General features: G+C 42.8%; 3 protein-coding genes across 3 annotated transcripts; 1 reads left to right on the top strand and 2 right to left on the bottom strand.

The window, feature by feature from the left end:
* Positions 1 to 24,608: 24,608 nt before the first annotated feature.
* Positions 24,609 to 37,650, bottom strand: LOC144581214 (uncharacterized). The gene is made up of 21 exons (XM_078364150.1): positions 37,476 to 37,650; positions 37,086 to 37,226; positions 36,321 to 36,455; positions 35,925 to 36,065; positions 35,147 to 35,287; positions 34,757 to 34,897; positions 34,366 to 34,506; positions 33,982 to 34,122; positions 33,592 to 33,732; positions 32,826 to 32,960; positions 32,430 to 32,570; positions 30,511 to 30,645; positions 30,115 to 30,255; positions 29,726 to 29,866; positions 29,342 to 29,482; positions 28,175 to 28,315; positions 27,031 to 27,171; positions 26,645 to 26,785; positions 26,026 to 26,160; positions 25,572 to 25,665; positions 24,609 to 25,187 (listed from the first exon to the last, which is right to left on the bottom strand). Exons 1-21 carry the CDS (start codon positions 37,516 to 37,518, stop codon positions 25,136 to 25,138), a joined length of 2,703 nt encoding a protein of 900 aa, XP_078220276.1. The 5' UTR covers positions 37,519 to 37,650; the 3' UTR covers positions 24,609 to 25,135.
* Positions 37,651 to 37,800: 150 nt separating this feature from the next.
* LOC144581215 (uncharacterized) lies at positions 37,801 to 51,575 on the bottom strand. Its single transcript, XM_078364151.1, has 17 exons — positions 51,435 to 51,575; positions 51,168 to 51,235; positions 48,808 to 48,894; positions 45,708 to 45,810; positions 43,270 to 43,410; positions 42,931 to 43,023; positions 42,105 to 42,245; positions 41,345 to 41,485; positions 41,044 to 41,103; positions 40,569 to 40,709; positions 40,198 to 40,338; positions 39,815 to 39,955; positions 39,510 to 39,569; positions 39,057 to 39,167; positions 38,649 to 38,783; positions 38,254 to 38,394; positions 37,801 to 38,003 (listed from the first exon to the last, which is right to left on the bottom strand). Exons 1-17 carry the CDS (start codon positions 51,502 to 51,504, stop codon positions 37,801 to 37,803), a joined length of 1,977 nt encoding a protein of 658 aa, XP_078220277.1. The 5' UTR covers positions 51,505 to 51,575.
* Positions 51,576 to 58,406: 6,831 nt separating this feature from the next.
* LOC144581213 (cancer/testis antigen family 45 member A6-like) lies at positions 58,407 to 65,315 on the top strand. Its single transcript, XM_078364149.1, has 4 exons — positions 58,407 to 58,640; positions 60,570 to 60,820; positions 61,211 to 61,305; positions 62,491 to 65,315. The coding sequence occupies exons 1-4, from the start codon at positions 58,433 to 58,435 to the stop codon at positions 62,588 to 62,590; spliced, it is 654 nt and encodes a 217-aa protein (XP_078220275.1). The 5' UTR covers positions 58,407 to 58,432; the 3' UTR covers positions 62,591 to 65,315.
* Positions 65,316 to 71,753: the final 6,438 nt, after the last annotated feature.

Here is a 71,753-nt window from a genome sequence, read left to right as displayed (position 1 = left end):
CCCACAGAGAGGTGATAGTGCGTCTGGGGCACAGACACCCCCACCCCAGCCCATGAGCACGGGCAGAGTCCACAAGGCAGAGTCTCCCCTCAGGGCTGCGACTGAGCGGGGAAGACACACCCCTAAACCCGAGGCTGACACAGGCAACCAAGGCAGGATCCCTATGTCCTGGTTCAGGTGATTTCAGCAGAAAAAGTCCCTCGCATCACCTAGAGAGAGCCCCCGAGAAAACCCCCCAGTCCCACAACATAGCTGAGACTGGGTGCCCAAGGAAAATGTTCCCCCACGGCGGTGTCCTCAGAGCGGGAACACATAGCCCAGTGATCCGTACCACACACCCGACGGAGAGCACCCCAGAAAAGAGGCTTTCCTAGGACAAAGGAGCCTTTCCGGGGTGAAATGAAAGCATTCAGGGAAAAACTGCCCCACTCACAGTCCTGAAGCCCTGACCTTGCCAGAGAAGCGGAAGCGTCACATCACAAAATGGCAGTGAAACTGTTGTGGCGCCTCCCCCCCGGTTGAGCTTTCTAGCAAAGTGCCCTCTGAGAACTGTGGGAAATGTGCCCCCTAGGGCACCTGGGAGTGATGTGCATGGGTCGCGACTCACCAGAAGCACAGATCCCGTAGTGACCAAGGCAGACGGAAGGAAGGGAAGCTGCCGGCCACTGGGAACCTGTTGGGGGCACCAGAGTCCAGAGGAGAAGCCTCGAACCCAGCAGGACCAAGCGCGCCAGCCCAGACAGACCGAGGAAGAGGAGCGCTCCCCTTCGCTGACTCTGGCGCCCTCTAAAGGCGGCCTTCTGTATCAACTGCACCGCGCACATAGGCAGAGGAACGCAGAACCTTCTCACTCTGCGGGATAAAAGGGTGAATTTGGAGCTGACAGGCAGTATATCTTGTGATATATTTGTCCGGCTTTGATAACGGAGTAATACTGGCCTCACAGAATGAAGTAGTGTTTCTTCCTCCGTTATTTTCTTGAAGACATCGCTAAGTGTTGGTATTATTTCTTCCTTAAATGTTTGGTAGAATTTGCAAGCAAAGCCACCTTGGCTTGGCTTGTATTTGTGGGGAGATTTTAAACTACTAATTAAATCCCTTTTCATGCTATAGTCCTATTTCAGTAATTTGTCTTCAAGGAATTTTTCCATTTTGTCCAAGTTAATTTTTGGCAGAATGTTGTTCAGAATGTATTCCTTTTGATTTCTATAAGGTCAGTATTCATATACGCCCTTCTATTCTTGTCAGAATCTGTATAGTTTTTTTGTTTTTTCTTGGTCAGTCAAGCTAAAAGGTTGTTATTTTTTTTTCTTCACCTTTTCAGTGAACCAACTTTTGATTTCATTTTTTGTTGTTTTTTTGTTGTTGTTGATTTTCTTCTCCTTTAATTTTCATCATTCCCCTCCTTCTACTTGCTTGTATTAAATATATCAATTTAAATCTTCAGGGATAACAAATGACTTGTTTCATAAAACAGGATTTGAAACCTTAGATATGTAGAAATGCTTATGCTATTGCAAGTAGTAATTGAGGCCAGGAAAGTTAATACAACACAACCACTTCCTACCCGTTTTGATAGTATGCATGCATATGAAAACCAAGTAGGACAGTAATACTAACAAACAAAATTACTTGGATCCTTGGTACTCATCGATGAAATACCAGTGGCTGCCACCTTAAGCCCTGATGGAAAAGTCAACAACACATTCTCAGGTGCTGGTTGGACATTTTCCATCTTCTGTTCATGGACATTGTGAAAGATGGTAGCATCTGGAAACCTAAGGAAGAGGTTGAGCGGTGAGGTAAGTGCATTATGCCAAACCACAAGTACATCCCTCTGATGCCCAGTTTCTATGAAATTATTTCATAAATCAGGAGGATCTATCAGGTGCTGATCTGAGAGCCCTCAGATTTAGGCCAGAAATGATCATACAACAAAACCACGTTACTCCCTTCATGGCACTGTGCATGCATATGAAAACCAAGTAAGAAAGTACAACTTATAAGCAAACATACAAAGATCCCTGGTACTCATGGCCGGAATACCAGCTGCTGCCATACAAATAAGCTGTGTCGGACCAGTAAACAAGACATGATCAGGTTGCGGTTCAACGTTTTACATTCTCTCTATACAGATACTGTGAGACACAGTAGCATCTGGAAATTGAATGAGAAGTCTCAGCTGCGAGTGAAGTGCATTATGTCAATGCCACAGGTATGTCCCTCTGATGCTCAGCTTCTAGGAAATCATCCCATAAAGCAGGGGGCTATGTCAGGTGGTGGTCTGGGGCCCCTCAAATATAGGACAGAAAAGATAATAAAACAAAACCACCTTCTTTCCTGCATGACACTGCATGCATACAGAAACCATGTATGACAGTGTAACTGGTAAGCATTCACTGAACCCTGGTATTCATGGATGGAACACCAGCTGCTGCCATATGACCAAGCCTTGGTGGAATAGTTGACAAGAAATTATCAGTGTTGGATTGGCTATTTTGCATCCTCTCTTCACCAAGAGAGGATGTGATTGATGATTGATGATAGCATCTGGAACCCAAAGGAAGAGGTTGAGCTGTGAGGTAAGTGCATTTTATGTCCACCCCACTTGTATATCCCACTGATACTCAGTTTCTGGGAAATTATCCCATAAAGCAGGAGAATACACCATATAATGATCGAAATACCCCCAAATTGGGACCAGGAAAGATAATTCAACAAAACCACCTTATTCCCTTCATGGTACTACACATGCATATGGAAACCAAGGAGGACACGGCAACTAATAAACAAACACACACAGATGCCTGGTAATCGTCGCTGGGATGCCATCTCCTGCCGTACTCATAAGCCCTGATAGAACATTTCACGAGACGTTCTCCATTTGTGTTTGGCCATTCTTCATCTGCTCTTCACGGACATTGTGATTCGTGATAGGATGTGGAAACCAAATGAAGAGGTTGAACTGTGAGTTAAGTGCATTATGTCAACCCCACAGGCATATCCTTCTGATGGTCAGTTTCTGTAAAATTACCTAAGAATGCAGGAGAGCATATGCCAGGCAGCCATTTGATACCCCTCAAATTGAGGCTAGAAAAAGTATACAACAAACCAACCTTCTACCCTTCATGAAAATGTGCCTGCTTATGGAAACCAAGTAGGACGGAACAACTAAGAAGCAGACATACACAGATCCCTGGTCCTCCTGGATGAAATTCCAGCTGCTGCCATATCACCAAGCCATGGTGGACCAGTTTATAAGACGTTATCATTTTGGGGTTAGCGGGTTTCCATCCTCTGTTCAAAGGAAGAGGTTGAGCTGTAAGGTAAGTGCATTATGACAACCCCACTGGTATATCCCACTGATGCTCAGTTTCTAGGAAATCGTCCCATGAAACTGGAGGATATGCCAGGTGGCCATCTGAAACCCCTCAAATGGAGCTCACAATAGATAATAAAACAGAACACCTTTTTCCCTTCATTACAGTATGCGTACATATGGAAACCAAGCAGGAGAGTGCAACTAATAGACTAACATACACAGATATCTGGTACTCATGGATGACACACCAGCTTCTGCCCAATTAATAAGTCCTAATGGAACAGTTGACAAGGTGTCATCAGGTTGTGACTGGCCGTTTTCCATCTTCTCTTCACGGACATTGTGAATGACACTAGCATCTGGAAACTAAATGAAGTGATTGAGCTGCAACATAGATTTTTTTTTCCCCATACTTCCTCCAGAGGGACAGCTATACACAAATCAGTTTCTAGGGAATTATTTGTATCATCAAACAGAAGCATATACCACGTGGAAATCCCAGATCTTGCCATCAGAGGTCAAGTGAGATCATACAATGAAACTACCTTTTTACCTCTTGGCACAATGAGTACATGCAGTAAACAAGTAGGACAGTAGAACAAACATTCACAGGTTTCTTGTACTCATTATTTTGTATTATCTTGCTGCCTTTTACAATTCTAACTTGATATTATGTTTATAGTTTTCCTATCGATGCCACGCCATACACAGCAGGAAGCCAGATTAGGTGAGCCCTCCTTAACCTGGCTCCTTTCTAGCTCAAGCATTGAGAAAACAGAGGTGGCTATTAGAACTGAGCATTCTATCCCTACTCCATCATCAAACATTCCTGTTTTATACGATTCTATAGACCCTTCCCTTTTGTCTAGAAAGAGTGACTTTCTTTCCACTCCAGATCTGACATCTCTTTCATTTATTCATCATCTGTGGTAGCCTGCAGGCCAGGATCTGAGGATCAGCAGAACAGCCTATAGAGCAAAGTTGCCTGCCCTTGTGGAGCCCAGCCAGTGTCACTCATCTTTGCCCTAATCGTTAGCCCACAAATTTTCAGAGTGCCAACTATCCCCAGGCATAGTACAGATACTTGGAATGTCTCACCTCTTTTACTCCTGCTGAGGAATCCACGCAGGAGAATTTGCTCACCCCACTTTACTGGTGAGGAAGTTCAGGCCAAAGGAGATGGGGAGACTGAGACCAAGTCCCAGTGTCGGTAGATGGTCAAATCCAATCTTGACGGCTGAGGACAATAAGACAGGAACACTGGAGCCAGCCGATGCTTTTAGGAGCCTTGGTGAGGGGGGATGACACTAACGCGTGGCCTAATCTCCCTTCCCCTGCTCCCATGCCAAATACAACCTGATGATTCTCAAAAGAGCTTTTGCTTTAAAGTAGGTCTCCTCCGAAGGTGGAAAAGCATGGTTCCCACAAGGTTTTGCCCGCAGATGTGTAGCAGGTCCACGAATATTCCCGATGTTCTGCTTAAAGCTGACGTTCACAAGGGGGATGTCCAGTGTATGGAATGCATTCGTCTCAGAGCCAGAATGAAGACGTTTCTGAACAAGTTGTTACAGAATGTAAAATTATGTATGCAGAGATCTTTCCATGCGAGAAAGTTCCAAGCGCTCTGCAAGACTTGTGAGGGAGATTAGTAAACGTGATGCCAAAAGAAATGTAAAAAGGGGTGTATAGATGTTTGCCTTTTCACAGTGTCTGTTGTGCAGCCAGCAGTGGGCTCTGCAAACCTGTGTTTGAACCCAAAGTGGTAGTGCCTGCATCAGAAGTCAGAATAGCCACTGTGGGTTTCTTTCTGAACTGGAAAGAAGGATTTAGAATGGGCCAGTGCCCAGGGGACACGGGAATCTGTCATCTACAAGGCCAGAGTTTGATGGCAGGTCCTAGGTCCTCAATATTGTGTTTCCTAAGCGGACAGCTGAGATCCCAACAAGCAAGCTTACTGGAAGAGTACAGTCCAGGTGGTTCTCCCTGGCCAATCTCTTTAAGAAGCAGGTAAGAAAAAGGAGACACAAAGAGCAGGTTTGGGCCTCCAGTGGAATAATATTTGCAAGGTTATAGAAATTCCAGAATTTAGAAAAATACATGAAAGGTTTGGTGGACCCCAGATTTTACAAGGCCCAGAGGCACTGGTCAAGGAAACTGAGCAGAAGCGCAGTCCCAAGAAGCTGGGCCAACTCTAAAGAGAAGTGCTTTAGGGAATGCTGTGAGCGCAGGCTGAGGCCTCATCCCCTGTGCATCAGCTAGCAGGTTGGCAGAAAAACCAGTCCCAAGCTGAGGCTTCTGGAGGAACTGGAGGAATCATGGGCTTCTGCCTTGGCCGTCTCAACTCCGTGATGGGCAGGATGGATATTGTGGATGGAGGCCAAAAAACAAAAACCCAAACCATAATCTTAGACCTTTCAGCCAAGAAGGAGTGATGAGGCAATCACAGAAAGTGCCGTTAAAAGAGCTTTGCATAGTGAGGCCTCTGCTGCATATTCCCAACCACACGTGGGGCCACCTACCTGTTCCTGTCCCATCCATCCCTGTGCTGAAGCCACTCTGACCTCTTTGCTGTTCCTCAAACATGACAGGGATGTGTCTTCTGCGGGGCCTTTGCAGTTGTTCTTTCCTCTGCCCAAATCAGTCTTTCTCATTTTGTCCATTTTTCTTTATTTTATTTAAACATTTTTTATAGAGATGTAGTCTTGCTGTTGCTTAGGCTGGTCTTGAACTCCTGGTTTCAAGCACTCCACCTGCCTTGGCCTTCCAAAGTGCTGGGATGACAGGCGTGAGCCACGATGCCTGGTCATCTTTTCTATTTCTCCTTAAATACCACTCCCTCGGAGCGACCATTTTGTCATCCAGTCTAAAGTAAGACCCTCAGTGAGTTCAGCCCCTTATTTTCATCACAGCACTACAACTCGCCTTCAGTCTATCCATTTCATGGTTCAGCGTCTCATTCGTGGGCAGGCATTGCTACCTAACTGCACACTACCCATTCCACTTTCTTCCTCTCTATTGGAGCACTGATTTTGTTTTGGGCATACTTTTAAAAACCGTTTTCCATTTTAGACCCTTTGCAGTGTGGGTGGTCCTCTGACACAGCTGTTGACAGTGAGATGTCACCTGAGATGGTCTGGGAAAACCTCTGCTTTCAGAGCCACCCCTACCTTCTTCCATTTCTCTCCTTTTTATATTCCAGGAAGAGTCGCTCACCATGCCTGGATGTGGAGAGCCGTACTCCCCTGCCCCCACTTCGTGCTGTGCGGGGTCACACTGGAGCCCGAAGCACAGGGGAAATGTGCACCTCGATGAACATGTTTTCATAATTTTTTTAAACAATTAGTGTTTCCAGGGCATTAAAGTTGTCGCAGAGATATTGAAATACCCTCTCTCTCTCTTTCTGTCTCTCTCTCTCTCTCTCCGTCTCTCTCTCTCTCTCTCATATATATATATATACATCATATATATATATATAATGTATGTATAGATATATATGTATGAATGTGTGTGCGTATATATATATATATATATATATATATGTATATATTGAGACAGGGTCTTGCTCTGTCACTCAGGCTGCAGTGTAGTGGCACAATATGGCTCACTGCAGCCTCAACCTCATGGGTTTGAGCAATCCTCCTACTTCAGCTTCCCAAGTAGCTGAGACTACAGGTGTACACCACCATGCGTGGCTACTTTTTGTATATTTTGTAGGGATGGTTTTGCCACATTGCCCAGGCTGGTCTTGAATTCCTGGACTCAAGGGATCCGCCTGTCTGGGCCTCTCATAGTGCTGAGATTATAGGCGTGAGACACTGGGCCCATCTGCAACATTATTTTAAATTGGAATTTTTATTTATGCTCCAAATAGAATTTATTAACATCTTACTTTCTGGCTCTAATAGAAGCAAACTCATCATACTTTGAAAATATACTACTTTGTTGATCTCGTTTTCAGTGAGAAGAATTGCCATGTGTGACAATTTCTCTTGACAAAATGATGATCTGAGGTGATTTTTTTTCAACCTCAGCTTACCGAAAGTCCTTTTGCAGGATGCCACTGTGAATGGTATTGTTTAATAAAAATTTTAGGGCTAAATTTGGATAAGACTGTGCAAAGGGAGATTAGTGACTCAGTTTTACAAGATCCAAACCTGATGTTGATGTGTTACAAAGTATTGATACTAGGTTCTGCTTCAAACTAATTATTGTAGGTGAAAATCTACAAGACCTATCAACCAAATATTTACAAGTTACATCAGTGGCTTCTTTTGTAGATCAGATGTATTCATAGGAAGTAATATTTCTCCATGTAAAGATTCCAAACACTGTTTACCTTGTCATATCTCCATTATTACTATGAAATTAGGACATCTGTAAACATCTTACTTTCTGTTTGAATTGTAGTTTTCCCAAAATAATCTGAAGTAAGATCTATATTCTTAGCTGGTGATTTGGACATTTCTAACTTCTCTACTTTTCTGTTCCCAATGTTTTCAAATCAAGGAAATGCATTCTTTTATCTTGTGAAACTTTCACCTCCATGAAACATACTTTCAAAGATTCTTTCTTCCACTTGCTATAAACAAATGTAGCTTTGCTTTCTTGTATGTGTGGTTATTGGGGGTTTTTTTTGAGACAGGGTCTTGATCTGTTGCCCAGGTTGGAGTGCCATGGCACAATCACAGCTCACTGTAAACTTGACCTCTTGGGCTCAAGTGATCCTCCCATCTCATGCACTCTATTAACTGGGACTACATGTGTGCACCAGCACACGTAGCTAATGTTTATAAATTTTCTTAGATACAGCATCGTATCATGTCGTCCAGGCTGGTCTTGAACTCCTGGGTTCAAGCGATCCACCCACCTCAGCCTCCTAAAATGCTTGGATTACAGGCTTGAGTCACTGCACCTGGCCTCCTTATGTTTTAAAAAAATTATAGAGCTTTATTAACTGCTTCTACTTGGCAGAAAACATTATTAAACAAAAAAAGTTCCACGAAATTTTGTAATCTACATGTGACAAGCCCCTTGGTGCTTGGCATAATGTTTTATGTCATTTCATGTTTTGTGTTTTAATAGTTGATAACCATCTTTAGTTAGTTTCTAGTGTCTCGATTGCCTGTTATCTTGAAGCCCAGTATATCTTCACATAAATATATATTTTCCAGAAATACTTTAATGCATTATTAGGAACAGACACACGAATTTCCCTATACTCATTGAAATCATGCAAAAAATGAGCCCAGTGAGTCTCATATTTGGCATAATTACTTCTGCATAAATTCCGGCAGGTATGTACTCTTGATACACCTGCCGTAAGTGCTCTCTTATCATATCCCTAGCTCTGAGTACTTTTATGCCATTAGAATCTTCTAATTTGTTAATCATTTTATAAACTAGACTCTACCCAACTCTTTTCATTTCAATGAAGTTAAAAAAATTCTTCTATTGTTATAACATGTTTGTTAATGTAAATATGCTTAATCGTCTGAAACATTCATTCAGAATTGGTTACATCTGGTGTACAATCAAGAAGTGAGAATACACGGTTTGCTTGTTTGGTTCTCACGAGATTTAGCACGATTTCCCAGAAACATTAAATATTCGTTTTAAATTTTTACGACCAATAAGACCCATGATGGCCTATGGTTAACTGTAACAACATTATACACACCTGTAAGTTCGCCTAAATTTAGAAATTTAAAGCATGTGGACTTTCGATAATTTCTTGCGATCTTTCATGAGGTAAATTCTTTTATATACAAATGTATGATAACCTAAACACAGTGAGGCAGGATAGGGAGTCAAGGAAGCGACCACGTCCTTGGGACATAGCAGTCGTGGTGAGCATATACAATCAACACCAATAAGGCTCAGCATCACCACTGTAGTGAAGCGCATTCAGGCAAGGCTATCTTCATTCGGGAATTTCCTCTGTTTCGATTTGACCTGTCCTCACACTGACCCTTTGCTCATTATAATAGTCAAAAACACATCCCGGGTGGAGAGTTAAGATACTAATGAGACCTGTGATGTATGAACGAGCACCGACAGCTACTGCAAACGTGCACCCAGAGGACCACCCTGAACATGCCTGCTAGCTACACCATTTCCCACCTCCTTATGAATATTCATACAAGACTCCCGTAAAGGGAATTTCCCCAGTATTAACCAGTACTGTCTCATGCTTTCAAGCAGGCCACCCTGAATTCTCTCTGTCTCAGGGTATATTCCCTTTTCTACACTCAAATTTAAAAATATTATTTTTCCATTGCAATAAATTGTTCTGTGCTGCATCTCCTCTGCCGTGTGTCGCTTGGTTAAATTCTTGCACTAAGAAAACAAGAACCGAGTTCTCACAGCGGCTGTCAGCATTTCTGGTGCCGCGACACAGGTAGAGTTTTGCCTGCTGCACTGACTTTCGTTTCCTTTCACCAGTCCCAGACTACCTGCTTGCGTATCACTGCTTTTTCCAGTGTTGTTTCAGTGAAGTTGTGGAGAAAAGTTGTTAAATCGCTTTGATTCTTTATGTGAATATAAGTAGCGCTCTCCTTTTGGCTGCTACTTCTGTACTATTCGTAATTATACGAACCATGTGGGTTGCCCTCAATATTCAGGCCACTCTGCTGCTTAGCGTCACATATTTCTGGCCGCATTTCAGACTCAGGACGTTCGTTGTTGCTCTGCAAATACCTGACTGCCACTTAGTGGCTACCGTGATTTATTTTCTAATCTGGTTTTCTGTTTATAAAACGTTCTGTTTCTAGGGCCACGTTAAGAGTCCCTATCCCTCCAGTCTTTATGCATTTTCATACTCCTTCAGATTGTCCTTCAACAAACTTTCTATGCTGAAAAAGAGAGGTGCAGTCATGTAGATGCCTGGTTGCAGGGACTGCATCCAGGTATTCTATGTATTATAATCGGGCATCACAAATGGTAAACCAGTAAGGTAGGGAAATTCTTGTCCGTGAGACATCTGGGCCCCCAGCTGGCAGTGAGGGCCACCTCAGTTGAGCCTGGAGATGTCCAGTTCTGAAGAGACCTAGCATGATGCACGGCAAACACCTGTGACCTCCTAGGGCCTCAGTCACATGGGAATTCAAGCAAGTGCCCTGTACCACTTTGTGGTCTAGATTGGCTCATGGGGACACCCACAACCTCCTGGACTTTGGTATATGTGTCTGTCATTGAACGATTCTCTTGGTTCCCTGGGACCCATCTCCCCTACTTACACTAAAAATATCCCTGGGCTGTATGTTTTAAAAACCTGAATGCCATTTGGTTAGGTGAGCTAAAAAACAAAAAACAAACAAACACAAAACTTACCTTGTTTTCTAACACTGTTTGGCCTGGATACAATTCAGCTAACAATGAAAAAGGGCCAGAGAACTGAAATGTGAACTTCAACACTGTCCTACAGCTTGATCTTTTCTGTGCAAATCAGGAAAGTGGTCTGATATTCCCTACGTGCAAGTCTTCATGGCCTCAGAACAGAACCCAGCTCTATGCAGCACCCGTGGACTTAAACCCAGTAAGACAGAAAACCACGCAGATGCACTAGGAGATCATCTTTTATTAAGGGAAAGGGACCCCAGGGCCCACGGTCCAACACCAGCTGCACATAGGGGCCCTCAGGGGCCCACACCTCCTTCTGAGTCCCCAGCACACCCATCCTATCCGAGTCTTGTGTAGAATGTAATACCATTTCAACCCCCGTCTTATGCTCCTCTTTATTCTCCGTTGCCTTGTACGGTAAGAACTAGCCCAGTTGGAATACCCTGCAGTGGGACTTCATACCATCCAGGGCCAGAGAAACTGCTCCCTTTACAGGAAGTCTAAATGAAGAAGGGACCATTAGAGTGCATGTTCCATTCTCAGTGAATGTTCTAATCCAGTGCAAGCAAAACCTCAGCCGGTTCTCGGAGGAACCCAGTGCGTTGACCGTCACATTCAAGGCTCTCATTTTGGCCTCTGACCTAACGTGGAAGGGTATACAAGTTGTCCTTTCCCTTGCCGCACTCCACAGAAACAGCAGAGAGTCTGATTAGCCAGTCGGAGATACATGAATAGCGGGGCAGGTGACCAGCCGGCTACCCATGAAGGGGCAGCTATTGCTGATCTCTCCCAGGACCCAGATTGGAATTACAACAGGTCTGGAGGAATAAAGAATAGGGACGGACTCCACGGTCCAGTCCCTCCTGGCAGGGTCAGACGATGTCTTACAAAACCTGTTAACAATGAGAAAGTCGAAGCACAGGGAAAATGTGAAAACCCTGCCCTCTTTCAGGGGTGCGTAGAGGAGGCCTCCCGAAAGTATGCTAACCTAGACCCTGACTCTGCTCAAGGCCAAGTGTTACCAAGACCCAACTTGATTAGCCAGTCTACCCCAGATCTCAGGAGAAAACCACAGAAATTATAATTAGGGCCACAAACGCCTATGTCTCAATTGATAGAAGTGGCTTTTTGAGTATTTCATAATAGGAATCTGGCTGAGGAGGAAGGCAGAGTCCAGTGCAAGAACAGGTGAGATGAGGCCCAGGCTAAAATGATAGCTCTTTCTGTCAGTAGTGACCTGCAACCTCCAAGTCATCCCCAGGAACCTCAATGCTTGGAAACCGATCACCAACAGGGTAACAGCCATCAAGGAGCCTGCCTTCAATCCAAGCAATCAGAGCACCAGGACAGAAAGTGCACACAGCTGCCCCTGGGCCATGCCCAGTCTGTAAACAAGACAGCCACTGGGGAACGGATTTCCCTTCGTCCCGAAGGGGAAAGTGGGCATCCTCCCTCGAGATGGCACTAAGTCAAGACTGAGGGGGCCCAGGGATCCAGACAGACCCCACTGAAGGGAGCATTCCAGTCCCCAATCTGGAACCCTGGCTGACCCTTGATGTGGATTTTTTAAACGATAATCCGGCTTCCTACTGTGTATTAACTTCTCATGCTGGGCCACTTACCTCCAAAGTTTGTACTATAACTGGGGTCAATAATCTACCCCGTTCTTACTATTTTAATGCCTTACTCACATGTCAGTATAGACATCAGTTTATGGCACACTCTTTCTTACTTATGCCTGAGTGTCCTGCCCTGCTCTTATGCAGAGAATTATTAAATAACATAGAGGCCAGCATACCACTCAAAGGCACCAGTCCCTCCCAAACGGTCCTCACTGTAGGGCCAACAGATCACCTCTCTATGTCTGTCAATCTCAGAGCGAGTAAACCCTGCATCTGGAACGACAGGGTGCTCACAAGAGCCCTTTGGGCTCAACCTGTGGTCATTAAACTATAGGACCCCAATAGGTACCCCAACAAAAAGAAATATTCCCTAATGTTAGAAGCAAAGAAAGGATTGGAGCCCTAAATTTCTAGATTCTTACAGCATGGCTACAAGCGTCCTGACAATCTCCTTGTAATACTCCCATTCTACCAGTCACAAAACCAAATGGGGAATATTAACCGGCACAAAACTTGAGAATCATAAACGAGGCAGGAACCCTCTTCATCCCTTAGCAGAGAACTCTTATACCTTGTGAACCAAATTCCGGGACATTGCCAATGGTTTAGTGTACTAGACATTAAAGATGTCGTATTATTTTTATCCCAGTGCACCTGTCCTTTCAGTTTCTATTTGCCTTTGAGTGGACAGATCCAAATACACGGAACACGCACAGTACACCGGGGCGTTATAGCTCCTGGGCTTTCAAGATAGCCCTCATCTGTTTGCACTAGCCCGAGGCAAAGATCTTTGAAAGTTACCGCTTAGGGAAGGCACTGTCCTACACTATGCAGATACCATCTTAATGTGTAGCCCTGCTGAGGAAACATCTGACAAGAATACCATCACAGTCTTAAATTTTCTTGGAACAAGCAGATATAAAGTTTCAAATAACAGGGCACAATTAACCAAACAAAGAGTAACTTACTGAGGGTATATTATAATCCCTGGGATAAGGCGGCTCTCAGGAAAAAGCAAACAGGCCACACTAGAGTTGCCTAGCTCCCAAACCAAGAGACAACGCAGAACTTTGCTCGCAATGTATGGTCCTGTAGAATCCTGATTCCTGGATTTGGACTAACGGCTCATCCTCGCTCTGAGATCACTAAAGGGCCCGACACCGATCTTACAACGGGAAGAAGAACGAACGAGGGCATTTCAAGACATGACCAAAGGCCCTTATTGAGGTTCCTGCCCTGGAAATTCCCGACTTGGAACATCCAGGCACCTTATATGGGGCAGAGAAACAGGACCTCCTCACCAAAAACTGGGAGAACCACCTGATCCAGTTGGCTACGTTTCAAAGCACATGGACTTCATGGCCTGTGGATAGCCTGGTTGCCCTAGGACAATCGCAGCCACTGCCATTCTAGGGGAGGAAGCCCTAAAGCTGACTTTTAGACACACCTTAGAGGTCCTCATCCCCCATCAAGTGCAGCTAGTTTTAGAAACTCCTCGGTCACACTGCGCAATGGAAGGGCTGGCAGGGAAGTTAGGAGGTCAGCCACGGAAGCTGTAGCCCAGCTGGCCTTCTTCCTCTCTGCCCATTCCCTTTATTTCTTATTTTTTTATTTTTATTTTTTTTGAGATGGAGTCTTGCTCTGTGGCTTAGGCTGGAGTACAGTGGCGCACTCTTAGCTCACTGCAATCTGTACCTCTCTCACTCAAGCAATTCTCCTGCCTCAGCCTCCGGAGTAGCTGGTATTACAGGCTCATGCCACCACACCTGTCTAATTTTTGTATTTTCAGTAAAGACGGGGTTTCGCCACATTGGCCAGGCTGGTCTTGGGCTCCTGACCACAAGTGATCGGCTGACCTTAGCCTCCCAAAGTGGTGAAATGTACAAATGCGAGTTACCAGGCTTGGCTCCATTCTTCTGATATAAATAGATCCTATACTATAGAAAACAAGCATGGGCTCAAGAAAATCAGAAGACCCTGAATCCTGAGGGTTGGAGGCTCATAGATTTGCAGCTCTTGCTAATGCCACCCATGAAAAATTGTTAGAAATGTACATAATTCCCTCCATGTGGGGCAGGACGCTATGACCACCTGGATGGACCATGTGCTTACAGGTAAAGGCCTGGCAACCACAATAAGAAGGTGACTCCGGCCTGTGAACTTTGCTCTCAAAATTGCCATGTGGGCAGACAAAACAGGTCCCCTCCTCTATTAACCTCAATAAAGGTCCCCTCCTCTATTAACCTCAGTCCAGTGGTGAGGAACCTATTCTGGTGAGGACTGGGAAATTCACTGCACCCAAAGGCCCTCCTTCCAGGTTTTAAAATACCTTTTAGTTTCTGTAGACGCCTTTACTGAATGGGTAGAAGCTTTCCCCACCAGAACAGAGAAAGCTACAGGAGTGGCCAAGGCACTGCCGAGAGTTCATAACAGGATTTGGCCTCCCCTGCTCCTTCCAGAGCGACGGAGGGCCCTGTTTTCTTGTAACTGTGACCCAAGAGACAGCACAAGCTTTGGAAATTAAACTTCATCTCCACTCCTCATGGAGGCCACACTCCTCACGCAAGGTTAATAGGACTAATCAAACTTTAAGGCAGACCCTGGCGAAACCGTGCCAGGGAACTTCTGGACCTCGGTACACTCTGTTGCCTATAGCCCTCATGAGAATACGAGTGGCACCCAAGGAAAAGAGAAAACTTGGTCCGTTTGAAAAGACTTCTGGGAGACCCTTCCTGACCTTAGACCTGTTAATCAAACCAGAAACCCAGTCTAATACACAATATATTCAAAATCTAAGCCAGGGCTCAGGCGCGGTGATTCACAGCTGCACTCTTGTCACTTTGGGAGACCGAGGTGGGCAGATCACTGGAGGTCAGTGGTTCCGGACCAGCCTGGCCAACATGGCGAAACCCCCAAAATACAAAAATGACCCAGGCATGGAGGCGTGGGCCTTTAATCCCAGCTACTTGGGTGGCTGAGCCAGGAGAGTTGCTTGAACCCGAGAGGCGAAGGTTGCAGTGAGCCGAGACTGGACCACTGCACTCCCGCCTGGGCGACAGAATGGCACTCTGCTGCCTAAAAACAAACAAACAAACAAACAAACAAACAAACAAACAAACAAACAAACAAACTGCTGTCTTAGGAAAAAAATCTAAGCCCTATACAGTGGGCTATCCAGGAATATAGCGATGCGGTGCTGCCCTCATGTGGACAAGTGGAAGGCATCCCCACGATCATACCTGGAGACGGGGTTCTATTGAAAACTTGGAAGGAAGGCTCCCAGGCTGATCAACTTTTCTTTGTTCGTTTGTTTGATTTTTACTTCTTTTAAAATGACAGGGGCCCTAGTAAGTACTACTAACCACCCCGATGGCGGTCAAGCTGCAAGGAATAGCCAATAGGGTTCACATGGCCAGAATTAAAGGCTGCAGTACACATTTACGGGAACCAGAGGAAGCTACTAATGACACCTGCCAGCCCATAGAGGCTCTAAAGCTTCTGTTCAAGAACACAATTCCAGATAAAGCCAATCTGGAAGACAAGTAACATCTCATCTTTGTTTTCTTAGCACTGCCTGCCATACTCTAATGGCTTTTAGAGATAGTGGCCTGTCTGCTGGGAAAGTAATTAACCACAGTGTTCGTCTATTAAACAACTCACCCCTGGGCGCAGCGGCTCAGCCCATAATCCCAGCACTTGGGGAGACTGAGGCAGGTGGATCACCGGAGGTCAGGAGTTTTGAAACCAGCCTGACCAACATGGTGAAATGCCGTCTCGATTAAAAACACAAAATCAGCCAGGCGTGGTGGTGCATGCCTGTAATCCCAGCCACGTCAGAGGCTGAGGTACGAGAATCACTTGAACCCAGGAGGCAGAGGTTGCAGTGAGGCGAGATTATACCACTGCACTCCAGCCTTGGCAACAAGAGCAGAATTGCATGTCAAAAATAAAATTTTGAAAAAATACACTTAACCTTGTTGACTTTGGTTCACTACCAAAAGTTGGGGATATGCCAGACCTGGGCCCTTAGAAGACTGGCCTGGCATCCCAGCACATCTCCAGGGACAAACTCACTGGGCCAAAGAATGCGGATGTCAGGCCCGACGGTCAATGCAAAGGGATTTTATTCGGTCAGGTCCTGAGTTCCTTATCAACAGCAGTTGAAATGTCCCAAACAGAAAAAAAAAATGCTTTCTTACATAACTTTTATTCACAGCAATTCCCTTTCTGCCTTTACAATAATTATGCCAGTGCTGTCACTTTCATGGAATTCCAAGAGAGACAGTGTAGCTGATACTTTGTCGCTGGGTCACCTATCTGCGTCAATACCTCTGCAGGAACTAAACTAATAAGTGGACACCTCACCCAGGAAACCAGTTCTTTGCTCTATTTCCTATCAATAAAGCTACAACCTCTAGATTTCGCTGAGGCCATCCTCTCACAGAAACCCCTTATTCACCTGATCTCAATATATGTCCCAGGGACTGTCAACATATCCTATCGAAAGATAACTATGCCTTGTGGTCAAACCCTAAAGGAGGAGCTTTAATTAAAGAACTTATTAATGCCACTGCCCAACTCCAGCATTCATTTTTGGACCCAGTAACCACTACCAACTTGGCTGCACATAACCTTTCATTTACAGGCCACAAAACAGGAGACCCCTTTCATAGACCCTCCACTGCTTTCACCAGAGTAATGCAAAATATTTTGCAGCAGAAATTTCACCACCACAAGGAATGTTTGTGGTTTGTGGTACATCTGGGGTATATGAGATATTGTGATACAGACAACAATGTGTAATAAACACATCAAGGTAAATGGGGCATCTATCACCTCAAGCATTTATCTTTTGTGTTACAGATAAACCAATTATACTCTTGCTATTTTTAATGTACAATTATATTATTACTGACTGTAGTCACCCTGTCATGCTGTCAAATCGTTTTGCACGTATTAATCATCTGCACTTCCCCCCACCCCCACTAACCTTCCCAGCCTCTGGCAGTCATCCATTCCACTCTCTATCTCCAGTAGTTCAGTTGTTTAAAATTTCTGCTCCCACCAATAAGTGAGAACATGCGAAGTTTGTCTTTTTGTGCCTGGCTTATTCCACTTAACGTAATGACCTTCAGTTCCATCCACGTTGTTGCACAAGACTGAATCTCATTCTTTTCTATGGCCGAACAGCACTCCTTTGTGTATATGTACCGCGTTTTCCTTACCCATTCATCTGTTGGTGGACACTTAGGTTGCTTCCAAAGCTTGGCTACTGTGGACGGGGCTGCAACCAACACGGGAGTGCAGATATCTCTGCGGTGTACTGACTTCCTTTCTCTTGGGACTATACCCAGCAGTGGGATTACTGGATCATATGATTGATCCATTTTCAGGTTTTCGAGGAACCTCCAAACTGTTCTTCATAGTTGTCATAGTAAATTATATTCTCAACAAGAGTGTATGAAGCTTCCCTTTTCTTCACACCCTCGCCAGCATTTGTTATTGCCTGGCTAGACTACCCCTTACCATGCAGGTGCATTTCTGTCTCCATGCTGACTGTTACTTCATCCTTCTATCTCCCACAGTGCTTCCTACAGCATAGGTTCTTTGGCTCTCTTTTGGTTAATGACACGTCTCTTTCTTTTCAGGTATATGAGAGGAGACTTAATTCCGCACCTTGAAAAGAGACTGGAAGAAATGACATCTGACTACTTGTCCAAGAAGGAACATCAGACCCTAAATGCATAATCTCTTTAATGATTGAGGAGGAAAGAGGATCAAATTGCTCTTTCCTACAATCGAGCAGGATATGGCTGAGGCCTCCTAGTATGTGTTAGTGAATAAAATGGCCTCCCAGAGGCTAAGAAATTTCTGTCAGTAAACGTTGGTCTTTTTACCTAAGCATTTCATTTGAAAGGATAACTTATTTGTTGGTTGGTTGATTTTCCCACCTGTGCTGGCAGACATGATTAACCCATCAGGTAAATACTATTACAGTCGTGGTTTCTGCAGCAGCCCACATTGTGGTAGCTGGTATTTATAACTGCCTTCTTTCACTCCCCATTTCTGATTCCCTTTGCCTTGAGATGGCATGTCAGCTGCTCATGGTGCTTTGTCTGGCAGGATGACTCAAACCTTCATTACTGAACAGTCTGAACCATTAGATGTCCTGCCTAGATGGCGTTGCTGTAATTTTTCATTGACTCTGATCATAAAACACAGGAGTACTAAGAAGCTCTCTAGATATGTCAGGCATAGTGTTCCTTAGCCCCTGGTCTAGTAGGAACCCAATATCCGTTTTAGTTTGTTTTGTTTTTGTTTTTTACTTTCCATCAGCCGAGCCAGTAGTGGATCCCCTCAAGCCAGTCTCTTAGTTCAGATGAATGAAGAGTTCAAAGTGGTCAGCTTGTAGACACAACTTCCAATTCAATGGAATCATTTTTGGTTCCCCTGTTGAAAAAATTTCTCAATTCGTAACTAATACCTCTAGTGCAGCAGAGCCAAAAGTTTGCTTCTTGATATCAAAGTTTGGTTTTGCAGCACAAGCAAAATTTTGCTACTAGATACCCAGGAGTAACAGTGAGAGAGGCCTGCATATTGCCTCCTTCATTCTTGAGGACATAGATGTAGCTATAGGAAAAATAGTTCCATATACTTGATGCTGCGATACAGCATTGCCACCTCCTAGACTGTCAGCCAAGCCCCCAAGGCACTGCCGGGAAGGCATTCCTAAATCTCAGGTTTTAAAAGATCATTGCACTGTACTATTGAGCCAACCATTTCAGCATGGGGAAGAACATCAGGAGACTCGGGTAATGCATTAGTATGATCTCATTGCCATATTCATTTCCTGTAAAGTGAGTTGCATGTTTAAAACTGGTGCAGTATGGGATACCACGAGAGTTGATACAGCCTTTCGTTACAGCCTTTCCTAATACCACAGTGTTGGTTTTCTTGAAGCGCCGTGGGTAGGAATGAAAATCCTTATGCAGAAGAAAAGTCTATTTGAGGAAGATCAAAGTGATGCCCCTTTACCTGTGGAAGCAGACCAAAGTAATCAGCGTGCCACCTGGAAGCTGACTGACCAGTCTGGGACATGGTGCAATACTGGGGAATCAGCATTGGTCTCTGCAGCTAGCAGGTGGAATAGTCAGCAGTTACTGTAGTGACGTGGACCTGGTAAATGAAAGTTAGTGTTGCCAAGCCCATGAACAACCTCTGTCTCAGCCACCATAGTCATGATGCGCCATGACTGCTTAAAAGATAGCGGGGTGCACCTAAGGAGGTATGGATGTGGGTCAAGTAGCTTACTGTGGCCTCGGCGGAGACCACAAGTATATGGGTACCTCAGTTCTACAACTTTAAGAAGTTAGACCTGCCAGTAACCCAAATGAGCTTGAAAAGACTTTTTCTCTGAGTCTTCAATTAGTCACCAGCCTGGTTGATACCTTTACTTTGATTTTGTGAGACCCTAAGCAGAGAATCATATCCAGACAGCCTGGATTTCTGATCTACAGAACTGCTTATATATTTGCATTGTTCTAAGCTGCTAAATGGGGGATGATTCTTTTGCCGCAGTAACAAACTAATACATGTGGTGCCTGCATATTCGGAAGTAACAAATGAAAATCAGTTATGATGTTTTTTATTATCTAGTCTACTGGTCACAGGGAACTACACATGAGACCACCGGTGTAGGATGAGAGAATTTTCTCTTTTTTCTGGGCCCAATCCATGCTAACAGGGTTTCAGTCACTTGTCAATGAGTCACGGTACTGAACAACATTGAGGAATGTGCTAAAACAAGCACCTATTACAAAAAAAAAACAAACCCAAAACTTAACCTTGTTGACTTTGCGTAACTACCGAAACTGGGGATATGCCAGACCTGGATCCTTAGAAGACTGGCCTGGCATCCCAGCACATCTCCAGGGGCAAACTCACTGGACCAAAGAATGGGGATGTCAGGCCCAACAGTCAATTCCAAGGGATTTTGTTGCATCAAGTCATGGGTTCCTTAAGTTCCTCCTCTTAATTATCAACAGTAGTTCAAATGTCCCAAAAGGAAAAAGTGCTTTCCTACATACCTTTTATCCAGAGCAGTTCCCCTTCTGCCTTTACAGTAATCATGCCAGTGCTCCCACTTTCGTAGAACTCCAGGACAGACAGTGTAGCTGAAACTTTGTCACCGGGTCACCTATCTGAGTCAATGCATCTGCAGGAACTAAACTAATAAGTGGACACCTCACCCAGGAAACCAATTTTTTTGCTCTATGATGTCCCTGGACTGGCACCACCTCTATTTCCTGTCAACAAAGCTACAACCTCTAGGTTTTGCTGAGGCCATCCTTGCATGAAAAGCCCTTGTTCGCCCCATCTCAACGCATCCCCCAGGGACTCTCAACATAGCCTGTCTAAAGATAACTCTGCCTGTGGTCCAACCCTAAAAGGGGAAGTCCACTGAAAGATCTTACTAATGCCGCCACTGAACTCTACCATTCATTAACGGGTCCAGTAACCACTGCCGACTTAGCGGCACAGAAACTTTCAATTATACGCCAGAAAACGGGAGACCCCTTTTATCGGCCCTCCACTGCTTTCACCACTTTAATGCAAAATACTTTTACAGCAGAAATTTCAGCATCAAACAAATTTTGGGGGTTTGAGGATCTTCAGCATATCTACAATTACCCACTGTGGAAGGGGCGATGCTCTATCACTTACGTTTCCCTTATCTAACTTTCACATGGGCTAACACGTCTCTCCCTTTCCCCGTGTACCAGCGTAGCAAGATTCAGCTCCCAGCAAGACCCTGTATTCCCTTAAGTTTACTACTGCCCTCTCTATGGGGATTATCATGGTCAGCTACGGGAGGTAGAGCCTCGACATCCAGCATAACCGGTTTGAGGAGATGACGGTGGCCCTCCCACGTACGGCAGAGGGCCACCCTACACTTCAACAGCAGCTGGACTCCCTAGCCATTATAGTCCGACAAAACCGAAAAGCCTTCAATCTTCTCACAGACGGTCAAAGACACACGTTGGTATGTGAGAGATGAATGCTCTTTTTACATCAATCAGTCTGGTTTAGCCCAAGAAAATATCAGAAATGTCATCACCCAGGCAAACGAAATGAACACTTTAGGAACTTCCATGGGAACTGGAAGCATTAGCTATTGTCTGCTCTGCTCCCTTTAACATTGCCAGTCGTTAACATACTTTTAGCTTTGACTTTTTGTCCCAGTGTGTTTAAAATGCTGATTTCTTACTCTCTTGCTTACAGCTTCTCCAGGTCCATATGATGGTCTTGCAAGGTTTTCAACCTTGGGTTGCTAATGAGCTATCTCATGTCTTGCCCACCAGTCCAGTGAAACATGTGGTTCCCACCCCATAGGATCAGGCAGGAAGAGACGTTAGGGCCCAGGCTAGGCAGGGAGAATGCCCCACTCAGCAGGAAACAGCATTAGAAGAACATTAATCGGCCTAAAACAACACACGTGTATTATCCACAGTTCTGCAAGTCAAGACCAGGAAGGCTCAACCGGCCTCTCTGCTGAGTCTCTCCCAAGGCCAACTCTAAATGGGCCGGCTGGGTGCTAATGTGGAGATTGTGGAATAATCCACTTCCGAGCTTATTCAGGTTATTGCTCATTTAGATCTAGTTCCTTAAGGTGGTAGGAGTGTGGATCCCATGTTTTGGTTGGCTGTCATCCAGGGACTGCTTTAAACGCTTAGAGCCACCCTATACCTTCTCGGGAGCACTGCTTTATCCTCAAAGAGGGCCTGCTGTGTCACATCCTTCTTGTGCTTTGACTCTCTTAGCTCTTCTTCTGCTCCTGTGTGATGAAAATGCTCTACTTTTCAAGGATTCCGCTGCCAGGTCTGGCCCAGCCACACCACACTCATGTCTCAAGGTTAACTGACTTGACCCCTTAATTCTCCGGCAAAATCCCACCATAGCAGTATTAGGATTAGTGCTTGATTGAGTATCCGGGAGATGGGAATCTGGGGAATCAGACTACAGCTGTCTCAGTCAGCTCCAGCTGCTATCACAGAATACCACAGACTGGGTGGCTTCATCACCAGGCATTTCTTTCTCATAGTTCTGGAGGTTAGAAGTCCAAGATCAGGATGCCAGCGTGCTCAAATTCTGGTGGGGGTCCTCTTCCTGGCTTGTAGTCAGCCACTTTGCTATATCCTTACATTTTGAAGAGGCATGGAAGAACAAATTCTCTTTTCTCTAATTAGAAGGGCGTTAATCTCATCATAGGGACCCAACCATCATGACCACATCTAAACCTAATGACCTCCCAAACAGTCTACCTCCAAATATCATCCCATTGGGATTTAGGGTTTCATCGTATGAATTCTCAGAGGTCACACATATTCAGTCCGTTCATTATGCCTGCCAACCACGCAAGCCAGAAGTGGGCAGCAGCATTACGACAGGACCAACTGGGATAGCCCTGAAGGACAGTAGAGAAGGGAAATCCTCCCAGAGGAAAGAACTTTGAGCATTGCTCCTGTGTGGAGGAGAGATGGCCAGACTTTTAAGTGTGTATCCTTGTACAGGCTGTGTCTCATTTATTGGCCGAATGATTAGGGACTTTGAGGACACATGATTGAAAATCTGTGACAAGGAGGTCTGGGGAAAAATATGTGGACAGACCTGTCCGAGTGGACTTTCAATGTGAAGATATTTGAGTCTCATGAGAGTTCTCACCAAAGGGTAACCTCAGCAGAGCAGAAGTTTAATAATCTGAAGGATAAGGTACCTATTATCTAAATATTAATCAGCCTCTCTCCCCAACACTTGTGTCACAGCCTCATGAGCTCACAAAGTGGCCAAAGTGACAGGGATAGAGATTATGCTTCAGAGGCATGGACTTCCACTCACCAAGGCCAACCTGGCTACAGTCGATAGAGACATCAGACAGCCAAGGGTCCCTGGCTAAACTCCACTTTCAAGCCTAAAACGGCCTGAAGGTTGAAAAACCAGACTGCTGGTCTTGAATGAAACCCACAACCCAGAAAAAGGATTGTCACTGTTTGCTTGCCCTTTCCCAACTGAGTCTTTCTCATTAATGCTGCCGGGTACCCGGGGGAAGAGGGTAGAGCCATGGGAAAGTTGTGTCTCGTGCAGGAGTGGCAATGGGGAGCCTGGTCTCTTCGGTTTCTGTGTGATGGCACAGAAACAATCTGGGAGGTGGGGGCCTGTTAGCAGGATTCCCTCTCGCTTTGCTGAGAGTTCTTTCCTCCCTAATTTTCCTTTTCAACCGACACATTCCCCTCCTCACCCTGTAATGTGTGCGTGAACTTAATCTTTCCTGGTCATGTGACAAGAACTCAGTTTCAGCTGAACTAAGGAACAAAATTCTGTAACATAGTCATTGCTGAGTGTACAATCTGCCAGAAACAGAGAGCAACACTGAGTCTCTTATATGGCAACTGTCTCCAGGGTGATCAGCTAGCTACCAGATGGCAGGTGCTTACATTGGACCACTTTCAATATAGAAGGGACAGGGCTGTGTTCTTACTCAAATAGACACGTATACTGACTATGGATCTTCATTTCCACCCACAGTAATTTGAGAAAATCAACATTTGTGCAGTTAGAAAAAACGCCTTATTTACCACCAGGGTATTCCACACAAGGCACTCACAGATAATAAAGTGTAGCGATGGGCCCACCCTCATAGGAATTCACTGGTCTTAATATTTATATTCTCTTATCCTCTATCAGGTTTTATTTTAAGGTGGTATTGGCTTACCCACATTGGCCTTGACCTCCAAGTCAGGCTCCCGAGCTGTCCCACATTATCTGAAGATGACTGGATCAACAGAACTGTGCAATGGACTTGTGGAACTCAGTTATAGTGCAAGCTAGGTGGCAATGTCTTGCAGATCTGAGAAATCACTTAGGAAGCAGTGTTTGCTGTATATTTGCATCCAACACAGTTTGCTTTCTTTCCCATAGTCAGGATTCTTGGTCCTAGATTCAAGGGGTATAACTGGGGGTGTCTCTACTCATACTCTATACCCCAGTGACCCACTAGCAAAAACGTTTCCTATTCTCCTGACGTTAGGCTCTGCTGAACTAGAAGTCTTATTTCCAAAGGAAGAAATGCTTTCACCAAGGGACACAACAGTGATTCCATTGAAAAGACATTCATACTGCCAGCTGGCCCTTTTGGTCTCTTCATCACTTTCCATCTAGAGGCAAAGGAGGGGGTCATCCACTGGCTTGGGATGATGAACCTGACGATCAAAGGGGGATTAGTTGCACTACACCAGGAGCTAAAAAGGAGTATGTCTGCTGTGTCTAGAGAGCTTCTTAGTCCTCCCATGTTTTCTGATTACACTTAATGGAAAAGTACAGCAACCCAATCCAGGCAGGTATCTAATGGTCCTTCAGACTGTTCAGTGATGAAGGTTTGAGTCATCCTGCCAGGTCAAGCACCATGACCAGATGACATACTATCTCAGGGCAAAGGGAATGAAAAATGGGTAGTGAACGAAGGCAGTTATAAATACCGGCTACAACTATGCAGAAACCATGACCGTAATACTAAATACATTGGTGATTTATCAACTCGTATCCCTCCTCAGGTGGAAGAATAAACCAACAAACAAACCACAAAAGTCTAGCTTTTACTAACAGAAATTTACTAAATTTCAAAAGCTCCATCTTTTCTTAGCTTCAGGAAGGGAATTTTCTTCACTTCAAAATTACAGGAAGCTTCAGCAATGACGTACACCACTTTACAGCACATATCCTTGTTTCTCCTTGGTATTTGCATTAACACAATTATTTTTTCTCATGTGCTTAACTTTGCTGAGATGGCAGTGGGAATCTACTCTTTTAGCACCTTCTTGAGTTGCTGAATTAAGGCAAAATTTTTAAGCCTGAAATGAAAGAGGTATTCCATTAACCAGAGGATACCCACGGCATCTGTGATATGTAAGAGGTAGTAGTGGATACAAAACAGACTTTACAATGTACATGCAGATAGAAAATGCATGCTCATGGAAAATACAAACTAGAAAAAGACCAAGTGAGTCACCTGAGGGCCCACACCCACTCCCAGATTATCATAAATTTGGAAGGCTCCATGGCATTGGAAAAAGGGGTTAGAATAAGAAAATATCAACCTAAATGCTTGGGGAAATAGCATGAACTATGACTGAGGGCCAGGGATTAGGAAGAACAAGGCATGATTTCTTCCTGCTCCTGTCCCAAACTGGGCACAAGTGCTTAAAACAATAGAAGAGTTTCCTTTTGGCACCCACCTTGCTGCTTCCTTAATGGCAAATTTAACAAGTTGTTTCTTGACTTCCATAGATCCTTGTACTTCATCAAGCAAAATGAAAATTCTTTCATAATCTGAAGGTATTAAAAAGTTAGTATTTCTAAAATTATGAAAATGAAATATACTTCAATCTCATTGCATCCACTACCGCAGTATACATTTTTTATGGGCTACAATGTTACACAGCGTTTGTGTTTTGGATGCTTAAATCACATCAGTATATTACTAAGGAAACTATTGTGAACACTAACAAAGAAAAACACCTAAGCAGATGTATTTGAAATTTTCAGTGAAATTAAATAGAAGCCCTGCTAAATTACAGACAGATCCAATTTAGCCAAACAATGAGCTCAAGGGGCAGCATAATTGTGTTCTAAATCATCGAATGGGAGACTTCTCAGGCTTTCATTGATAGACATTCTTGCACTACTTACTTCGCCCACACCTTCGAACTTCTTTCATCAATTGATGTTTTATATCATCATTAACTTTCTTTGCCATAGCAGGAGATATTCGTGCTGTATTTGGCACAGTTTCCACCGGAGACCTTGCTGTGACTTGTGAATCACCTGCAGAGACACGGTAGTTTTGGGCTCCTACCACAAATTCGTTACTATCAGGTTTGTAAAGCAGCTTATCTTTGCTGAGACTAGTGCAGTTGTAAGACAAAGAATCTAATGTGTTGGGTTGCATACAATCTCCTGTCATATTTATAAGCTCTGGGGGAGCAGAATCTGACAGGAAGCCATCAGGTGGGGTCTGACCATTTTCTATCTCCTTCTGGATATCATGAATGACAGTAGCATCTGGAATCCAAATGGAAAAATTGAGCTGCGAGGTAAGTGCATTATGTCACTCCCACAGGTATATCCCTCGGAGGCTCAGTTTCGAGGAAGTTATGTCAGAAAGCAGGAGGATATACAAGGTGGCGATGCCAGACCCCTCGGACTGAGCTCAAAAAAGACAATACAACAAAACCACCTGCTTCCCTGCTGGACACTATGCATGCATACAGAAACCAAGTAGGACAGTACAACCAATACACAAACATACACAGATCCCTGCTACTCCTGGATGAAGCACCAGCTCCTGACAGATTACTACGCCCTGGTGGAACCGCTGATGAGGAGTTATCAGGTGCTTGTTGGCCATTATTCGTCTTCTTCTCATGGACATTGTGAGAGACGGTGGCATCTGGAAAAAAAATGAAGAGGCCGAGCTGTGAGGTTAAGTGCATAATGAGAGCCCCACAGGTATATCCCGCTCATGCTCAGTTTCTAGAAAATTATCCCATAAAGCATGAGTATATACCAGGTGGCAACCAGAGAACCCTGAAATTGAGGCAAGAAAAGATAATACAACAAAACCACCTTCTTCCCTTGATGACACTATGCCCGCATATGGAAATCAAGTAGGACACAACTTATAAGGAAACATACACAGATCCCTGGTACTCATGGCTAGGATGCTAGCCCCTGTCATATTAGGAAGTCCTGATGGAAGAGTTGACAAGAAGTTTTGAGTTGCTGGTTGGCCGTTTTTTATCTTCTCTTTATGGACATTGTGAGTGATGGAAGCATCTGGAAATCAAGTGAGGAGGAGGAGGTGTGAGGTACGTGCATTATGTGAAGCCCCGGGTATATTCCACTGAGGCTAAGTTTCAAGGAAATTATGCCATAAAGCAGGAGATGATGTGCCAGGTGACGATCTGAAAACCCTCAAACTAAGCTAACAAAAGATAATACAACAAAACCACCTTCTTCTCTTTATGACACTATGCATTCATATGGAAACCAAGTAGGAAGTACAACTAGTAAACAGATCCCTCGTAGTCTTGGCTATGATACCAGCTCCTGCCAAATTATTAAGCCCTGGTGTAACAGTGGGCAGGAAGTTATCAGGTGCTAGTTGGCTGTTTTTTATCTTCTTTTCACCGACATTGTGAGTGATGGTAGCATGTGGAAACCAAATGAGTTGTGAGAAAAATACATGATGTCAACCCTACGGGTATATTCCCGATGCTCAGTTTCTAGGAAATCATTGCATAAAGCAGGAGGACAGGCCAGGCGGTGTTCTGAAAACCCTAAATTCAGGTCACAAAAGATAATACAACAAAATTGCCTCCTCCCTTTCATGACACCATGCATGCATGTGGAAACCAAGGAGGACAATCCAACTTATAAGCTAACATATACAGATCATTGCTACTCATGGCTGGAATACCAGCTTTTGCCATGTTAATAAGCCCTGGTGGAACAGCTGACAAAATGTTATCAGGTGCTTGTTGGCCATTTTCCATCTTCTCTTCACGGACATTATGAGTGACAGTAGCAACTGGAAACCGAGAGAAGACGTCAAGCTGTGAGGTCAGTGCATTACAACAACCCTGCAGGTATATCCCTCTGATGCTCAGTTTTTAGAACATGATCTCATTAAGCAGAAGGATATACCAGGTGGCTATCTGAGACCTCCCAAAATGAGCTCACAAAAGATAATATAATAAAACGACCTTGTTTGATGTATGACCCTGCATGATTATGGAAACCAAGTAGGAAACCAAGCAGAAACAACCAGGAAACATACACTGAGCCCTTGTACTCATGGGTGGAGTACCAGCTCCTGATACATTAATAAGCCCTGGTGTAATGGATGACAAGAAGTTCTCAGGTGCTCTTTGACCATTGTTCATCTTCTCTCCATGGACATTGTGAGTGACTGCAGCATCTGGAAACCAAATGAAGAGGTTGAGCTGTAAGGTAAGTGTATTATGGTAACCCTACAGGTATATCCCTCTGACGCTCAGTTTCTAGGAAAATATTTCATGCAGCAGGAGAGGATATGCTGGGTGGCGATCTGAGAACACTCAAATTGAGCTCACGAAAGAAGGTACAACTGAACAACCTCCTTCCCTTGATGACACTATGCATACATATGAAAACCAAGTGAGACATTCCAACTTATAAACAAACATACACAGATCCTTGGTACTCATGGCTAGAATACCAGCTGCTGCCATGTGAATACACCCTGGTGGAAAAGTTAACAAGATGTTACTAAATTGCAGTTGGGCATTTTCCATCCTCTCCTCACGGATGTTGTGAGGCGTGGTAGCATCTGGAAGCAAAATGACCAGGTCAAGCTGTGAAATAAATGCCTTATTTAAACACACAGGTATACTCTTATGATGCAGAGCTTCTAATAAATTATTGCATGGAGCAGGAGGACACGACGGCAGTGTTCTGAGACCCCTCAAATTGCACTTAAGGAAGAGAATACAACAAAACCACTTTCTCCCATTTATGACACTATGAGCATATACTGAAATCAAATAGGAAAATCCAACTAATAAGAGAAGATACACAGTTGTATGGTACTCGTGGCCAGAAGAGCAGCTCCTGCCATACTAGTAAGCCCTGAAGGAACATTTGACTATATTTTATGCGGTTGCGGATTTGCCATTTTCCATCCTCTCCTCATGGACATTGAGATTGACTATAGCATCTGAAAACCAAATGAAGAGGTTGAGCTGTGAGGTAAGTGCATTATTTCAACCCCACAGGTACATCCCTCTGATGCTGACTTTCTAGGAAATTATCAAAGAGAGCAGGGGTGGATATGACAAGTTGCCCTCTGATGCCCTTCATATTGAGGCTAGGAAAGTATATACAACAAAATTACCCTCTACCATTCATGAAATTATGCCTGCTTAGGGAAAGCGAGTAGGACAGCACAACTAAGAAGCAGACATACACAGATCTCTGGTCCTCCTGGATGAAATTCCAGCTGCTGCCATATTACCAAGCCCTGGTGGAGCAGTTGACAAGACGTTATCAGGTACCGGTTGGCTGTTACTTCTCTTCTCTTCACGGACGCTCTGCGTGACTGCAGCATCTGGAAACCAAATGAAATGGTTGAGCTGTGAGTTACTTGCATTATGTAAACCACACAGACATAGCCATCAAATGCTCAGCATCTAGGAAATTATCACTTGGAGAAGGATATAGCAGGTAGCAATCTGAGAACCCTAAAATTGAGGCCAGGAAAGATAGTGCAACAACACTAGATTCTTTCCTCATGACACTGTGCATGCATATAGAAACCAAGTAGGACACTATATCGAGTGAAGAAACATACACGGATCCCTGGTACTCATGGATGAAAAACCAGTTGCTCCCATATTAATAAGTGCTGGGGGAATAGTTGAGAAGATATTATTGGGTTCTGCTTCAGCATTTTTAATCATCTCCCCATGGACGTTGTGAGTGATGGTAGAATCTGGAAAGACAATGAAGACGTTAAGTGTTGATTTAAGCGCATTATGTCAGCCCACAGGTGTATCCCCCTGATGATCAGTTTCTAGGAAACTATTTCAAAAAGCTAGAGACAATATGCCAGATGGGCATCTGAAAACACTCAAATGTGCTCACGAAATATAATACAACAAAATCACCTTCTCCCTTTCAGGACACTAGGCATGCCTATGAAAACCAAGTAGGATAGTCCAAATGAATAAGCAAACATACACTGATCCCTGGTGCTCATGGCTGGGAGACCAGCTGTTGCCAAATAAGGAGGTCCTTGGAGAACAGTTGACAAGACGTTATTAGGTGTTGGTTGCTTGTTTTCCATGTTCTCTTTGTGGACATTTTGAGTGATGGTAGCATCTGAAAACCAAATGAAGAGGTTGAGCTGTGATGAAAGTGCATTATGTCAACCGCACAGGTATATCCCTCTGATCCTCAGTTTCTAGAAAACTATCAAAGAAATCAGGGTAGTATATGCCACGTGGCTATCTGATACCCCTCAAATTAATGCTAGGAAACTATATACAACAAAATTAACTTGTAGCATTCATCAAACTATGCCTCCTTAGGGAAATCAAGTAGGACAGTACAACTAAGAAGCAGATATACACAGACCTCCAGTCCTCCTGGATGAAATTCCAGCTGCTGTCATATTACCAAGACCTGGTGGAGCAGCTGACAACACGTTGTCAGGTGCTAGTTGGATGTTATTTATCTTTACTTCACGGATATTGTGAGTGACTGCAGCATCTGGAAACCAACAGAAATGGCTGGGCTGTGAGGTAAGTGCATCCTGTGAACGTCACAGGCATATCCCTCTGATGCTCAGTATCTAGGACATTATCTCATAAAGAAGAAGGACATACCAAGTAGCAGTCTGAGAAGCTTAAGATTGAGGCCACGAGGCAAAACTATCCAGGACATAGGAGTAGGCAAGGACTTTATGAACAAAACACCAAAAGCATGGGCAACAAAAGACAAAATAGACAAATGGGACCTAATGAAACTCCACAGCTTCTGCACGGCAAAAGAAACAGTCACTAGAGTGGATCGGCAACCAACAGAATGGGAAAATATTTTCGCAGTCTACCCATCTGACAAAGGGCTGATATCCAGAATTTACAAAGAACTCAAACGGATTTACAGGAAAAAAACAAACAAGCCCATTCAAAAGTGGGCAAAGGATATGAACAGACACTTTACGAAAGAAGACATATATGAGGCCAACAATCATATGAAAAAATGCTCATCGTCACTGGTCATCAGAGAGATGCAAATCAAAACCACATTGAGATACCATCTCACGCCAGTTAGAATGGCGATCATTAAAAAATCTGGAGACAACAGATGCTGGAGAGGATGTGAAGAAAAAAGAACACTTTTACACTGTTGGTGGGAGTGTAAATTAGTTCAACCATTGTGGAAGACAGTGTGGCGATTCCTTAAGGTCTTAGAAATCGAAATTCCATTTGACCCAGCAATCCCATTACTGGGTATATATCCAACAGACTATAAATCGTTCTACTATAAGGACATATGTACACGAATGTTCATTGCAGCACTGTTTACATTAGCAAAGACCTGGAATCAACCAAAATGCCCATTGATAATAGACTGGATTGGGAAAATGTGGCACATATACACCGTGGAATATTATGCAGCAAACAGAAATGATGAGTTTGTATCGTTTGTAGGTACATGGATGAATCTGGGGAACGTCATCCTCAGCAAACTGACACAAGAACAGAAAATGAAACACCGCATATTCTCACTCATAGGCGCGTGATGAAAAATGAGAACACATGGACACAGAAAGGGGAGTACTAAACACTGGGGTCTATTGGGAGGAAAAGGGGAGGGCCAGTGGGAGGGGGAGGTGGGGAGGGATAGCCTGGGGAGAAATGCCAAATGTGGGTGAAGGGGAGAAGGAAAGAAAAGCACACTGCCATGTGTGTTCCTACTGCCATGTGTGTTCCTACGCAACTGTCTTCCATGCTCTGCTCATGTACCCCAAAACCTAAAAACCAATGAAAAATTTAAAAAAAAAAGAAAAGATAGTACAAAAAAACTACATTCTTCCCTCATGACACTATGCACGCATATGGAAACCTAGTAGAATTGTAAACCAATTGCACAAAGGTACACTGATCCCTGGTGCTCATGGATGACACAACAGCTGCTGCCATATTAATAAGTGCTGGGGAACTAGCTGGGAAGCTTTTATCGGGTACTGCTTGGGCATTTTTAATCTTCTCCTCATGGACATTGTGAGTGATGGTAGAATCTGGAAATGAAATCAGGAGGTTCAGTCTTGCGTGATGTGTACTATGTCAACTCTACAGGTACATCCTCCTGATACTCAGTTTCTAGAAAACGATTTCAAAAGGCTGAAGAGGATATGCCAGATGGCGATCTGAGAACACTCAAATGCAGCTCACTGAAGATAATACTATAAAATCACCTTCTCCCGTTCAGGACACTAGGCATGCCTATGAAAACTAAGTAGGATAGTCCAAATGAATAAGCAAACATACACTGATCCCTGGTGCTCATCGCTGGGAGACCAGCTGTTGCCAAATAAGGAAGTCCTTGGAGAACAGTTGACAAGATGTTATTAAGTGTTGGTTGGTTATTTTCCATCTTCTCTTTGCGGACATTTTGAATGACGGTAGCATCTGAAAACCAAACGATGAGGTTGAGCTGTGAGGTAAGTACATTATGTCAACCACAGAGGTATGTCCGTCTGATCCTCAGTTTCTAGGAAATTATCAAAGACAGCAGGGTTGCATATGCCATATGGCTATCTGATACCCCTCAAATTGACGCTAGGAACATGTGTATGACAAAATTCACCTGTAGCATACATCGATCTATGCATCCTTAGGGAAATCGAGTCGGACAGTACAACTAAGAAGCAGATCTACACAGACCTGTGGTTCTCGTGGATGACATTCCAGCCGCTGCCACATTACCAAGACCTGGTGGAGCAGCTGACAAGACGTTGTCAGGTGCTAGTTGGCCGTTATTTATCTTCGCTTCACAGACATTGTGAGTGACTGCACCATCTGAAAACCAACAGAAATGGCTGGGCTGTGAGGTAAGTGCATTATGTCAACCACAGCATACCCCTCTGATGCTCAGTATCCAGAAAATTATCTCATAAAGAAGGACATACCAAATAGCAGTCCGAGGACCTTAAGATTGAGGCAAGGAAAGATAGTACAATAAAACTACATTCTTCCCTCATGACACTATGCACGCATATGGAAACCTAGTAGGATAGTAAACCAATTGCACACAGGTACACTGATCCCTGTTGCTCATGGATGACACAACAGCTGCTGCCATATTAATAAGTGCTAGGGGACTAGCTGGGAAGATTTTATCGGGTACTGCTTGGGCATTTTTAATCTTCTTCTCACAGACACTGTGAGTGATCGTAGCATTTGGAAATGAAAAGAAGGGGTTCAGTGTTGAGGTATGTGCATTATGTTAACCCCACAGGTATATCCTCCTAATGCTCACTTTCTAGAAAACTATTTCATAAAGCCAGAGAGGATATGCCAGATGGCAATCTGAGAACACTCAAATGCAGCTCACGAAAGACAATACAACAAAATCACCTTCTCCCATTCAGGACACTAAGCATGCCTATGAAAACCAAGTAGGATAGTCCAAATGAATAAGCAAACATACACTGATCCCTGGTGCTCATGACTGGGAGACCAGCTGTTGGCAAATAAGGAAGTCCTTGGAGAACAGATGACAAGACTTTATTAAGTGTTGGTTGGTTATTTTCCATCTTCTCTTTGCAGACATTTTGAATGATGGTAGCATCTGAAAACCAAATGAAGAGGTTGAGCTGTAAGGTAAGTACATTATGTCAACCCCAGAGTTATATCCCTCTGATCCTCAGTTTCTAGGAAATTATCAAAGAAACCAGGGTAGGATATGCCACGTGGCTCTCTGATAACCCTCAAATTGATGCTAGGAAACTATATCCAACAAAATTAACTTGTAGCATTCATCAAACAATGCCTCCTTAGGGAATCCAAGTACGATGGTTCAACTAAGAAGCAGACATACATAGATCTCTGGTCCTCGTGGATGAAATTCCAGCTGCTGCCATATTACCAAGCCCTGGTGGAGCAGTTGACAATATGCTATCAGGTGCTAGTTGGCCATTATTTATCTTTGCTTCATAGACGTTGTGAGTGATCGCAGCATCTGGAAACCAAATGAAGTGGTTGAGCTGTGTGTTTCATGCATTATGTCAACTGCACAGGCATACGCCTCTGATATTCAGTATCGAGGAAATTAACTCATAAAGAAGGACATACCAAGGAACAGTCTGAGAACCGTAAAGTTGAGGCCAGTAAAGATAGTACAACAACACTGTATTCTTCCCTCATGACACTACACATGCATATAGAAATCAAGTAGGACAGTACGCCAAGTGAGCTAACTTACACTGATCCCTGGTACTCATGGACGAAACACCCGCTGCTGCCATATTAATATGTGCTGGTGGAATAGCTGAGAAAACCTTACTGGGTGCCGTTTGCGCATTTTTAATCTTCTCCTCACAGACATTGTGAGTGATTGTAGAATCTGGAAATGAAATCAGGATGTTCAGTTTTGAGTTATGTGTACTATGTCAACTCTACAGGTATATCCTCCTGATACTCAGTTTCTAGAAAACTATTTCATAAAGCTGAAGAGGATACGCCAGGTGGCGATCTGAGAACACTCAAATGCAGCTCACAGAATATAATACAACAAAATCACCTTCTCCCGTTCAGGACACTAGGCATGCCTATGAAAACCAAGTAGCATAGTCCAAATGAATAAGCAAACATACACTGATCCCTGGTGCTCATGGCTGGGAGACCAGCCGTTGCCAAATAAGGAAGTCCTTGGAGAACAGTTGACAAGACATTATTAGGTGTTGGTTGGTTATTTACCATCTTATCTTTGAGGACATTTTGAGTGATGGTAGCATCTGAAAACCGAATGAAGAGGTTGAGCTGTAAGGTAAGTACATTATGTCAACCCCAGATTTATATCCCTCTCATATTCAGTTTCTAGGAAATTATCAAGGAAACCAGGTTAGGATATGCGACGTGGCTATCTCATACCCCACAAATTGATGCTAGGAAACTATATTCAAGAAAATTAATTTGCAGCCTTCATCAATCAATGCCTCCTTAGGGAAACCACGTAGGACAGTCCAACTAAGAAGCAGACATACATAGATCTCTGCTCCTCGTGGATGAAATTCCAGCAGCTGCCAAATTACCAAGCCCTGGTGGAGCAGTTGACAAGATGTTATCAGGTGCTACTTGACCATTATTTATCTTCGCTTCACGGACGTTGTGAGTAACCGCAGCATCTGGAAACCAAATGAAGTGGTTGAGCTGTGCGTTATGTGCATTATGGCAACCGCACAGGCATACCCCTCTGATGTTCAGTATCGAGGAAATTATCTCATAAAGAAGAAGGACATACTAAGTAGCAGTCTGAGAACCGTAAATTTGAGGCCAATAAAGATAGTACAACAACACTGTATTCTTCCCTCACGACACTACGCATACATATAGAAATCAAGTAGGACAGTACGCCAAGTGAGCTAAATTACACTGATCCCTGGTACTCATAAAAGAAACACCCACTGCTGCCATATTAATACGTGCTGGTGGAATGGCTGAGAAACCATTATTGGGTGCTGTTTGTGCATTTTTAATCTTCTCCTCACAAACATTGTGAGTGATGGTAGAATTTGGAAATGAAATCAGGAGGTTCAGTTTTGAGTTATGTGTACTACGTCAAATCTACAGGCATATCCTCCTGATACTCAGTTTCGAGAGAACTATTTCATAAAGCTGAAGAGGATATGCCAGATGGCGATCTGAGAACACTCAAATGCAGCTCACAGAATATAATACAACAAAATCACCTTCTCCCATTCAGGACACTAGGCATGCCTATGAAAACCAAGTAGGATAGTCCAAATGAATAAGCAAACATACACTGATCCCTGGTGCTCAAGGCTGGGAGACCAGCTGTTGCCAAATAAGGAAGTCCTTGGAGAACAGTTGACAAGACGTTATTAGGTGTTGGTTGGTTATTTTCCATCTTCTCTTTGCGGACGTTTTGAGTGATGGTAGCATCTGAAACCCAAATGAAGAGGTTGAGCTTTAAGGTAAGTACATTATGTCAACCCTAGATGTATATCCCTCTCATCCTCAGTTTCTCGGAAATTATCAAAGACAGGAGTTGTGGATATGCCCTGGGACTATCTGATACCCCTCAAATTGATGCTAGGAAGGTGTATACAACAAAATTAACTTGTAGCATTCATCGATCTATGTCTCCATAGGGAAATCAAGTAGGGTGGTAAGACAAAGCAGCAGACCGACACAGACCTGTGGTCCACGTGGATGAAATTCCAGCTGCTGCCATATTACCAAGACCTGGTGGAGCAGCTGACAAGACGTTGTCAGGTGCTAGTTGGCTGTTATTCATCTTGGCTTCACGGACATTGTGAGTGACTGCAGCATCTGGAAACGAACAGAAATGGCTGGGCTGTGAGGTAAGTGCATTATGTCAACAACAGCATACCCCTCTGATGCTCAGTATCCAGGAAACTATCTCATAAAGAAGAAGGACATACCAAGTAGCACTCTGAGAACCTTAAGATTAAGGCCAGGAAAGATAGTACAACAAAACTACATTCTTCTCTCATGACACTATGCACGCATATGGAAACCTAGTAGGTTAGTAAACCAATTGCACACAGGTACACTGATCTCTGTTGCTCATGGATGACACAACAGCTGCTGCCATATTAATAAGTGCTGGGGAACTAGCTGGGAAGGTTTTATCGGGTACTGCTTGGGCATTTTTAATCTTCTCACAGACATTGTGAGAGATCATACCATCTGGAAATTAAATGAAGGGGTTCAGTTCTGAGTTACGTACATTATGTTAACCCACAGGTATATCCTCCTGATGCTCACTTTATAGAAAACTATTTCAGAAAGCCAGAGAGGATATGCCAGGTGGCGATCTGAGAACACTCAAATGCAGCTCACGAAAGACAATACAACAAAATCACCCTCTCCCATTCAGGACACTAGGCATGCCTATGAAAACCAGGCAGGATAGTCCAAATGAATAAGCAAACATACACTGATCCCTGGTGCTCATGGCTGGGAGACCAGCTGTTGCCAAATAAGGAAGTCCTTGAAGAACAGTTGACAAGATATTATTAGGTGTTGGTTGGTTATTTTCCATCTTCTCTTTGCAGACATTTTGAATGCTGGTAGCATCTGAAAACCAAATGAAGAGGCTGAGCTGTGATGGAAGTGCAGTGTGTCAACCCCAGATGTATATCCCTCTGATCCTCACTTTCTAGGAAATTATCAAAGAATCCATGGGTTGATATGCCACGTGGCTCTCTGATACCCCTCAAATTGATGCTAGGAAACTATATCCAACAAAATTAACTTGTAGCATTCATCAAACCATGCCTCCTTAGGGAAACCAAGTAGGACGGTACAACTAAGAAGCAGACATACACAGATCTCTGGTCCTCATAGATGAAAGTCCAGCTGCTGCCATATTACCAAGACCTGGTGGAGCAGTTGACAAGAGGTTATCAGGTGCTGATTGGCCGTTATTTATCTTCTCTTCAAGGATTTTGTGAGTGACTGCAGCATCTGGAAACCAAATGAAGTGGTTGAGCTGTGTGATTCATGCATTATGTCAACCGCACAGGCATACCCCTCGGATGCTCAGTATCGAGGAAATTACCTCATAAAAAAGAAGGACATAGCAAGTAGCAGTCTGAGAACCGTAAAGTTGAGGCCAGTGAAGATAGTACAACAACACTGTGTTCTTCCCTCATGACACTAAGCATGCATATAGAAAACAAGTAGGACAGTACGCCAAGTGAGCAAACTTACACTGATCCCTGGTACTCATGGATGAAACACCCGCTGCTGCCATATTAATACGTGCTGGTGGAATAGCTGAGAAGACATTATTGGGTGCCGTTTGGGCATTTTTAATCTTCTCCTCACGGACATTGTGAGTGATGGTAGAATCTGGAAATGAAATCAGGAGGTTCAGTTTTGAGTTATGTGTACTATGTCAACTCTACAGGCATATCCACCTGATACTCAGTTTGTAGAAAACTATTTCATAAAGCTGAAGAGGATATGCTAGATGGTGATCTGAGAACATTCAAATGCAGCTCATGAATGAGAATACAGCAAAATCACCTTCTCCCATTCAGGACAGTAGGCATGCCTATGAAAACGAAGTAGGATAGTATAAATGAATAAGCAAACATACACTGACCCCTGGTGCTCATGGCTGGGAGACCAGCTGTTGCCAAATAAGAATGTTCTGGTAGAACAGTTGACAAGACGTTATTAGGTGTTGGTTGCATATTTCTCATCTTCTCTTTGTGGACATTTTGAGTGATGGTAGCACCTGAAAACCAAATGAAGAGGTTGAGCTGTGAGGTAAATACATTATTCAACCCCAGAGGTAAATCACTCTGATCCTCACTTTCTAGGAAATTGTCAAAGAATCTTGGGGTGAATATGCCAAGTGGACATCTGATATCCCTCAAATTGAGGCTAGGAAAGTACATACAACAGAATTAACTTGTAGCATTCATCAGACTATGCCTCCTTAGGGAAACCAAGTAGGACAGTACAACTAAGAAGCAGACATACACAGACCTCTGGTCCTCGTGGATGAAATTCCAGCTGCCGCCATATTACCAAGACCTGGTGGAGCAGCTGACAAGATGTTGTGAGGTGCTAGTTGGCCGTTATTTACCTTTGCTTCAGGGATATTGTGAGTGACTGCAGCATCTGGAAACGGAATGAAGTGGTTGAGCTGTGAGGTAAGTGCTTATGTCACTGCCACATGTATGTCCTTCTGACAATGAGATTTAAGAAATTGTTCCATCACACAAGAGGCTGTATCAGGTGGCGATCTGAGACCCTTCAAGTTTAGGTCGGAAAAGATAATATAACCAAAGCACCTTTTTCCCTGCATGATACTGCATGTTTATGGAAACCAAGTAGCACAACGTAGTTAGTAAACAAACATGCAGAAATCCCTGGTACTCGGCAGCTGAATACCTGCTTCTGTGAAATTCCTAAGCCCTGCTGTAATAGTTGACAAGAATTCATGAGGTGTTGTTTTGTCACTTTTCATCTTTTCTTCACAGACACTTTGAGCAATGGTAAAACCTGCAAACCACATGAAGAGTTTCAGCTGTGAGCTAAGTGCATTATATCAGCCCTATATAGACCCCAGAGAGGTCTATCTCTCTGACGCTCAGTTTTCAGGAAATTATCTAATAAAGCAGGGGAGGATATGCCAGTTGGCCCTGTGAGAACCCTCCAATTGATGCCACCAAAGTATATGCTATAAAACCACCTTCTACCTTTCATGAAATATGCAATCATATGGAAACCAGTGATGACACTACAACTAATTAAGAGACATACACAGATCCCTGGTACTCATGCATGGAAGAGCAGCTGCTACCATAAGACCAAGCAGTGGTGGAACAGGTGACATGAGATTACCAGTTTGGGATGGGCCATTTTCCATCTTCTCTTCATGTACATTGTGAGAGATGGTATCATCTGGAAACCAAAGGAAGATTTTGAGCTTGAAGTAAGTGAATTACGTCAATGCCACCGGTATATCCCACTGATGATCAGTTTCTGGGAAATTATCCCAAAAAGCAAAAGAACACATCAAATGATGATCTGCAGCTCCTCAAATTGAGGCCAAGGAAGACAATTCACAAAACAACCTTCTTCCCTTCATGGCACTATGCCTGCATATGGAAACCAAGGAGGACAGTACAAGTAAAAAATGAACATACACAGATCCCTGGTACTCATTGCTGGAATACCAGCTCCTGCCATATTAATAAACCATGCTAGAATATTTGGCCAGACATTTTCCTGTTGCGGTTGGTCATTTTCCATCCTCTGTTCATGGACATTGTGACTGACGGTGGCATCTGGAAAACAAATGAAGAGGTGAAGATAGGAGTAGGTGCATTATGCCGCCCCCACAGGTATATCCCTCTGATGCTCAGCTCCTGAGAAATTTTTGCACAAATCAAGATGACATGAGCGGCATCTGGGACCCCTCAAACTGATATCAAGAAAGATAATACAACAAGATCTCCATCTCTCCTTCCTGACAATATACATGCATATGGAAACAAAGTAGGAAAATCCAACTAAAAAGTGAACATACACAGACCATCGGTACTCATGGCTGGAATAGCAGCTCCTGCCACATTAGTAAGTCCTATTGGAGCAGTTGATGAGATGTTGCCATGTTGGGGTTCGCCCTTTTCCATCTTCTCCTTAAGGACATTATAAGTTTTGGTAGCATCTGGAAACCAAATGAAGAGCTGTAAGTGTATTATGGTAACCCCACAGGTATATCTGTGCTCAGTTTCTAGGAAATTATGTCACAAATCAGAGGATATACCAGGTTGCCATCTGAGACCCCTGAAATTGAGGCCTGGAAACATAGTATAACACAACCACCTCCTACCTGTTTTGACACTATACATGCATATGAAAACCAAGTAGGACAGTAATACTAACAAACAAACTTACCCAGATCCCTGGTACTCATGGATGAAATACCAGTGGCTGCCATATTAATAAGTCCTGGCTGAAGTGTCAACAACACGTTGTCAGGTGCTGGTTGGACATATTCCATCTTCTGTTCATGGACGCTGTGAGTGATGGTAGCGTCTGGAAATCAAAGTAAGAGGTTGAGCTGTGAGGTAAGTGCATTAGGCCAAATCATAAGTATATCCCTCTGATGCTCACTTTCCATGAAATTATTTCATAAAGCAGGAGGATATATAAGGTGGTGTATATATCTGGGGCCCCTCAGATTTAGTTCAGAAAATATAATACAACAAAACCACCTGCTTCCCTTCAGAAGGCACTATGCATGCTTATGAAAAGCAAGTAGGACAGTACAACTTATAAGCGGACATATAGCGATCTCTGGGACTCATGGCCGGAATAGCAGCTGCTACCATATTACAAAGCCCTGTGGAATCAGTTGACAAGACGTTACCAGGTTGGGGCTGGCCATTTTTCATTCTCTCTTCATTGATATTGTGAGTGACGGTAGCATCTGGAAACCAAATGAAGAGTTCAACCTCTGAGGAAAGTGCATTATGTCAACCCCACGGGTATATCCCTCTGGTGGTCAGTTTCTATGAAATTAACCCATAAAGCAGGACATATCAGGTGGAAAATGAGACCCCAGAAATTCAGACCAGAAACAATAATAAAACAAAACCACCGTCTTCCCTGCATGTCACTGCATGCATACGGAAACCCAGTAGGACAGTATAACTAGTAAACAAACATACGCTGATCCCCAGTACTCAGGGGTGGAATACCAGCCCCTGCGAAATTTATAAGCCCTTCTTTAACGGTTGACAAGAATCTATCAGGTGCCATTTGTTCATTTTTTATCTTCTCTTCACAGACATTCTGAGTAACAGTAGAATCTGGAAACCAAAGGAAAAGGTTGAGCTGTGATGTAAATGCATTATGTCAGTCCCACAGGTGTATCCCTCTGATGCTGAGTTTCTACGAAATTATCTAAGAAACAGGGTAGGATATGGCTGGGCACGGTGGCTCACGTCTGTAATCCCAGCACTTTGGAAGGCTGAAGCAGGTGGATCTCGAGGTCAAGAGATCGAGACCATCCTGTCCGACACGGTGAAACCTGTCTCTACCAAAAATGCAAATATTATCTGGGCGTGGTGGTGCATGCCTGTTATCCCAGCTACTCAGGAGGCTGAGGCAGGAGAATCACTTGAACCCGGGAGGTGGAGATTGCAGCGACCGAGATAGCATCACTGCGCTCCAGTCTGGGCGACAGAGTGAGAATCAGTTTTGAAAGAAAAAAAAAAGAGAGAGAGAGAGAGAGAGAAATAAAAAAAGTGAGATAATGAGAGGAAGGAAGGAAGGAAGGAAGGAAGGAAGGAAGGAAGACATGCGGCCATCTGAGACCCCTCAAATTGAGAGTAGGAAAGAAAATACAACAAATCCGACTTCTACCATTCATGAACATATGCATGTTAGGGAAACCAACTATTCAGTACTACTAATTAAAAGACATACACAGATCCCTGATACTCATGGATGGAATACCAGCTGCAGTCATATGACCAAGGCATAGTGGAACAGTTGACAAGACTTTATCAGTTTGGGGTTGGCCATTTTCCATCTTCTGTTCATGGACATTTTGAGTGACAGTAGCATCTGAAAACCAAACAAAGAGGTTGAGCTGTGAGGTAAGTGCATTATGACAACCTCACTGGTATATCCCTCTGATCTTCACTTTCTAGGAAATTATCTGATAAAGCAGGAGCAGACATCATATAATGATTCGAGTTCCATCAAATTGAGGTCGGGAAAGATAATTCCCCAAAACCACCTTCTTCTCTTCATGACATTACGCATGCATATGGAATCCTAGTAGGATACTACATCTAATAAACAAACATACACACATCTCTGGTACTCATCACTAGAATACCAGCTCCTGGCATATAAATAAGCTGTGACAGAACATTTGACAAGACACTATCTGGTTGCAGTTAACCATTTTCCATCCTTTCTTCACGGATATTGTGATTGACGGTAGTAGGTGGAAACCAAGTGAAGAGGTTGAGCTCTGAAGTAAGTGCATTATGTCAACCCCACAGGAATATCCCTCTGATGCTCAGTTTCTAGAAAATTATCTAAAAAATCAGGAGAGAATATGCCATGTGTCCATCTGATATCCCCCAAATGGAGGCTAGGAAAGAATATGAAACAAAACGACCTTCTACCGTTCATGAAAATATGCCTGCTTATGGAAATCAGGTAGGATAGTACAATTAAGAAGCAGAGATACACAGATCTCTGGTCCTCGTGGATGAAATTCTAGGGGCTGCCAAATTACCAAGACCTGGTGGAGCAGTTGAAAAGACAGTATGAGGTGCTGGTTGGCCGTTATTCATCTTCTCTTCATGGACGTTGTGAGTCACCGCAGCATCTGGAAACCAAATGAAGTGGTTGAGCTGTGTGTTATGTGCATTATGTCAACCGCACAGGCATACCCCTCGGAAGCTCAGTATCTAGGAAATTATCTCATGAAGGAGGAGGACATACCAGTTAGCAATCTCAGAACCCTAAAATTGAGGCCAGAAAAGATAATACAACAAAATTACCATCTTCCATCATGACGCTATGCATGTATATGGAAACCAAATAGGACAGTATAACAAGTGAAAAAACTTACACTGATCGCCGAAACCCAGGGATGAAATACAAGCTGCTGTCATATTAATAAGCGCTGATGGAACAGTTGGGAGGACATTATCGGGTGTTGGTTGGCCATTTTTAACCTTTTCTTCACAGACATTGTGAGTGACGCTAGCATCTGGAAACCAAATGAAGAGGCTCAGTTACAAGATAGGTGTGTTTTGTCCCATCATCCCGGAGAGACAGCTATGTATGAATCAGTTTCTATGGAATTATTCATTTCACGAAACAGAAGGAATTACCACATTAAAACATATATCAGGTCAGATTACACAATAAAACTACGTATGTATCTCCTGGCATAATGATGGTATGTAGTAAGTATGACAGTAGAATAAACATTCACAGATTTCTTGCACTCATCATTTTGTATCATCTTGCTGCCTGTTACAATTCTCACTTGATATCGCTTTTATAGTTCACCTATACATGCCATGCTGTGCGCAGCAGGAAAGCCAGACTAAGTGAGGCCTTGTTAAATTGCCTCCTTTCTACCTCAAATATTCTGAGAAAACAGAGGTGGCTATTGGAGTTGAACACTCTTATCTCCACTCCATCGTCACACATCCCGAGTTTTTACGTGATTCTACAGATCCTCCCCTTTTGTCTGGAAAAGTAACATTCCTTTTACTCCAGGTCTGTCACCTCTTTCATTTATTCATTGTCTGTGGCAGGCGGCATGCCAGGAGCTGGGGATCAGCAGTAAAGAGGACAGAGAGCAACGGTCCCTGCCTTTGTGGGACTCATATCACTACGGGGCAGTCAGACAGGACATACACAATGAGGAAATGAAACAAGCAGCATTGGGCTGGTGTCTGGGAAGTAGTCCACAGGCCTGAGGGAGACAGCAGCAGAGGGAGCCTCAGGGGCTCTGGCTCCTTGGGCAGAGCCATCTGAAGAAGTGCCATTGGACAGGGCTTGGAGGAAAAAGCAGAGCCTCCTGTGCAGAGGCAGAGGGAGAGTTCCAGACTGCGGTGAGGCCAAGGGTAGGGGCTGGAGTGGGAATGGACCGGGCACTACAGGGTGTTAGACAGAGGCAAGAGAGCCAGGAGGAAATGGATGGGACCCTTGTTAGGAGAGGGAGAGTTGAGGATGGGGTTTTAGGAGGGAAATGGCATGCTGACATTATTTTCTAGCCACAGGGTTAGAGAGTATGCTACAGATGAGGGAAGATTAGAAAGAGAGCTAAGAAGATGTTGTACTACCTTGGTCAGCGATCACGGCAGTGTGCACTGGAGGGATAGAGGGAAATGGTGGGATGCAGGGTTTATACTGGGCATTGACTGCTGAACTTGATAAGAGATTGGAAATGAGAGAATAATAAAAGAATGATAAGAGAAATCATAAGTGACTTTAAGTATTTTGGGGTGACCTACTAAGTAAAAGTATACCAGGGATGTGCAGGAGGGGTTAGGCAACCGACTACGGAAGCGGAATGCTGCCAACTCTTCCTGATTCTGGTTCAGTGACCTTATGTCGACAGCTTGAACTAGGCCATGGTGGGATTATTTGTACTGTGGACAGCTGAAAACTCTAAAACCAGGACTTCTGCATCCCCCATACCTGTGATCAGCTGCTTGTTACACCTTTGTGGATGTTTCACCTAATGGACAGTGTCTTTATCTGAAACAGTGAAGGCTGCGAGTAAAGTGTTTTTGGAGAGAGGGAGGTCAGAAATTTGAACTTGCAGAGCTGGTTCAAATGCAGATGCCTATTAGACACCCTATAGAGATACAACACGTGTAGTTGTTTATGAGTTTGGATTTCAGGAGCAAGTCGTAGCCTAGAAGTTTAATGGTGACAGTTCTTGAAGTGTGAATCATTTAAAATTCTAAGACAGCATGACATCACCTAAGGAGATAGGATATTGAAGAGAAGAGAGGCTAGGATCAAGTTTTGGTGCCCTGAAATATTTAGAGGTAGGAAGCAAGAGGAGAAAAACAAAAAAGGAGAAGGAAAACGAGCCCTTAGTAACAGAGTAAGAAATCCAGGTGTCTGGGGACCCAAGAAGTTTTCCGTGCAGGAGGGCGTAAACAACTGTGTCACATGCTGTTGAGGAATTGATGTCAAAGTGCCACAAACATGGCGACCTTGATGGCACTATTTTCATTGGAGTAGACTAAGAAGAAGCCATATTGCACTGGGTTAGAGAGGTGTGGACAGGCGGAAAGTGAGCAGACCTGTCCTCTTGTTGTGCCCACCACCTCCTTCTGCCTCAGGAACCTGCTTTATTCATCTCACGCTTGCAGCAACTGCAAATTGTTGCACCTAATTAGAACCTTGCCCTTCCACTTGCAAATGTGCTCATATCTGTTCATCCTTCAAGGACAAGGCCACAAATGTTCTTTGACACGATTGAAGCCCAAAGATTGCATTCCCCCTCAGCTTCCTGTTGGTGTAACCACCGGGACGTACCCTGCCTTGTCGTAGAATAATAGCGTCTCTTGGATTTTCTGGAACGTCTCCTTTTCCTTCGATGCCTTCTTGCAGCCTGATTTACTTTGTCACTCCTCATTTGCTGAAAAACATCAGTGAACATATTCCATTAAAGACAGATACAACCATTGCAAAGTCACAGTCTTCATATGCATACACAGCCATGCATTTATATCATTAAGTTTTAGCCAAAGGTCAAAGATTCATCATCACACACGATGCTCCCAGAAAAGGCAAGCCAACTATAATGTAGTTTCAGTGAAACAAGCGAAGGCAAAATACAAGGTGTTTTCCAAAGTCAAACATGGTACAGTCATGATTAATCAGAGTGCTTGGGGAATGAGTGGCTTTCATCAACCAAGACAAGAAACATGCTTATCTCTCTAATGTAGTACACATAATTGTCTCTCAGCCCTTGTTAGGGGACAAAAAAAAGCAAATACCGTTTTTATTTTTTAGTTGTTGAACGTTACTTATTGACAAATACTGATTAACACTTTATTCGATAATATATGTAGACAGTGAAAGGTAACATCGATGAAAAAGGTAAATTTTCCCACCTCCAACCTTATGGAGACTCAAATATGTTCATTTTGGAGCCAGGCAGGGGCAGGAGGTGCTTTGAAATATTGGTGGTAAATAAAACATGAAATTGAAGGATATACTAGGTTAACTAAAAGGTCCTGCCATCAAAAGATAACCCGAGAATATGCTCCTGCCTACTTAGAATGTACTATTTGGCACTATTTCTACTGAAACTATATCAAAATATTGAAAAGGAGGGACTCCTACTACATTATAGGAGACCAGCATCATCCGGATACCAAAATGTGGCAGCGACACAGCAACAACAAACACTTCAGGCTGTGTTCCTGTTGAACAATAACGGAAAAAATCCTTAATAAAATACTGGCCAACTGAATCGAGCAGCACATCAAAAATCTTATCTACCATGATCAAGTTGGCTTCATTGCCAGGACTCAAGGTCAGTTCAGAATAGGTAAATCAATAAATGTAATTCATCACATAAATAGAACTAAAGGCAAAAACCGCATGATTATCTCAATGGATACAGAAAAGGCCTTTGATAAAATTCAACACCCCCTTATATTAAAAGCTCTCAGGCCGGGCGCGGTGGCTCAAGCCTGTAATCCCAGCACTTTGGGAGGCCGAGGCGGTTGGATCACGAGGTTAAGAGATGGAGACCATCCTGCTCAAAATGGTGAAACCCCGTCTCTACTAAAAATACAAAAAATTAGCTGGGCATGGTGGCGCGTGCCTGTAATCCCAGCTACTCGGGAGGCTGAGGCAGGAGAATTGCCTGAACCCAGGAGGCGGAGGTTGCGGTGAGCCGAGATCGCGCCATTGCACTCCAACCTGGGTAACAAGAGCAAAACTCCGTCTCAAAAAATAAAAAAAGCTCTCAAAAAACCAGGTATTGAATGAACACATCTCAAAACAGTAAGAGCCATATATGACAAACTCACAGCCAATAGCATATCGAATGGGAAAAAGCTGGAAGCATTCCTCTTGAAACTTGCACGAGACAAGGATGCCCTCCCTCACCAGTCCTAAACAACATAGTATCAGACGTTCTGGCCAGGGCAATCAGGCAAGACAAAGAAAGAAAGGGTATTCAAATAGGGAAAGAGGACATGAAGTTATTTTGTTTGCAGATGACATGACCCCATATATAGAAAATACCATCATCCCAGTCCAAAAGTTTCTGAAGATGATAAGCAACTTCAGCAAACTCTCATGATATAAAATCCATGCGCAAAAATTGCTAGCATCCCTATATACCAAAAACAGGCAAGCAGAGAGCCAAATCATGAATGAACTCCCATTCAGAATTGCTAAGAAAAAAAAATATATATGCACACGTATATTCACTGCAGCACTATTCACAATAGCAAAGATGTGGAATCAACCCAAATGGCCATCAATGATAGACTGGATCAAGAAAATGTAGTACACATACACGAGGGAACACTATGCAGCCATAAAAAGGAATGAGATCATGTCCTTTGCAGAAACATTGATGGAGCTGGAAGCCATTATCCTCAACAAACTAATGCAGAGAAAGAAAACCAAACAGTGCGTGTTCTCACTTTTAAGTGGGAGCTGAATGATGAGAACACACAGACACATCAGGTAGGGCAACACACACTGGGTCTTTCTGGGGGAGGGCTGGGGGGAGAGAGTACATCAGGAAGAATAGCTAATGGATGCTGGGCTTAATACCAAGGTGATTGATTGACAGGTGCAGCAAACCACCGTACCACACATTTACCTATGTAACAAACCTCCATATCCTGCACATGTACCCCAGAACTTAAAATAATAGGTGAAGTAATAACGAATATATTCCCGCATTAAATAGGAAAGAGTATCAGCATATATTTCAAGAAATACATATAATATATATATATATACCATGTAATATATAGAACGTATATAATATATAATTTTGATTTTAAAATTTTCCAAAGCATTTTCACATCCTATAAAAGAGGAGCTGAGAATGTGTGAAGACATTTTTACTGAACATTTACTACCCTCCAGGTACTGTTCTAAATGCTTTGCATGTATTAAGTCAATCCTTGGCCAATCCCTATGAGTGAGGTGTGATTCTTATCTCTTTCCTTAAGAAAGCGAAAATAAAGGCACGGAAAAATAGGGAAGAGTCTAATTAATTGAGGAGTGGGAAAAAATATAGACTCTGGAGTCACAAAGATATGCGTTCGAACCCTGGCTCTATCTCCTATCATGTGTCACGTGGGGCAAGCCATTTGACCACTGTCAGCCTTGATTTCTCATTAAAGGCGAGATAGTAATACACATCTGCAGAACAATTATGAGCATTAAATGTGATCATTAAAAACATCAGCTCCTAGTCCAATGAATCTACTCTTGGACCAAAAAGTTCCCATTTTATGTTCACATGAGAATTCCTGTGTCATATTCTTATCTTTTAAATCAAGAGAATTAACACATATAGTTTATATTCATCTTTCCACTGAGAAAATACTTATACTAAGAATGTCACAATTAGGGCAGAAATAGAAAGTTATCTTACCTGGCCATCATTTGTAAGCACAGAGCCAACAGTGTGACGTTTTCCAGGTGGAGTTGGCTGACTCGTTTGAAGTGGAGAAACCGGCATCTGCAGATATGTCTGATAATTATCTCTGTGTGTTACTAGAACACTTTCATTTATACCTGGAACATAACTGGCACATAAATTGGCACTATACAGCTGAAATATATGATCCTCCTGAGAGCACATGATCACAGACTGTTTTAGCAATGGGTGCCTTGGTAGCAAACAGAGTTTAGAATCTCATATCTAGAATCTATATCGTGTTCTGTGATCTATAAATCTCACTTTATCTAAGTGATGACTCACGCTACCATCACGACTTCCTGTAGGTTCACACCACTAGGTTAAACAAATCCCTTATGCCTCCAGCTTAGTTTGAGAACAGAATGACCTTCCTTATGCCACCATCCCGACTAAAAGATCTATAATTCTAAATAGTAATACTTAAATATTTAGAATGCCAATTTTTGTAATTCCACAAGTTCATCTTTTCAGGCTTAAAGGAGAAGTATGTATTAATGAGCACATACACTTTCCTAGTTGTCCTACCTGCCCATCATTTGTAAAGCCATAGCCAACTGTATGAAGTTGTTCAGGTGGAGAAGGGTGTAGGCTACATGGCATTCTCTTACCTTCCAGGGAACGCTGAGTAGCGGGCCTAACCCTCTTTGGAAAATTTGATGAAATCTACAGATATTTTCCCCTGGAGAAGTACCCTTACACACAAACTTGGTGTGCAAATTCAGAAGTGTGACCAGCCTAAGATCCGATTAGATTAGTGGACAGGTGACCCCACACAAAATCACCAAATTAGCGGTAAAGAGGGTTTATAAACTGCTGCCAATTATCCTGGATATTATCAGTTTGGTGATTTCCATATAAACAAGGAATTCTCTGCCAAACTCACAGCAGTAAGCAGTGTGATATAGTATTTGTGTGTGCAATCTCTGGAATCTGACATACCTAGATTTTGTCACTTTTCCAACTGGTTAAACCTGAAAGAGCTACTTAAATGTGCACCCTAAGATTCTATTTCCGTAAAATGGGCATAAAACAGTACCTAACTCATGGTGCTCTTATAAGGATTATCAGAGATAAAGCACAAAGAGGATAGTGAATGTGCTGGTTGATACATACTTTGAAGCTTAAGAAAAATAAATTTGTGGGATTCAGTGAAAATGAGAAGTCTAAATATTAAAAAAAAACAAACTGCTCATGCAATAAACACCTTCTTACAAACTAGATTTATATTTTCAAAATTAATAAAACCTGGTACAAAAAACTTGTCTGGTTTCAGCATACCAAATTTCCTTCTGGTTAACTGGTCGAAAATGACTACTACTTGGCAATATCATAAGCATTTCTATATGTTTAAGGATTCAAATCCTCCTTTATGAAACAAACCATTTGTTATTCCTGAAGTTTTAAACTGATGTATTTAATACAAGCAAGCAGAAAGAGGGGAATGATGAAAATTAAAGAAAATCAGTGAAATAAAAATCAATGAATTAAAAAATTGCTTCACAGAATAGCTGAGAAAAAAAAACCTAACTTATCTTTTAGCTTGACTGACCAAGAATAAAAGAAAGGACTACACAGATTACCAAAATCAAGAATGAAAAGGGTGTTATGAATACTGACCTTACAGAAATTAAAAGGGGCCAGGCGCGGTGGCTCACTCCCGTAATCCCAGCACTTTGGGGAGCCGAGACCAGCGGATCACCTGAGGTCAGGAGTTTGAGACCAGCCTGGCCAACATGGTGAAACCCTGACTCTACTAAAACACAAAAAATTAGCCGGGCGATATGATGCCACCTGTAGCCCCAGCTACCCAGGAGACCGAGACAAAAGAAGTGCTTGAACCAGAAAGGCAGAAGTAGTTATGAGCCCAGATCGCGCCACCACCCTCCATCTTCAGCAAAAGAGTGAGACACCGTCTCACGTGCACACACACACAAAGAAAGTGAGAAATTTAAAGACATACATTATGAACACCTTTATGCCAACAAATTAAACAACGCAGGTGAAACAGAGAAATTCCTAGAGAACAAATTAGTGACTCAAAAGAAATAGAAATTTGCAATAGGACTATAGCATGAAAAGGTATTTAATTAGTAATTTAAAATCTCCCCACAAATGGAAGGCAAGCCGAGGTGGTTTCGCATGTAAATTCTATCAAACATTTAAGGAAGAAGTAATACCAATACTTAGCAAAGGATTTCAAAAGAATAAAAGAGGAAGGAACACTACTTCATTCTATGAGGCCAATATTACCCTGATATCAAAGCCAGACAAACATACTATAAGATGTTTTTGCCCGTCAGCTCCAAATTCACCCTTTGATTCCGCTGTGTGAGGTTCCGCGTTCCTCTGCCTATGTCCGCCGTACTGCCGATACCGAAGGCTGCGCGTAAAGAGGGTTAGAGTTAGCGAAGGGCGGGGACGCCACGCTTCCCGGTTCTTCCGGTTGGCGCCGGCGGTCTCGCAGTGCACGAGGCTTCACTTCGGGACTCTGGCCCCCCCAACAGGCTCCCAGTGTTCGGCTGGGGCGGGGCCCGCGGTGGCCGGCAGCTTCCCTGCCTTCTGCCTCCCTTGAGCCTTACCAGATTGGTGCTTCTGGTGGGACGCCTCCCAATGAGCATCACTCACAGGCATCCGGGGCACACTTCCCATAACTCCCAGAGAGCAAGTTTCTAGAAAGTTCCAGCAGTGGGGAGGCGCCACAACTTCTCTGCCATTTTGGTAAGTGCAGCCGCAGCTCCTCTGGCAAGGTCAAGACTTCAGGACTACGTAAGTGGGCAGTTTTTCCCTGGATGCTTTAATTTCTACCCAGAATGTGTCCTTTTTCCTAGGAAAGCTTCTTTTCTGGGGTGTTCTTTGTCCGGTGAGTGGTACGGCTTCGCTGTGTGGACACTACCATGGGCGCGTGTGTCAGCTGTCGGGGAGTCTTTTCCTTGGACACCCCGTCTCGGTTATGTTGTGGGGCTGGGGAGCTTTTCTTGGGGACTCCCTCTTAGTGATGCGACGAACTTTTCCTGTGCAATGACTGAACCCAGGGGTGGGGACCCTACATTGGTCGCCTGTGTCACCTTCGGGTGCGGCGGTGTTTCTTCCCCGCTTGGCCACGACCCTGCTGGGAGACTCTGCCTTAGGGACTCTGTCTGTGTTCGGGGCTGGGGTGAGGGTGGCTGTCCTGCGGACACATGATCACTTCACTCTCTGTCGCGGGGTTTATCTCAGCCCACGAGGGACTCTTCGCTGGGTGCTGATGTCAGCCGTGGGGCACATTTGGCCTTGGACGTTGCTCACTCTCAGCTAGGATGTGTTGGCTTTTCTTTGGATCTGTTTATCCCCGATTGGGACGCCTATCGGATGCTTTCTCTTGGTGCTGGGTTTTTAAATTATTATCTGTGGGTGCTGTCTCCCAGTGCTGCGAGGGAGTGGGGTGCTGTTTCTTGGATTCTCTAAGCCTATGGTGGGACTCTCAGCGCTCTGTGTCAGCCATGAGGGAGGCCACCTGACCTTGGGAGCTCTATCTGGCCCCGGGTTGGGGTGCTTTTCCTCCGTTGGTTCTCAGTCGTGAAGGAGCTCTTTCCCCGGGAACTATCTGACCTTTCAGCCGTACCCATCGGGTGTCAGTCTAGGAAACATTTCCTTCCAGAAATGTTTGAAGGTTCCAGATGCACACACTGGGTGTGCAATTAGTCTTTCATTTCAGCCACTCTGATGGGTGTGCAGTGATCTCTCCTTATGTCTGCATTTGCAGTTTGGGGCTGATTAATGAGATTGAGGACCTGTTTTTTTTTAAGGGTTTATTTATTGAGTTTTGATTGTTTTTTGAGACGAGGTCTTGCTCTGTTACCCAGGCTGCAGTGCAGTGGCACCATCTCGGCTCACTGCAACCTCGACCTCCCAGGCTTGATCGATTCTCATGCCTCAGCCTCCCGAGTAGCTGGGACTATAAGTGCATGCCGCCAATTCTGGCTAATCTTTGTATTTTTTGGTAGAGACGGCGTTTCGCCAAGTTGCCCAGGCTGGTCTCGAACCCTTGGGCTCAAGTGGCCTCTGCCTGCATCAGCCTCCCAAGGTGCCGGGATTATAGGTATGAGCCACTGTGCCCAGCTATTTATTGATTATTTTTAGAGCACTTTTTAAATGTGTTTATTCGCCATTTAAATATGTCTTTTACGAAATCCCTTTTCAGCTCTTTTCCTCCAAATTTTATCGAGATACTTGTATTTTAAAAATGGATTCATGGTTTACATATAAGTTCTGGGTTTCAGTTAGACACATACACACAGGCATATATGTACATGTATTAAAATACACACACAATTTTAGTATCTTCTACAAATCTGTTTTGCTTTTACACTATCTCAATATTGTGTTTTAGATGAACAGATTCTCTTAATTTCATTAATCAGTTTCTTGTTTAGGGCTGGTGCTTCCTATTATTTTAAGAATAATCTTTGCTTCGCCCAATGCCATGATGATAATATTCTAAGCTGTCTTTTAGATCTCCCATTCATCTCAAATAAATTTTCATGGAATGGAGTACAGTCATAGCCTGGGTATATTTTATGTGATGATTAAAGTCATATTTGAGTATGACTCTTATGAATGAGTACTCAGCTGTTTTCTGCACATTTTATTGCAATGTTTGTTTTTTAAAATTGATTTGTAGTTCTGGTTATATTCTGGATTTCACTCATTTTTTTGGTCAGATATATACATATATATGATTAATGTATATTTTTATATATAACCTATACTATATATTATATAATATGTAATCTACAGATATGCTTTGCTTTTTCACTCTCCTAAGACTGTCTTTTGAGGAATACAAGTTTTACATTTAGTTATGTCTAATTAAACAATGTATTCTTTATCATTAGTGCCTTTTTATCCTAATCAAAAATACCTTGGCCTATTCTAAAGCTGTAACACTAATATCTTATGTTTTCTACTGGATTTACTATCCATCTTTAGTAACGTTTCTGGAGTGGGATGGGGTAAGAGTCCAAGTTTGTATTTTCCCTGCATTTATGAAGTGCATTTTTTAAAAGCACTAGTCTTTCCACAGTGTTTTACAGGAGCTCTTCTGTGGTAAATCTAGCTGTTTTCCATTTCCAGATTCTTTCTGGCCTCCATGTCCTCTACCTTTAGTGTATTTGTCTGTCATTGCACCAATACCATACTGTTTTCATTACTCTACCCTTATAGTAAATCTCATGTTTAGTAGTGTATGTCTACAAACTTAGTTCTTTTTCTTAAATATTGTCTTAGGTTTCCCAAATATATATATTTTGAGACAGAGTCTCACTCTGTTGCCAGGCTGGAGTGCAGTGGCACAATCTCAGCTCACTGTGACCTCCGCCTCCCTGGTTCAATTGATTCTCAGGTCTCAGCCTCCAGAGTAGCTGGGACTACAGGCACGCACCACCACATCCAGCTAATTTGGTATTTTTAGTAGAGATGGGGTATCACCATGTTGGTCAGGATGGTCTTGATTTCTGGATCTTGTGATCTCTAGATCTCTACACCTCAGCCCCGCAAAGTGCTGAGATTACAGGCGTGAGTCACCGCCTCCGGCCAGCTTTCCCAAATCTTTAATTTGCATATGCTTCAGACAATTATCTGTTTGTCGATTTTTAGAAAAACTTTTTGTAAATATGGTAGAATTTTAAATATGATTGCTATGTCATTCTGAAAGAGTTAACAATAATGCCTCTTAATACTGTCTTTTCATTCCATGGAAAGAATATTTTTGTCCATATACTGCAGTCTTGAATTTCTCTCAGAGATGTGTTATAATTTTTGTGTACTGCTCTAGCACATTCTGATTAGATTTATTTCTAAGTATTCAATTTTTTTACTGTTTTAACGACATTTGAAATTTTATATTCTAATTATTTGTTGCTATTAACTATAAAGAAATATCATTGATTTTTATTATATCCAGTGACTTGAGTAAATTTGCTTATTAACCATAATGATTTTATACTTTTACATTTTCTAGGTACAGAACAATGTCATCTCTAAATAATGACAGTTTTCTTTCTTTTAAGATTTTAAACCGATTCATATTTTCCTGATGTTACTGCACTTTTTAGAACCTCCAGTAAATTGTTTAACGGATAGTGGACACATTTGTCTTGTTTTCAAACTCAGGAAGAAAATCCTGATACTTCACTATGAAGTATGGCATTTACTATTTTTTGTGTGTATGCATATGCTTACCAAAATATGCTTACCTTTTTTTTCTAAGAGGCTGATAGTTTTTATCATGAATACATTTTAAACAGTGACCCATCTATAATAATGATCATGTGGTGTTTCCCTGTATTTTTGTTGTTTTTAATGTGGTGCATTACATTTATTGATTTTCAAATGTTAAATCATTCTTGTCTTTATACAGTATACTCCACCATGGCTGATGGAGTTCTTTTTAAGCACTATTGTATTTTATTTGCTAACCTTTAGTTTAGAATTTGGGAGTCTGGGTTCAGGGGTGATCTTAGCTTGTAGTTTTGGCTTGATCTTGTAGTTTTTCTTTCTTCTGATGTCCTTGTCAAATATTATCAGATTTGTATCAATCTCCTAGAATGAGGACAAAGAAAAGGAATTATTTTTCCTAGCAAGTGTTGATACAGATTAGTTTATCCATCTTCAAAGAGGTAATAACATTTTTATCTACTTTTGTTTGATGAGAGCTGCTTATTCTGAAAGCATTCTGATTGATTCTGGTTGTACCATTTTTCTTCTTCTTTTTCTTTCTTTTTTTTAAATTGCATTTGGGCTCTGGGGTACATGTGCACATCATGCATCCTGCAGGATAGTTGCATAGGTATATATATGCCATGATGGTTTCCTGTCTCCATCCCTCCGCCCCCCATGTCACCTAGATCAGCATTTCTCCCGGTGTTATCCTTCCCCATCCACCCCTCCCCCTTCGCTGTCCCGCTGCTCCCCTCCACTCCCCCACCTAGCCCTGTGAGTGTTGTTCCCTTCCCTGTGCCCAAGTGTGCTCATTGTTCATCACCCACCTGTGAGTGAAAACATGCGGTGTTTGGTTTTCTGTTCTTGGGTCAGTTTGCTGAAAATTACGGTTTCTAGATTCATCCATGTCTCTTAAAAAGGACACAAACTCGTCGTTTTTTATGGCTGCATAGTATTCGATGGTGTATATGTGCTACTTTTTTTTTTTTTTTTGTCCAGTCTATCATGGATGGGCATTTGGGTTGGTTCCAGGTCTTTGCTATTGTAAACAGCACCACAATGAACATACGTGTGGGTGTGTCTTTATGATAGAATGATTTATAATCCTTTGGGTATATACCCAGTAATGGCATTGCTGGGTCAAAATGGAATTTCTATTTCTAGGTCCTTGAGGAATCGCCACAATGTCTTCCATAATGTTTGAACTAATTTACACTCCCACCAACAGTACAAAAGTGTTCCTTTTTCTCCACTTCCTCTCTGGCATCTGTTGTCCACAGATTTTTAAATGATTGCCATTCTAACTGGTGTAAGATGGTATCTCAATGTGGTTTTGATTTGCATTTCTCTAATGACCAGTGATGATGAGCATTTTTTCATATGTTTGTGGGCCGCATATTTGCCTTCTTTTGAAAACTATCTGTTCATATCCTTTGCCCACTTTTGAATGGGTTTGTTTGTTTGTTTGTTTGTTTGTTTTTTCTTGTAAATCTCCTTTAGTTCTTTGTAGATTCTGGATATTAGCCCTTTGTCTGACAGGTAGATTGCAAACATTTTTCCCATTCTGTTGGTTGCCGCTTTACTGTGATGATTGTTTCTTTTCGTGTGCAGAAACTCTTAAGTTTAATTGGATCCCATGTGTCTATTTTGGCTTTTGTTGCCATTGCTTTTGGTGTTTTAGTCATGAAGTCCTTGCTGTGCCTATGTCCTGAATGGTGTTGCCTAGGTTTTCTTCTAGGGTTTTTATGGTGTTAGTTCTTATGTTTAAACCTTTAATCCAGCTGGGGTTAATTTTTGTATAAGGTGTAAGAAAGGTTTCAGCTTCCTGCATATGGCTCGCTTGTAATAGAATGGAATTTCCCAACAGTTTTCCCAACACCATTTATTAAACAGGGAATCATTTCCCCATTGCTTGTTTTTGTCTGGTTCATCAGAGATCAGATGATTGTAGATGTGTGGTGTTGCTTCCAAGGCCTCTGTTCTGTTCTATTGGTCTGAATCTCTGTTTTGGTACCAGTACCATGCTGTTTGATTACTGTAGCCTTGCCAGTATGGTTTGAAGTCAGGTAGCATGATGCCTTCAGCTTTGTTCTTTTTGCTTGGGATTGTCTTGGCTGTGCAAGCTCTCTTTTGATTCCATATGAAGTTTAAAGTGGTTTTTCCCAGTTGTGTGAAGAAGATCAGTGGTAGCTTGATGGGGATAGCATTGAATCTATACATTACTTTGGGCAGTATGGCCATTTTCACAATATTGATTCTTCCTAACCATGAGCATAGAATGTTTTCCCAGCTGTTTGTGTCCTCTCTTATTTCCTTGATTTGGTTTGTAGTTCACCTTGAATAGATCTTTTACATACTTTGTTAGTTGTATTCCTAGGTATTTTATTCTCTATGTAGCAACTGTAAATGGGAGTTCACTCATGATTTGGCTCTCTATTTGTCTGTTATTGGTGTATAGGAATGCTTGTGATTTCTGCACATTGATTTCGTATCCTGAGACTTTGCCGAAGTTGCTTATCAGCCTAAGGAGGTTTTGGGCTGAGATGATGAGTTCTTCTAAATATACGATCATGTTGTCTGCAAGTGGGACAATTTGACTTCTTCTTTTCTTAATTGAATGCCCTTTATTTCTTTTTCTTGCCTAATTTCTCTGGCTAGAACTTCCAATACTATATTGAATAGGAGTGGTGAGAGAAGGCATCCTTGTCTAGTGCCAGTTTTTAAAGTGAATGCTTCTAGTTTTTGCTCATTCAGTATGATATTGGCTGTGGGTTTCTCCTATATGGCTTTTACTGTTTTGAGGTGTGTTCCTTCGATACCTAGTTTATTGAGAGTCTTTAGCATAAAGGGCTGTTGAATTTTGTCAAAGCCCTTCTCTGCATCTATTGAGATAATCATGTGGTTTTTATTTTTGGTTCTGTTTATGTGGTGAATTACATGTATAAATTTGCCTATGTTGAACCAGCCTTGCATCCCGGGATGAAGTTTACTTGATGATAGCGGATAAGCTTTTAGATGTGCTTTTGGATTCGGTTTGCCAGTATTTTATTGAACATTTCTGCATCAATGTTCATCATGGATATTGGTCTGTAGTTTTCTTTCTTTCTCCTTCCTTCCTTCCTTCCTTCCTTCATTCATTCCTTCCTTCCTTCCTTCCTTCCTTCTTTCTTTCTTTCTTTCTTTCTTTCTTTCTTTCTTTCTTTCTTTCTTTCTTTTTCTTAGCACGCATCAAAATTAGGTTTCTTTTCCTGAAAACAGAGTGTTTGTTGAGACTCGGTAAATCTTGGCTCATTATTAAAAGTCAAACTAATGATTGAAGCTCTTGATTGTATTGATATATGCAGACTGTTTGTCATTTTCTGATTGTTAGATATTTGTCATGAATGGAAAATGTTCATTGATGTTTTTCAGGACACAATCACGGATTAAAGAAGAGAAGGTTGCTGCAAAACCTCAAAATGCATTTAAACATCCCAGGGAATGTGAGAGTTCTTCATCCCAGAAAAGGCAGAAGATGGCCCTGTTGGTAAGGAAACGAGGAATAGGAGATGGCCTTATTAGAGGCTCTGCCATGTCTAAAGAAAAGAGTAAGTAAGCCTGTCCTCACCTCCTCTTCATGCTGTATCCAGTGCAGTCGGTCTCCTGCCTGTTCCCCTCCACTGAAACTGTGCTTGTCAAGATCAACAGTCTTGGCCGACGTTGCCATTAATTTCTCAGCAGCGTTTGAGAGTTGTTCACTGCTTCTTCATGGAAAGCTTCTAGGATTTCCGTTTTCCACAATCTTCTTTTAAAATGTATTGTCCTTATTGGTGAATCCCGACCTTTTTTGTTTTCAGATGGAGTTTCTTTCTTGTAGGCCAGGCTGGAGTGCAGTGGCACCATCCTGGGTCACTGCAACCTCCGTCTCTGGGGTTCAACTATTCACCAGTCTGAGCCTCTCGGGTAGCTGGGGTTATAGGCACCAGCCACCATGCCCAGCCAATTCTTATATTTTTAGTAAAGATGGGGTTTCGCCATGGCAGCCAGACTGATCTCAGATTCCTCACCTCAGGTGATCTACCCACCTCGACCTCCCAAAGTGCTGGGATTACAGGCATGAGCTACTGCACCCCATCACTCTGTTTTTCTACGTTTATTTTTCTTCTCTTCTGTAAATCCTGTAAAAATTTCTGAATCCCAGAATTTCTCTCTCTCCTTTTTATCCACTGTGCCATGGTCAGTCACTGAGCTACAGTGACATCTCCATGTTTCCCATTATTGCCCCCATCTAACACACACCCTCCAACCCTGCAGCCAGGTCATCGTGTTGGCATGTTAATGACATCATGTCGTGTCGCTCCTGAAAACCTATCCTCAACACCCCTAAGCACTCAGAACAGACTGTAAACCAACTTTGGTCTACGAGGCTCTAGGTGGCCTGACCTCCGTCACCCTCTGCTAACACGGGTCCCATCCATCCCCTGGCTCTCTCTGTTTCTGTCCTTCACCCCATAGTGCCCAGTCTATCCCCACTCCAGCCCCTACCCTTGGCCTCACTGCAGCCTGGAAATCCCCTTCTGCCTCTGCACAGGCTGCCCCACTTCTTCCTCCAATCGCTGCACAAGGCCACCTCCTCAGAAGGCCCTGCCCAACCAGTAATAGCCCCTGTGGCTCCCTCTGCCGCTGTCTCCCACAAGCCTGTGGACGGCCTCCCCACCATCAGCCCAATGCTGTTAATTTCCTTCGCTCATTGGGCACGTACTGTCTGACTGCCACATGAGGATGTGAGCTCCACAAGAGCAGGAAATGTTGCTCTCTGGTAGTTTACTGCTGATCCCCAGCTTCTGGCATGCTGCCTACCACAGACGATGAATAAATGAAAGAGGTGACAGATCTGGAGTGAAAAGAACGTAACGTTTTTGAGACAAAGAAAGAAGGATGAGGAAGATCATACACTAAAATGGATTTTTGGTGATGGAGTGCATATAGAACTTTCAGCACTAATGGCTGCCTCTATTTTCTCAGAACATATTTGATGTAGAGAGGAGGCAGGTTGAGGTGTATCCAAGTTGTCTGGCTTCCAGCTCAGTAAAGCACGGTGGGTTGTATGTCAATTTGAGAAGTCATGATGTCAAATGAGACGTGCTGCTTTCACCTAGTAAAGCATAACAAGCTGACACTAACCCATGAGTGCCAGGGACCTGTGAATGTTTGTTAGAGTTGTACTGTCTTACTTGGTTTCCATATGCATTCATAGGGCCAGAAAATAAGTGGTGGTTTTACTGTATTATGTGTCCTGGCCTCAGTTCGTCAGGCCTGGGGTTTCCCCCGGTACATCCTCCCAATTATGAAATAAATAATTACCCAGAAACTGAGGAACACATAGATGGACCCAGAGGGCTGATGAAACACACATATCCCACAGCTCAACTTCTCAGTTTGGTTTCCAGATCTGTCGTTCGTGATGTTTATGTGGAGGGGAAAGAACATGGTGAAACTCCCAACTGATGGCTTTTTGTCAAAATTTGTTCCGCCAGAGCTTAAGGTAGGAGTTGGTATTCCAGCCAGCCAACTGGATTCTCGGATTGATGACTTCACTGGCTTCAGCAAAGGTGGGCTGATGCAGAAACCTGGTAGAAATGCACTTGTAGGAGTCATCATTACCAGCACTTTCTCTGCAGATGACCTAAAAGTCACAGAAATACTCCCTTTTTCAAGAATCCAAAAAGATATTAATGCTGAAACAGAAGGCAAATTAATGAAGGAAATTCTACATTACTTTGGAGAAGTAAGTAATATAAGAATGTCTGTTTCAAAAAAAAAAAAACTCCACGAAGTCTCTCTTTTTATAATTTAGAAGATGTGCATGTTATCTGCTGAGGCTCATTCTTTGCCAGAGTTGAGATTGCATATAATTTACAGTGGTTTTTCTGTTCTTTGACTAAAATATAGTACAACTTCTCTTTTTCTTTTCTTTCTTGGGTATTGTTTACAAGAGTTTCATTCCTATGTACATGCAGGTGTTTGTTTATTTATTTAGTTTTTGTATGAGCTGGCATCTTTATTTAAGCATTTAAAACATTTAGCCTATGAAGCATGATTGCTGAGGTATAGTTTAACCAAGATTCACTTTTATTCTTCCTTATAATACTGAAGTTTATTTTTTTAACATCTTCAGAACGTGAAAAAAAAAGTCAAATTGCCTGAAGGACTGCAAACACCTGTAGAAGTCAAGGGATGCTATTTTGAATCCATCATCAAGGAAGCAGTCAGGTGGGCAGAACTAGGAACTGCTCAATTTCTTTAAGTACTTGGGCTCAACACAGTACTGGGCATGAGCGTGGGGGAACAGCCCGTGCCTCAAATTTCGCAAACCCTGGCCTTCACTTATAGTTACGGCTATCTCCACAGTTACATAGGTTAATGTTTTCTGAATCTAACTCCTTCTCCAAAGCCTATGGAGACTTCCCTTCTCACCATAGTCTGAGGTAGACATTGTCCCTCAATTGACACTCCTTGTATTTGCTAGATTACCTCTTTTTTAAAAAAAATGTGTGTAGGTACATCGCAGATGCATATATTTCTGGGGTATATGACATAGTGTGATACAGACAACAACGTGTAATAAACACAGCAAGGTAAATGGGGCATCTATCACCTCAAGCATTTATCTTTTGTGTTACAGATAATCCAATTATACTCTTGTTATTTCTAATGTACAATTGAATTATTACTGACTATATTTACCCCGTCATGCTTTCAAATACTACATCTTACTCATGCCATTTTTGTACGTATTAATCATCTGCACTTCCCCCCACCCCACTAACCTTCCCAGCCTCTGGTAACCGTCATTCTACTCTCTATCTCCGTTAGTTCAGTTGTTTAAAATTTTTGCTCCCACCAATAAGTGAGAACATGCGAAGTTTGTCTTTTTGTGCCTGGCTTATTCCACTTAACGTAATGACCTTCAGTTCCATCCATGTTGTTGCAAATGACTGAATCTCATTCTTTTTTATGGCCGAACAGCACTCCTTTGTGTATATGTACCGCGTTTTCCTTACCCATTCATCTGTTGGTGGACACATAGGTTGCTTCCAAAGCTTGGCTACTGTGGACGGTGCTTCAATGAACACAGGAGTGCAGATATCTCTGCGGTATACTGACTTCCTTTCTCTTGGGAGTATACCCAGCAGTGGGATTACTGGATCATATGATTGCTCCATGTTCAGGTTTTCGAGGAACCTCCAAACTGTTCTTCATAGTTGTCATAGTAAATTATATTCTCAACAAGAGTGTATGAAGCTTCCCTTTTCTTCACACCCTCGCCCCTTACCATGCAGGTGCATTTCTGTCTCCATGCTGACTGTTACTTCATCCTTCTATCTCCCACAGTGCTTCCTACAGCATAGGTTCTTTGGCTCTCTTTTGGTTAATGACACGTCTCTTTCTTTTCAGGTATATGAGCGGACACTTAATTCCGCACCTTGAGAAGAAACTGGAAGAAATGACATGTGGCTACTTGTCCAAGAAGGAACATCAGACCCTAAATGCATAATCTCTTTAATGATTGAGGAGAAAAGAGGATCAAATTGCTGTTTTCTACAATCGAGCAGGATATGGCTGAGGCCTCCTAGCATGTGTTAGTGAATAAAATGGCCTCCCAGAGGCTAAGAAATTTCTGTCAGTAAAAGTTGGTCTTTTTCCCTAAGCATTTCATTTGAAAGGATAACTTGTTTGTTCGTTGGTTGATTTTCCCACCTGTGCTGGCAGATATTATTAACCCATTAAGTAAATACTATTACAGTCGTGGTTTCTGTAGCAGCCCACATTGTGGTAGCTGGTATTTATAACTGCCTTCTTTCACTCCCCATTTTTCATTTCCTTTGCCTTGAGATAGCATGTCAGCTGGTCATGGTGCCTGGCCTGGCAGGGTGACTCAAACCTTCATTATGAAGAGTCTGAACCATTAGATGTCCTGCCCGGATGGGGTTGCTGTAATTTTCCATTAACTCTAATCACAAAACACAGGAGAATTAAGAAGCTGTCTAGACATATAAGACATGCTCTTTCTTAGCCCCTAGTATATTAGGAACCCCATCTCCCTTTGATTGTCAGTTTCCATCACTCCAGCCAGTAGTGGACCTCCTCCTTTGTCTTTTGGTTGAGAGGAATGAACAGTCCAAAGTGGTCAGCTTGCAGACACGACTTTTATTTGTTGTTGTTGTTGTTTTCTTTTGATTTTGAGATGGAATATCACTCTATCACCCAGGCTGGAGTTCAGGAGTTCAGTGGCGCCATCCCAGCTCGTGGCAGCCTCTGCCTCCCAGTTTCAAGTGTTTTCTCACCCTCAGCCTCCCAAGTAGCTGGGACTACAGGCCTGCACCACTGCGTCTGGCTAATTTTTGTATTTTTATTAGAGACGGGGTTTCATCATGTTCGGCAGGCTGGTCTCCAACTCCTGACCTCAGGTGATCTGCCCACCTTGTTCTCCCAAAGTGCTGGGTTTACAGGTGTGAGCCACTGCTCCTGGCCAGACACAGCTGTCATTTCAATGGAATCACTTTTGGTTCCCATGTTGAAATAATGTCTCAGTGTGTAAAATGTCCTCTAGTCCAGCAGAGCCAAAAGTTTTCTTCTTTACAGCAAATTTTGCTTCTTGAGCATAAGAGGCAACATTTTGCTACTAGATACCCAGGATTAATAGTGAGAAGAGGCCTGCATATTGCCTCCTTCATTCTTGAAGTCATAGATGTGGCTATGGGAGAAAGAGTTCCATATCTTTGATGCTGGGATTCAGCTTTGTCACTTTCTAGATTGTCAGCCAAGCCACACAAGGCCCTGTCACAAAGCTGCAACTACAACTCAGGCTTTGAAAGATCCTCCAATGTTCTATTGAGCCAGCCACTTTAGGATGGTAAAGAACATCAGGAGACGAGTGAAATCCGTGAGCATGATCCCATTGCCGTATTCATTTCCTGTAAAGTGGGTTTCATGTTTAAAACTGGTAAAGTGTGGGATACCACGATGGTGGGTACAGCCTTTCCTATTACCACAGTGTTGGTTTTCTTGAAGTACCATGGATAGGAATGAAAATCCATATCCAGAAGAGTGTCTATTTGAGCAACATCAAAGTGATGCTCTTTCAATTGTGGAAGCAGACCCAAGTAATCACAGTGCCACCTGGAAGCTGACTGACCAGTCTGGGACATGGTGCCATATTGGGGAATCAGCGTTGGTCTCGGCAGCTAGCAGGTTGAATAGTCAGCAGTTACTGTAGTAACATGGACCTGGTAAATGAAAGTTCATGTTGCCAAGCCCATGAACAACCTCTATCTCAGCCACCATAGTCATGATGCACCATGACTGCTTAGAAGATAGAGGGGTGCACCTAAGGAGGTATGGAAGTGGCTCAGGTAGCTTACTGTGGCCTCAGCAAAGACCGCAAGTATATGGTTACCTCAGTTCTATAACTTTAAGAAGTTAGACCTGCCAGTAACCCAAATAAGCTTGTTTGTCTCTGAGTCTTCAGTCAGCAGCCTGGTTGATACTTTGATTTTGTGAGATACTAAGCAGAGAAACAAATCGAGGACGCCTGGATTTCTGATCTATGGAACTGCTTATATATTTGTGTTATTTTAAGCTGCTAAATTGGGGATAACTTGTTTTGTTTTTGTTTTTTTTTCTAGTCAACTGGTCACAGGGAACCCCACGTGAGACCACGTTGCGGGATTAGGGAAGCTTCTCTTTTTCTGGGCCCAATCCATGCTAGCAGGGTTTCAGTCACTTGTCAGTGGGTCACGGTACTGCACAACATTGAGGTATGCGCTAAAAGAAGCATCTATTGTGCAACTCGTTTCTTTGCTCCTTATTTAGTGGTATGAAAGTCAAGATGTAGGAACTTGCTGTTGACCTTATAAGCACCATCTTGACATGTGGGCCTACTAGATCATTAAACATTTCACTCAGTTAGAAGGCCCCTGGTTTTTTTTTTTTTTTTTGAAAGAAGGAGAGAAGGAAAGAAAGAAAAAATAGGAATGAAGGAGAGGAAGACAGAGAGGAAGAAAAAAAAGGGAGACAACAGGAATGTCGTTTTATTCTAAAAATGGGTATTGATAACCTCTTTTATGCCAATAATTGTGCTTAATAATGGCTGATCAGTATTTTCTTTAAACCTATGAGTAGGTGTGATGTGATACGGATAAGAATTGTATATTTTGTGTATTTAAAGTGGAGAGTTCTATAAATGTTTATGAAGTTTACTTCTTCCGGATCTGTGTTCAAGTCTTGGATATCCTTATTAATTTTCTGTCTTATTGATCTATCTAATATTGATGTTGAAGTCTCCTACTTTTATTGTGTGGGAGTCTAGGGAGTCTAAGTCTCTTTATAGGTCTTATGTGTCTGGGTGTTCCTGTATTGGGTACGTATATATTTAGGATCGTTAGCTCTTCTTGTTACATTGATCCTTTTACCATTATATCTTTGTTGCTTTAAAATCTATTTTATCAAAGGCGAGAATTGCAACTCCTGCTTTTTATTATTCATTTATTTTTGCTCTTCATTTGGTTGGTAAATCTTTCTCCATCCCTTTGTTTTGAATCTTTGTGTATCCTTGCATGTGAAATGGGTCTGGATGCAGCATACCGTTGGGTTTTGGCTGTATCTTTTGATTGGGGGATTTAGTCGATTTAAATTTAGGATTACTGCCATTTGATGTTAGCTGGCTGTTTTGTCCATTTGTTGATGTAAATTCTTCATTATGTTGATGCTCTTTACTTTTTGGTATATTTTTGGAAAGGCTAATACTGGTTGTTCCTTTCTATGTGTAATGCTTCTTTCAGAAGCTCTTGTAAAGCAGGCCTGGTGGTAATAAAATCTGAGTACTTGCTTGTTCATAAAAAAATTTATTTTTCCTTCAGTTGTGAAGCTTAGTTTGGCTGGATATGAAATTCTGGGCTGAAAGTTCTTTCCTTTAAGGATGTTGAATATTGGCCCCCACTCTCTTCTGGCTTGTAGGGTTTCTGCTGAGAGATCTGCTGTAAGTCTGCTAGGCTTTCATTTGTGGGTAACCTGACCTTTCTCTATGGCTGCCCTTAGTATTTTCTCCTTCATTTCAACCCTGGTGAATCTAACGATTATGTGCCTTGGGGTTGCTCTTCTTGAGGAATATATTTGTGGTGTTCTCTGTATTACCTGGAGTTGAATATTGCCCTGCCTTGCTAGGTTGGGAAAGTTTTCCTGAATAATATTCTGAAGAGTATTTTCCAGCTTGGATTCATTCTCTTTGTCAGATTCAGGTACACCTATCAAATGTAGATAAGGTCTTTTCACATAGTCCCATATTTCTTGAAGACTTTGCTCATTCCTTTTTATCCTTTTTTTCTCTATTCTTGTCTTCTCGTTTTATTTCATTAAGTTCGTCTTCAACCTCTGATATCCTTTCTTCTGCTTGGTCAATTTGGCTATTAAAACTTGTGCATATTTTGTGAAGTTCTCTTGTTGTGTTTTTCAACTCTGTTAATTCATTTATAGTCCTCTCTATATTGTCTATTCTTGTTAGCATTTTTTCATAATCTGTTTTCAAAGTTCTTAGTTTCTTTACGTTGGGTATGAACAAGTTCTTTTAACTCCCAGAAGTTTCTTATCATCCACCTTCTGAAGCCTACTTCTGTTAATGGAACACAGTCTTTCTCCCTCAGGTCTTGTTCCATTGCTGATGAGGAACTGTAATCCCCTGTAGAGGGAGAGGCGGCATTCTGATTTTGGGTATTCTCAGCCTTTTTAGGCTGGTTTCTTCCCTTCGTTATAAATTTATCCATCTGTCATCTTTGCAATTACCGCCTTTCTAATTAGGTTTCTGAGTGGACGTCCAATTTATTGATTCCCAGCGCCGGAATCTGAGCAACCCACTGCACCAGCCAAAACAGCGGCGTTAAGACTGATGGTGCTCTTCTGCCCGGGAAACTCCGGTCTGGCTTCCTTCTTGAGGTTGTAATAGGCGACTCTGCCTTCCTGGAGCTCCAAATGTCGGTCAGAAGGGGAACCAGTCCCGTTTACTCTGCACCAAGAGCCGCCGCGCTGGCCGCAAGAGTCGCACTGGTGACCCGTGGGGGTCCTCTGCTGGGAATTTTCTGGTCCGTGAGTGACAAAAATTCATCTGAAAGTGTGGCGTCCTCTCGTTCTCTGCACTTTCACTAGGAGCTACAATCCCAAGCTGTTAGTGATCAGCCATCTTGGATCTCTCTCAGAAGGCCCCTGATTTTGTGTGGGAATTATTTCACACATAATGTCTTTCAAGTGTGTTGCTAATGTGTCTGGATTAGTTGGTGCCTCCTGTTCAGTCAGCATAATGTCATCAGTTCAAAGAATGGTGTCACATCTGGTGTAAGGGAATGGTGGCCAAGGTCCCTAAGGACTCGTTTAGGATGTAAGCCTAGAGAGTTGATACAAGCTTGAAATAGGAGGTCATAGTACATTGCTGTCCTTCCTAGCTGAACTCAAACTCTTGTTTGTAACAATTACTGAAAGAAAATAAAACATTCACCTGTCCAATATTATATATCAGGTTCCCATGGATGTTACAGTTGCTGAAGCGACACAACCACCTATAGTGTAGCAACTGTCATTGGAACAACAATTTGATTAAGTTTATGGTGCAATCTCGGCTCACTGCAACCTCCACCTTCTGGGTTCAAGCAATTCTCCTGCCTCAGCCTCCTGTGTAGCTGCTATAGGCACACACTATCACACCTGGCTAATTATTTGTATTTCTTTTGTTTTTTTTTTAATTTTTGAGATAGAGTCTCACTCTGTTGCCCAGGCTAGAGTGCAGTGGCGGGATCTTGGCTCACCACAAGCTCCGCCTGCTGGGTTCAAGTGCTTCTCCTGCTTCAGCCACTCTAGTAGCTGGGACTGTAGGTGTATACCACATGCCTGGCTAATTTTGGTATTTTTAGTAGAGAAGGGTTTTCACTATGTTGGCCAGGCTGGTCTCAAACTCCTGACCTCGTGATCTGCCCACCTCAGCCTCCCAAAGTGCTGGGATTACAGGCGTGAGCCACAGCGCCTGGCCTGTTTGTATTTCTTAGTAGAGACAGGGTTTCACCATGTTGCCCAGGCTGGTCTCCAACTCCTGACCTCAAGTGATCCACCCACCTCAGCTTCCCAAAGTGCTAGGGCTGCAGGTGCATGTCACCATGCCGGGCCCTGGCTAATTTTTGTAGTTTTGTTAGAGACAGGGTTTTGCCATGTTGGCCAGCCTTGTCTGGAACTCCGGACCTCAAGTGATCCGCCCACTTCTGCCTCCCAAATCCTGGGATTACAGGCGTGAGCCAATGTGTCTGGCAAAAAATGAGATACTGCATGTTCTCATTCATATGTGGGAACTAAACAGTAGGTAGGCATGAACATAAAGCTAGAAACCATTGATTCTGAGGGCTCCAAAAGGAAGGAGGAGGGGAGGGAGGGAGCAGGTCAGAGGGTTGAAAAACTACCTATTGGATACTCTGTTCACTATTTGAGTGATGGGTTCGCTAGAAGCCCAAACCCCAGCATTGTGCAATTATACCCATGTGAGAAACCTGTACATGTACCCCTCCTCATCTATGATTTTTAAAAGTTTAAAAAAGCTTCAGTTTTAAATCGTAACCAGATATACATGAAAAGGATTACTATACTTGGACACCTTTACAGGTTTCTATGTTAGTTTGTTTGTATTAAAGCAGAAACCTGTTCCTCGACCCTTTGATTAATTGTACATCCTCTTTGTTGTACAAACATCCAAAATAGAAGGCCGTGACTCTTGGTTCTGTAACTGTGATTCTTCACTGAGGTCTTCTACAGCTTTGACAGAGTTAATGATCCCTAATATCTGCCATTCTCCAATTGTCCTGGGTGGCGAAATGGCTGCCATCGTAAACTTTTCACTGATATTTAGAGTTTTTGGAAACGTGTAGCACTTGTTATTGAAGAGTGGCTCCATTGGGCACTCCAGTAGATGGCCTGCAGGTTTTCTTGCAGTGCATACTAGAGTCTCCAGAATGAATAACCCTAGGAACTTGAGGAACTAGCGTTTCCAGAATTTTGGAAGCCAAGGTACAAATATTGAAGAGTTCAGTCCTAGTTATAATCACCAGCAGAAGAGAAAATGTCTGTGCATCCAATTGCATTCAATCCACTTCTAATTGGCATCCCAGGTGAAGGCTAGACCCATATTGTGTTCTGTGGATTTCCAGGGTTTTTTCATTTTTAGTTTTTGTCAGTACATAGTAGGTGCATATATTTATGGATTACATGAGATACTTTGATAAAGCACACAATGTGTAATAATCATGTCAGGCTAAATAGGGTTTCCATCACCTCAACCATTTATCCTTTCTTTGTGTTACAAACAATCCAATTAAACTCTTTTAGTGATTTTAAAATATACAATAAATTAGTGACTGTGGGTCACCCTGTTGTGCTATCAAATGCTACATCTTATTCATTCTACTTAACTATATTTTTGTACCCACGAACCATCCCCACTTCCCCCAATACCCGCATTGCTCTTCTCTGCATCAGGTAACCATCCTTCTACGCTCTATCTCCATGAGTTAAGTGGCTTTAATTTTTAGCTCCCACAAAGGAGTGAGAAAATGTGAAGTTTGTCTTTCTTTGCCTGGTTTATTTCACTTAACGTAATGACCTCCAGTCCCATCCATGTTGTTGCGAATGATGGGATCTCATACTTTTTAATGGCTGAATAGTAGTACTCCATTGTGTATATGTACCACGTTTTCTTTATCCATTCATCTGTTGGAAGACATTTAGGCTGCTTCCAAGTCTTAGTTACTACGAATAATGCTGCAACACACATGGGGGTACAGATACCTCTTCCATATACTAATTTCCTTTCTTTTCCAAGTTTTTATATGTACTTCATCAGCAGTGCTGTAGAAACTGCAGGTGGCAATCTAAGTCCTTAGAAAGAGAACATCACATTCAGGGAACTCTTGCCACTCTGATAGCCACATCTTTTTTAAGGTAGAAGTATGAGGTAAAGTAGTGATTGTTCTCTAGAAAAATCGACTGCCAGTCTACCCCTGAAGTATTTTGACCCTTTCCCACACAAATGCAAATTACAACATCAAAGTCATTTGATATGGCCAAAGGAGTCGGGATTCTTAGCGTCAAGCACCCCATCTTCAACGCTGCATTCTTCTTCAGGTACCTTAGGAAATGTCTGGGGTCGTTACCTGGAAACTCTTTGGGGTACTACCAACTAATGCTGAAAGGAAAGAACCTTGGTAGAATGGACAGCCACCCAGCCATTGCCTTGGACTGTGGCAGTTGGAGGTGGCTCTGGTGGCTGCCCTTATCTTGAGTCCTGGGGTGCCTGCCCAAAAGCTCTGGCACGCTAAATAATGGTGATTAGGCTGGCTGCAGTGGCTCATGCCTGTAGTTTAAGCTACTCAGGTGGATGAGGCAGGAGGATCACTTGAACCCACGACGTCGAGGTGGAGTGAGCCATGATTGCACCACTGCCATTCAGCCTTGGAGACAGAGGGAGAGCCTGTCTCAAAATAATAACAATATTAGTATAAATAGTGATGATTGCCTGGAAATAGAGATTTTAGGAGAACTCCAACCAGTAGCCCTCTGCAGTGGCTGATAGTTTGCTGGTATTCAGAGCTATCGGAGTTGTGATGATGTTTGTTTCAAGGCTACCGTGGAGCAACGGAGGAGCATGTGGGAATAGTGCAAGTTAAAACACCACAAAGCTTATGGTTTGTAGTGTGATTTAGCCATTTTTCTTGAATAAATAGTCTTCAGATTGTTGGAAGTCTATGGTTAATTCCCGGAATTCGAATAATCTTTATGTTGACAATATTTGACACTTTGTTTTAAATGAAGGAGTGTATTTTCACTGGTCTTTCCTCCATGATTCCAGTTGTCTTTTCCTATATGTTAAATTTTAACCTAACTATAAACCCAACAAATAATATTGTAATTAATTTATGTTCTCTCTCTTTTTTCCCTGTATGAAAACTAATATAGGTGGTGCCTGCATATCATTCACCTCTATTGGTAAACTAGCCCTGAGGTACTGTTTCTTCAAGCAGCTGGTTATAGTGTACTCCCCATGGGTATATAGGTACAGATTGAGAGAATGTATTAGTTTTATTGCCCTGTGACAAACTACACCAAACTTAATGGCTGAAAGCAACACCAAATTATTATATTTATTATCTCACAGCTCTGCAGTTCAGAAATCTGGGAGGTCTTGACTTTGTTCTCTACTTCAGATCTCAAAAGCCCAAAATCAAAATTTTGTGCGTCAGTGTTCTCATCTAAAACATAAGGGGTGGAATGCAATTCCAAATCCATTCAGATTATTGACAGAATCCAATTCCTTGCTGCTGCGCAGAACCGAAATCCTTGATTCTGGCAGGCTGTGAGCTTGGGCTCACTCTCAACTCATAAAGATGCTCATCAGGTGTTTTCATGTGGTCCCTTCCCTAACTTCAAGCCAGCGTCAGCATGTCAAATTCTCCCCATTCTTCTTAACTATCTCATCCTCTTATGCTACCAGCTGGAGAAAAAGCTCTGCTTTTAAAGGCTCATGTGTGTAGGTTAGGCCAACCTAGAGAATTCCTCAATATTTAGACTAACAGATAAGTAACCTTAATTACATCTGCAAAATCGCTTTTGTCATGCTACGTAACATCCTAAGAGAG

This window comes from Callithrix jacchus, chromosome X (genome assembly GCF_049354715.1).
Source record: "Callithrix jacchus isolate 240 chromosome X, calJac240_pri, whole genome shotgun sequence".
NCBI lineage: Eukaryota > Metazoa > Chordata > Mammalia > Primates > Cebidae > Callithrix > Callithrix jacchus.
Note: the sequence above shows the minus strand (reverse complement) of the source record. Positions and strands in the feature narration are given on the sequence as shown.

Excerpts from the sequence above, each read along its gene's own strand:
- LOC144581214 (XM_078364150.1), bottom strand. The coding sequence starts at position 37,518 with ATGGCAGCAGCTGGACTTTCATCTATGAGGACCAGAGATCTGT. Across the intron at positions 34,507-34,756 it reads CATGAGCACCAGGGATCAGT|ATTCTACAATCACTCACAAT; the intron begins GTATGTTTGCTT and ends TTTCATTTCCAG. Across the intron at positions 30,256-30,510 it reads TTCATCCAGGAGGACTGGAG|ATGCTACCATCACTCAAAAT; the intron begins GTCTGTGTATAT and ends TTTGGTTTTCAG.
- LOC144581215 (XM_078364151.1), bottom strand. The coding sequence starts at position 51,504 with ATGGGAAGTGTGCCCCGGATGCCTGTGAGTGATGCTCATTGGGAGGCG. Across the intron at positions 43,024-43,269 it reads CCTGGGTTTCGGCGATCAGT|ATGCTGCGGTGACTCACAAC; the intron begins GTAAGTTTTTTC and ends TTTGGTTTCCAG. Across the intron at positions 38,004-38,253 it reads CATGAGCACCAGGGGTCAGT|ATTCTACCATCACTCACAAT; the intron begins GTATGTTTGCTT and ends TTTCATTTCCAG.
- LOC144581213 (XM_078364149.1), top strand. The coding sequence starts at position 58,433 with ATGAATGGAAAATGTTCATTGATGTTTTTCAGGACACAATCACGGATT. Across the intron at positions 58,641-60,569 it reads TGCCATGTCTAAAGAAAAGA|AGCTTAAGGTAGGAGTTGGT; the intron begins GTAAGTAAGCCT and ends TTGTTCCGCCAG. Across the intron at positions 61,306-62,490 it reads ATCATCAAGGAAGCAGTCAG|GTATATGAGCGGACACTTAA; the intron begins GTGGGCAGAACT and ends CTTTCTTTTCAG.